Source organism: Phascolarctos cinereus, unplaced genomic scaffold (genome assembly GCF_003287225.1).
Source record: "Phascolarctos cinereus isolate Bilbo 61053 unplaced genomic scaffold, phaCin_HiC Scaffold_4;HRSCAF=312, whole genome shotgun sequence".
Classification (NCBI taxonomy): domain Eukaryota; kingdom Metazoa; phylum Chordata; class Mammalia; order Diprotodontia; family Phascolarctidae; genus Phascolarctos; species Phascolarctos cinereus.
The window spans coordinates 256,187,424-256,259,512 of NW_027555847.1; the positions used below are offsets into that span (position 1 = coordinate 256,187,424).

Sequence of the window (72,089 nt, forward strand, 5' to 3'; positions counted from 1 at the left end):
TGTTAGTTTCAAGGGGCTTTGTAACTTGACCAAAGTAATTTTCATCATGCTGGAACTGGTAAAAGCTGTCTCTTTTGAGATAGGAGGATTTTTTTTTTTTAAAGAACAGGATTGAAATCTTGAAGGTACCATTCTGCACTCCAAGAGCTAAAAGCCTGCTTTAATTTTTTTTTCTTTTGGTTAACTTTGTATATGTTAGCTTCACATATTCTGGACTTATGGAGAGTGATTATGAATCCAGTGCTCTGCCCTTTGAAAATACTGCACAAATGTTGAATGAACAACTGCATATGTGTCAAGCACTAGGGACCATTTCATCTTAGAAGCCCTTTACTACTCCTAACTTCCTTGCTAGACCAACCCTAGACAAAATTGTGAAGCGCGGAAAATTTGCTTTTAAAACTCTCTTTCCAATTGGGAGTAGTAATGCACACCTGTAATCTCTGCTTGCTGGTGTCTCTGAGCCATTTGGATTACTTGAGCTCAGGAGTTCTGAGTTGCAGTAGGGTTGAAGTCAATCTTGTGACTGCATAAGTTCAACATCAACATTTTAAGCACCCAGCAGGGGAGGAAGGGGCATCAGGCTGCCCAAGGAGGGGAACCAATCTACGTTAGAAATGTTCACTCTTGCCTTACATTAAGAGATGCCCTTTCTACTTGCCGATGCAAACTCCTCAACATGAACCCTTGATTCCATTTTATCCAGTCTTCTCCAGAAGATTCACTTCTTTATCACTAATCTTTAATCTCTCCCTACTGTCATCCTTTTCCTTGCTATCTATATGTTCATGTCTTCCTTAAACTTAAAAAAACCCTCACTTGAGCTAATGAACCCCACTAGCTCTTGTCTGATCTCTCTCCTTTTTTTTTGTGATTAAACTCCTTGAGAAAATCACCCTCATTTGAAGCTTCCATTTTGTTCCTTTCAGTCTCCTTTGGTACTCTGGGTTTCAGGCTTATCATTCACCTGAAACTGCTCTCTCCAAAGTTGCCAATGATCTCACACTTGCCAAATCTAATGAACTTTTGCCAGTCCTCATCTTTAGTAATCTTTCTGCAGCCTTTGCCACTGTTGACCACTTTTTCCTGGATATTCTTTTCTCTCTTGATTTTCCTGACATTACTTTTTCTTAGTTCTTCTCCTACCTTTCTGACTGGTCCTCCTCAGTCTCCTTTTCTGAATTTTCATCTAGGTCACGCTTACTAAGTGCATCTGTCCTTGGCCCTTTTTTTTTCTTTTTCTATACTATCTCCCTTGGTAATCTCATCAGCTCCTATGGATGCAATTATCTATACAGGTAATTTTCAGATCTATTTATCTAGCCCTAATTTTTCTTCAGAGCTTCATTTTCATGTCACCAATTGCCTTTTGAACATTCCTATTGAAGGCTCCACCATCCTTGCAGTCATCTAGGCTCTCAAACTTGGTGTCATCCTTTACTCTCCACTTGCGTTTGATGCACGAATGCAATCTATTTCCACGTCTTCTCAGTTCTACATTAACATTTGGTTTACTTTGTCTAAACACAGCAAGGATATAGGGACACATTCCTTCTCTAGAATTGGCCCCCTCCCTCCCTTGTCTCCATCTAAAAGTGTGTCTGATCAGTATGCCTTCAGGGTATGGGGATCCATGTGATCTTAGGCAGCTTCCAAGTCTGAGAGATACATACTAAACTGATCTGGGTTATTTTATGTCCTGCAGCTTGAGCTGCATCAGAGAAGCTGGGACTAATCAATATAGGGGGAAAAAAATTAGGGAAGCTGAATCAGGAAAGATGCTGGTCTTATCACATACCACTCCTTGGTGGCAAGGTACAGAAAATCTTCTAGAAGATCTTCCACCATTTAAATGACTAGACAGACCACCTATAGTGTTAAAAGAGAGAAAAGGGAGGAAATGGGGAAAAACAAAAACAAGACAACAAAACAAAGTAAAAATATGGAGGAGGACAAGGTGGAAATCCTAAGCATTTTCTTCCCTATTCAGAAAGACCAAATCTCAAAGTTTTATTGTCTGGTCCCTGTGATGGGTGATCTTTATAATTCACAGTGAGTTTCCTAATGCAAAAAAAAAATGATGATAATGAGCCAGAGCAACACTAAGAATATTGGAGCAATAGCACAGATGATAATAACTGCAATATAGTCACAGATTTCTTCTCATGCGAGGTGGTAATATTTGGGAGCAGCTCCAGGAACGTCAAGTCCTCTGAATGTATACTTCTGGCAGAGTTGACAATTCTTCCTGTATCATAATAATCTGTGGTAAAATGACAGATTAGTGTCTTCAGGCCCAGATGCTGCATCAGGAAAGCTGGGGCCCATCAGGTTGTACAGCGGAAGGAAATCAGGGAAGTTGCATCAAGAAAACACCGATCCTATCATAATTCCTTGAGGGAAGGAATCGTGTCTTTGCCTTTATGTCTCTGGCACTTGCTTTCTCTCTTCACGGCCATCTTCCTTCGTCCTGATTTATATGTCTTGCTACTGGACCCAGATGGCTCCAGAGGAGAGAGTGAGGCTGGTGACTTTGCACAGCCCTCCCTGACTTAAATCCAATTCTCTTGCAAGTCATGGCATCACCTTCCTGATGTCATGGTCCTCTTTGGGAACACAGGACCTGCTTTCTCACCAAGGAGAAGAGGAGACAACTTCTAATCTACCCCACATGCTCTGAGACTCATGGCTTTTTCCCATAAGGGAGGAGACTTGATTTTGTTTTCTTTTTTCTTATTTTTAGGTCGGGTGCTTGGGTGCTTTTACAAGCACCAACAGTCTGTGACCTATGAGAACTTTATAAAGTGATGCATTGTTTGATAAATTGTAGCACTATATGGTTGAACATGTGGAAGAATGCTCATTTCCAGATTGATTATCAACTGTCCCATGTAGATTATTTTCTGAAGCTTTTTAGTCTGAAATACTAGGGAAGCCAGCCCAAAAGACTACTGCTGAATGTCTACCAAGTTACTAGAGAAGGACTTTGTAGGAAAACACACACACACATAAATGTATAAGCACATGTACGTATACACATATTTGTCAAACACAGATTTGTGATTTGCTGAGGATTGCAAATGCTAAGCTGGGGAAGCATGTAAGAGGAATGTCTCACACCTTGGGGTATACTAGAGCCAGCTCTTGAGAAGCAATTGTGAAAATTTCAATGTGTTCATTTACATCAGATATCCCACAAATACTACAAATCAGGGAATGATCTGGTTTTTTTTTTTTGGTTACTTGTCTAGAAAAGAAAATGATGGAGAAAATGTTAATGTAGATTAAACTTAAAATGTGTGCATACATTTTTTTTCAGAGAGCTGCTTGTTAAACATTTAACAGCACATCCCATGCCACAATCCTATTTACTTGTAACTAAGAAAATGCTCTATGATCAGATACGTGTATCAGGTGAGAATGCCTTTTTTATGCTAGGTGAAAACTAGATGTGAACAATTCATAGACATCTCTATTGAATCAAAGGCATAAATAAACCAGGTTCAAAGATTCTAGTTAATTAAGTTGGGAAAGAATTAATTACTTCAAGCCATTGGATGAAGTCAGATAATGAAATGTATTAGAATTGGTTGAAAAAAGTATGCACCTAGCTGGGCATACATATAATCAGAGAAGGAAATTCTAGCAGAAGTATTCCAGTAATTGCTTCCTTTGTAAAAACTAATTTGTTTTAATTGGTTAATTGATATCAGGGAGATTTCAGTTGATTAATAAAGTTTGGGGTACACCAGTGGGGGCTTATAAGCAATAGCATTAGACATCAACCCTAAATCTTCAGTGTTACCCCTTGAACACAAAGGCTACTATTATTTACTTATTCTAGTATGACTTGGGAATATAAACCCAGAACCTGTACTACCATAACAACAACAACAACAACAGAAATCTGTATGGCATTTTAAGGTTCATAAAACATTTTCTATAAGTAATAATAATAGCTGCATTTTATGGCATTTTAGGGTTTGGAAAGGACTTTACAAATATTAATTTATCTTTACCACGACTTTGGGAAGTAGGTAAAATTATTATCCCTACTTTACACATGAAGAAAATGAGGCAAATAGAGATTAAGAGAGGCTGCTCAGGGTCACACAGCTATTATATGTCTGAGGCCAGATTTAAATCTAAGGGTTACTGACTCTAGGCCCAATACTCTACCTACTGTGCCACATAGCTGTTTATTTGATCCTCCTGACCAACCTGTGGGGCAGCTAGGTGGTGCAGTGAATAATGCACTGGGCCTAGAGTCAGGAAGACCCGAGTTCAAATGTGGCCTCAGATACTTACTAGCTGGGTGACCTTGGGCAAGTCACTTAACTTTGCTTCAGTTCCTCATCTATAAAATGAGCAGGAGGAGGAAATGGCAAAACTATTCCAGTATCTTTGCCAAGAAATCCCCAAATGGAGTCATGAAGAGTTGGAAACAACTGAAAAAACGACTGAACAACCACAAAAAAACAACTGCGAGGGAGGTACTACAAAATATCCCTGTTTTGCAGATAAGGAAACAAAGAATCAAAAAGTTAAGTAACTTACCCACGTTCACACATATGGTAAATTTGTGAAGTGTAACTTGAATACATGACTTCAAGTCCAATTCTCTATCCATACTTCATGACATGAGCCCAGAATATCAGCCTAAGCCATTGTCAGTTTTTGGTAGAAAATATTAGTGGTCAGGTTTGCCCTAAAATGTAGCAATTTGGTTTGAGTGTCTTAAGACTTGAATTTGATAACCTTAAAACCCTGCTACCTGGTTCTTCTTTCTGCCTGCCAGCAATGGTTTTGATATGACACTGTTGGATTGTTCCTGAAATCTTATTCTGCCTGGAGGTTCATGCCTTGAATCTGTCCTGCAGAAGTGGTAGTAGCACTGCAGTGGTTCATCTAGAAAATAAAACCTCCGCAATGAGAAATGAGATGGTTTGAATGGGGCTTGGAATTTAGATAAAGGTAGATTTATAGGATTGGGTTTCATGATTCTTCAAAAGGTAATTATGACACCACCCTAAAGCCAAATATACTGAGTTCAGGACTAGAATTCCAATCAGTTGATTCAGGAGTTAAAGTTAGATCCTTTAGTCCTTTCATCAAGGAGCTCTCAGGGGAACTTTGGAGACTTTGCATTAATAAATACGAAAGAAAAGAAGCATAAGAGAGCAGAATTCAAAATTCATCATGCCTAGATCAATTGATAAACTATTACTGAGAATACAGATTTATGACCAAACATTCCCAGGACACAAGCAATATACCAAGTCTGTGCTACGCATTCAGCCCCTGTGCTGATTACTGGAGGGGGTCCAAAAAAAGAAGACGTCCTGGCCTCAGTATTTTAGGGAAACGTGATGAACATAAACCACATCAAATCGTATTTTACTGAATTGCTACTTGGTGCTGAACTGGGGGGTGCTATGTGGGATTAAAAGAAGCCTCAGTAATTCCATGCCTTTAAAGAGCTTACTAGTTGGGAAGAGAATGCTAAACACATGAAAAGTCCTACAATGTGGTTTTAATAACAACTAATGCAAGCAGCTAGGTGGATCAGTGGATAGAGTGCTAGGCCTGGAGTCAAGGGGAATTGAGTTCAAATCTGGCTTCAGATGCTGTGACCCTGGGCAAGTCACTTAAGCCCTATTTGCCTCATTCCTCCTCTGTAAGAAGGGGGCACACTGGAGAAAGAAATGGCAAACCACTCCAGTTTCTTTGCCAAGAAAATCCCAAGGACTTCCGTGGGGTTCAAATACAGTTGGACATGACTAAATGACTGAACAACAATAATACAAACAGAAGAAATATTACAGGGCAATATATACAAAACACATAGGGCAGCTGGTGGCACAGTGGGTAGAGCATGGGGTTTGGAGTCAGGAAGATGAGTCTTCCTGAGTTCATATCTGGCCTCTGATAATTACTCGCTGTGTGACCGTGGCAAGTCATTTAACTCTATTTGCCTCAAGTTACTTATCTGTAAAATGAGCTGGAGAAGGAAATGGCTAACTACTCCATTATCTTTACAAAACACACACACACACACACACACACACACACACACACACACACACAAAAGCTCAAATGGGGTCACAAAGTGTTGGACATGACTGAAACCACTCAACAACAGCAACAAATATATAACACGTAAGTCACAAAACAAGACAAAAGAATGCATGAAACAACAGTTATGAATGTATGAGCAAATGTTAACTCAAACTCTGAGGGCTGAGAGGAAATGGAGATCAGTAAGTGTTAGAATACTCAGAGAAGGTGGGATTTGAAGAAGGGATCAAGGAAGACATTGCAGATAGTAGAAAGAAAATGATTGAAGACACGAAGGGTTGAATAAAAATGGGGTATTCATGGACAGTGAAGAAACTAGCCTGTTTGGAGTGGAAGATAAAAAGGCTCATAGGACTATGGAGAATACTAGAAGAGATCGTGGAAATTGCCTGTCAAGTTCCCCAGTTTTATAGATAAGTAAACTGAGGCTTAAAGAAATAAAGTAATTTGCCAAGGTCACATAGGTAGGTAGTAAATAGCAGAGAGCCAAGATTCAAAGCCAGTTCTTTAGATCTCAAATTCAGAGCTCTTTTGGGGAATAGTACGGAAAAGATTGAATAGGTAGCTCAAAATTATAGAGAGTCTTGAAAGCTTGCCAGAGGATTTTAAGCATGATGTAGCAGGAAATAGAACTCTAGAATACTAAATCATAAAAGAAGTTGTATATGTTGAATATAAGGCAAGTATAACCCTGCATCAAAATCTGGCCCTGCATCAAGGGAATCATATAGATTTAGATGCTTTCCTAAGATTTGATTGGCTACTCTGGTCATGAACAGTGTGAAGGCTTCTGGGTTTCTTCTGGAAAAGATATTTGAAAGAAGGAAAAAACTATGAATCAGGGATAGTTGGCCTAAGATTTCTCTCCATTCTGTTGCCACCACTTATTCTAGTGTTATATGAAATATATTACTATTTGTGTGTTGTTATGTGGGTGAGAGAAGTTGGAAGCCACATCGTAATAATATGGTAGACTCATCTAGTACAGTTTCAGAGACAGGCAATAGGCTGGGAAGCATTTGAATAGTGAGCTCTTCCTAAGAATGCCCAAATCTGGTGGTGTTACCTGGACCATTCTCTAAACCAGCCCTAAGTGATAATATGGAGAAATAAATAAAAAGAGAGAATGATTGAAAAGCAGAGCTGAATCTTCATTCCCCCTAAACCAGAGGTGTTAAACACATGGCCTGTGGAGGGCATACATTCCCACAGCACTTCCTAATTTGGCCCAGACCATATTGAGATGTAATTCCTCTCTGTTAATGTGTTGATTTATTAACAAAAAACTGTATAAATGTGTGCTTTTCTAAGTCAATATATAGGGATCCTTATATACCATTTAGTGGCCCCCCTTTTTTTTTAAGTCTAACACCATTGACCTAGGTTATCTATCTATCTATCTATCTATCTATCTATCTATCTATCTATCTATCTATCTATCTACCTATCTATCTATCTATCTTTCTATCTATCTATCTATCTATCTATCTATCTATCTATCCATCCATCTCCCTCTGTTATGTATGTTTATATTATATGTGCATACATATGTAACACACGTAGTATGTATGTAGGGTATGTGCATATGCACACATATACTTATATATGTATATGAGTATATACATATATATGTATATATGTGTGTGTATGCATGTATGTGTGTAAACACATACACAAAAAGCAAGGATGAAAGGCAGATGGGAAGGACTACACCATACTGGGCTCTCCTGTATGTCTCTATCCCAAGTACCCCAGCACCTAAGTTTGTATCACAGAGAAGGATTTTATTTACCACACCGGCTTTCATTGAAAATGCTACACAGCAAATTAGACTAGTATATTTTAGAGTAATTATGAAAGATTTTTGAACAAAATTAAGTTGAATAATGGTTTTAAAATCTGGGGGTCAAGAGTTGGTGAGCAAGACAGTCATCTTTCTTCATTTTTAAATTGACTAAAAAACCTAGCGCTGTATACTTTTGCTTACTAAATCATGATGACATTTTCACTATATCCTGTGAAGATTTGACTATATCCTAGTCAGGTCCCAGGATATATATTTATCATTTATTAGGATGCAATATGCTTTTACATTCAAGTACCATGATTTGCTTAGACATTCTCTAATTGATGGTTATCTATGTTGTTTTAATTGATCTACTAGCACTTATTAAACATTGACTATGTGCCCTGCCCAGCGCTAAGCACAGGGGATTTTTTTTTTTTTTAGAAAAGCAAAAATAATTTCTGCCATCAAGGAGCTTATATTCTAATAGGGAAGACATACAGAGTCAATAGAATGTAACATAATGTTAGAAGGGAAAGCACTAGCAGCTGGGGAAGGGGAGGGGAGACTGGGGAAGGCTTCCTGTAGAAGGTGATGCTAGAGCTGAGTCTACTGACCTCCTCGGCTTTCTTTAAGTCCCAACTAAAATCCCATCCTTTACAGGAAGCCTTCCCCAATCTCTCTTAATTCCAGTGCCGTTTTTCTGTTAATTATTTGCTATTTATCCTGTATATAGCTTATTTTGTGTACATTTGTTTGTATGTTATCTCTCCATTAGATGGTAAGCTCCTTGAGGGCAGGGCTATCTTTTGCCTCTTTTTGTATCTCCAGTGCTTAGCACAGTGCCTAGCACATACTTCGTATTTAATAAATGTGGCGAGAGAGGGCCTCATATGTGTAGTGAGGACCTCACATCAATTTGTGATTTGTTCTTGTTCTCAAAGAGGACCATGATATCAGGGAAATCATGATGTGACTTGCAATTGAATTGGATTTGAGTGAGGGAGGGTTGTGCAAAGTCACCAGCCTCACTTTCTCCTCCAGAGCCATCTGGATCCAGTGGCCAGATATAACTCAGGACAACTGAGGATGGCCCAGGATGCAGCAGGAGTCCTTGGCTTTTTTAAGCTAAGGTCTTTTCAGGTTCTCACTTTGAGTGAGGCAGCACACGGTCAGTGAATAGGTCTCTTTAAAAAGTGAGCCAAGAGATGGCCCCTTTAATAAAAAATTTTTAAAAATCAAACTGAAAGGGGAAGTCCCTCTGGGTTGGGGGTCTAAAGAGAAACAGTTACTATTTACATTCACTCTGAGCCAGGAGGGCTCAAAAAATAATCATTAAGTGGTACTTGGGCAGGGATCTATTGTGCGATCAATGAGATCTAGAGTGAATTGGATTTAAGGCATGGTCTTTGAGAAAGAAATCTACCCAGTTAAACCCCAAGTTAACTAGGTAGGTTTTGGCCATCAAAGTTTACCTTCTTTTGGGCAGAACATGGGGAGGGGAGGGAAAAGGAGGGGAATGGTGGGGAGAGAAGGATGTTGCTACCTGACTTAAAGGTTGGCAAATTAAACATCTCTAGCCTCATCTTCCCCCACTCTTTTCCAACGAAGATTTTAATTCCTGCAGAGAGGGGAAGCAGGGGGTTGGGGCCAAAAAACTTGGCTACTCTACTATCCTCAGAGAAAGGGCATACTAGGCTAGAATTATATCTCTCTGTTTGCTTAAATGTTGTTAGTCCAGGGGATACGGGTTGTATCTAACTTCTGATCACTTGGTCATTTTTGGGGGGACCTCAACTCTGTAACTGAGGCTTGACCCCTTTCTCACCAAATACCATTTCCTCCGCAATGAATACATATAGAAAATAACAAAAAAAATATTTATCTAAATCATAGCAGAACAGAAATCAGAGGAAGTATACATAGAAGAATATGTACCAGACAATACAGAAAGAATGAGCTTTCCTACTGGGAGTGAGATAACTTAGCTCAATCAAGAGGGACTGACCTTGATCTTACCCAAGGACAAACTCCCCAGTTTCTAGAGTATCAAGGTGCGAATAGGGACATGATGGACACTGCCAGCTCCTCTCATGTCTTCCCAGAATCTTTTTCTTCAGCAACCTGAAGCAGGGCTGGCCTTATCTATCTTCCCCCTTGAATCTGGAAGCCAGTAGCACCAGAAACAAATCGACACTTGAAGAAGATTCAAAGCTAGGAGAGTACTGAAGAGGACCTCTCATGAATTATGCCCTGCTCCTCATACAGGGCAGGGAATCAATGTCCACCCATAAGGAGAGAGTCCCATGCCAATGGGCTCTGAGACAGGTGTTACAAACATAAATGTTTGTTCTTTGATTGAAGGAAGCCAGCTATTCAAGAGGTAGATATAGGTAGGAAGAACATTCTAGGAATCAGAATCCAAAAGCAAGAGACAGGAGCTGGTGCATCTTGTGTGAGAAACAGCAAGTAGACTAGTATTACTGGACCACAGAGTAGTAGACATGAGGAATGGGTAAGAAGACTGGAAAGATAAGGATCAGGTTGTGAAGAACTTTAAATACAAATCAGAGGAGTCGATTTTTGATGCTAGAGGAGCCTCTGGAGTTTGTTGAGTAGGGGTATAACATTGTCAGACCTAACCTTTAGGAACATCACTTTGGTGAGTGGATGGACTGGAGTGAGGAGAGATTTCAGGCAGGGCTACCAATTAGAAAACTGTTTCCACAGTCCAGGAAAGAGGTGATGAGGGCACGATGTTAGTTGTATAAGAGGAGAGAAGAAAGCGTATGCAACAGATGTGGTGAAGAAGTAAGTGAAAAGATTTAGCGACATATTAGATAAAAGGGTCAAGTGACAAGGAGGAGTTAAGGATGATGCTAAGATTGTCAAATTGAATGACAAGAAGGAGAGTGGCATCCTTGACAATAAGAAGGAAGTATGAATGAATGGTGGGTCTGATGCAAAGACAATGAGTTCTGTGTTGCATATATTGAGTTTGAGATATCCATGGGACATACAGTTTGAAATGACCAATAGGCACAGGAAAAGAGAATGGTAACACACATGCATACACACACACACACACACACACACACACACACATATATGTGTGTGTATGTATATATGGAACTAGGATTATCTGTATATATGGGTCATCAGTAAAGAGATAATTGAATAAGTAGGAATTGATGAGATCACCAAGTTAGAAAGTATAGAGAGAAAAAAGAAGAGGGACTGGGGACGACTTCTGGGGGTATTCCCACACTTAGTGGGAATGGCATGGATGAAGACCTAGCAAAGGAGACTGAGGTGTGATTAGGCAGATAGGATGAGAACTAAGTGTCCTGAAAATCCAAAGAGGAAAAAGAATCAATGAGGAGAAGGTAACTGACAGTGTCATATACAGTAGAGAAATCAGGAAGGATGAGTATTGAGAAAAGGTCATTAGATTTGGAAATTAGGAAAAAGATCATTGGTAACTTTGGACACAGCAGTTTTAGTTGAACCTTGGGATAAAAAAGCCATATTTCAGGGTACCTAGAAGAAAGTGAAAAGAAAGTAGAAGCTCCCAAGTGCAGACAGCTTTTTCAAATTTAGCTGAGGAGAGAAGAGATATAGGGCAATAGCTAGCAGGGACCTAGTGTGGATTTCCTTTTGTTTGACTCTTTTTAAGGATGGGGGAGATGAGCTTGTTTGTAAAAGCAGCTGGAAGGAAATAGTAAGTGGGGAGAGATTAAAACTAGAGTGAAGGCAAGAAGGATAGTGTCAGAGATCTGCTAGAGAAGATAGGAGATGGGTTTAAGAGTTTATATAAATAAAAGGATTGGCCTTGGCAGGGGAAGGACTAAGGCCACCTCTTTATCAAAGAATGAAGAAGTTAATAGTAGAGCATGATCCCAGAGGGACGTGAGATGAGGAGAAGGGGAAAAGAAGGACTTCTTAAGAAATAGCCTCAATTTGTTCTTAGTGAAGTAAGATCCCTCAAATGAATGAATAAGGGGAGGGAGGTGCATGGGAAACAAGCTCAGAAGAGAAGGTTTGAATTTGATTCTGTGGTGAGTGCCATTCAGAGGCACATGAATAGGACTGAAGGAGGTGGAAGGTGAGAATAAACCAGGGTTGCCACAACAACAAAAATGCTACTACGAATATTTGGGCATAAATAGAATCTTTCTTCCTTTGTTTAATATCATTGGAGAACCTGACCAGTACTGAGGCCACTAGGTCAAAGGGTCTGGAGAGTTTAATAACTTATCTTCCTACATTCCCAATGCTTTTGAACTAATTTATAAAGCTGTCCAGAGTGCATTAGCATTCCTGTCTTCTCAATGCTTCTTGATTTGTGGATTCTGATTTTAATGTGCATTTCCTCATAGTACAAGTGATTTGAAGTATTTTCAGCTTAGAGCTGATGGCTTGACATTTTTCTTTTGAAAATTATTTTTTCATAGCCATTGACCTTTTACAGCATCTATTAGGGAATGGCCATTGGGCTTTTTCTCTTTGCGTAATTCTCTATAGTTTTTGGAAGGCATACTTTCATCTGAGAATTTGAAGAAAGGTTTTATTCCACTTGATAGGTTCTTTTATTCTGGTTCCAATGAATTGGTTCTTATAAAAGTTTTTTTTTTTAGTATAATTTAAGTTGCTGATTTTTGATCACCTTTTCCATTATTCAATTTCTTCCTTACAACAGATCTAGAAAATACTTTCTTCTGTTCTTTATTTTTTAAATTATGTGACTACATTTTAGATCACTTATTCATTTGGAATTTATTGTGGTATCTGATGTAAAGGTGCTTCCAAACATCCCAGTTTTCCTAGAGGATCTCCTATTGCAGGCCTGACTCTAAAGCTATCACTATCTTGGTTCAGGTTCAATGTTGGGACAAAAGGAGACACACTGACACAGGACTGAACATTTTAAAATAGTGCTTACTTTGCTCGAGCGGCAAGGATATACAACAAGGATACGACAGCATTTAGCTTCTATGGATGCATGGAGTGGGGTGGGGTGTGAGGTTCTCTCTACCAGGCTCTATCTGTAAATGAATAGCAACTTGCATAGTCTCAGACACCCACCAAGTCTGAGAGGCCCAGAGTCCATATGGCTTGGGCATTTAATTGGCCCTAGGCAGGAAGTTATATCAGAGAAATTGGGGCCAATCAAGTTTCATTTGGGGAAGAAATTGCACCAAGGAAGCCTAGGCAAGCTGGGGCTGCAGGCAGTTGCTTGGGGGATTGTGTGCCAGGAGGAAGCTGTATCAGGGTAAGGAAAGCTGCTGTCCTAACATACCTTCATTTCTACAGAGAAGGAAACACGAAACAATTTGTGCCAAGTCACACAACTATTTAACAATTTTTATTTCCTCCTTCACTCTTGAATAGGATGAAGAGATAGTACTTCTTTACAAGTACACCTCTTTCTTGATCATTTCCCCCATGTACTGCAGCAGATTGCCCACATTACCATCCCTAATTTCTTCCTTATTTTCATCTCTCCCTAAGACTGTCATTTCTCCTTCATCCCTAAACCTTCACTTAGTCCAACAATCCCTGCTAGTTACCATCCTATATCTCTCTTACCCTTCTTGGTTAAATTTGAGAAAGTCATCAACATTTGGGACCACCATTGCTCCTCTCATTCTTTTAAATTATCTCTCCTGGAGCTATTTTCCAGGTCGTTGTTTTTCCAATGAGATATTTCACATTGTCTTCCATTTTTTCATTCTTTTGTTTTTGTTTTATTGTTTCGTGATTTCTCATAAAGTCATTCTCTTCCATTTGCTCCATTCTAATTTTTAGGAATTATTTTGTCCTGTGAGCTTTTGGATTTCCTTTTCCATTTGGCCAGTTCTGCTTTTTAAGGCATTCTTCTCCTCATTGACTTTTTGAACCTCTTTTGCCATATGGCCTAGTCTGTTTTTTAAGGTGTTATTTTCTTCAATATTTTTTTGTGTCTCCTTTACCAAGCTGTTGACTCGTTTTTCATGATTTTCTTGCATCACTCTCATTTCTCTTCCCAGTTTTTCCTCTGCCTCTCTTACTTGATTTTCAAAATCCTTTTTGAGCTCTTCCATGGCCTGGAACCAATTCATATTTTTCTTGGAGGCTTTCTATGTAGGAGCTTTGACTTTGTTGTCCTCTTCTGAGTGTGTGTTTTGATCTTCCTTGTCACCATAGTAACTTTCTATAGTCAGAGTTTTTTTTCTGTTGTTTGCTTATTTTCCCAACCTATTAGTTAACTTTTAACTCTTTTAAAGTAGGGCTCTACTTCCAGTGTGGAGGGTACACTGTCCCACGCTTCAGGCATTTTTTTGCAGCTGTTTTCAGAGATACTTCTAAGGACCTATAAGTTTTCAGTCCTTCCAAGGTGGTGTGATCTAGGGAGAGGTATTTACTACTCTCCTGGCTTGGGCTGTGGTCTGTGAGCAACCACAAGCACTTTTTTCTGCCTTGGAATTGTGAGGAGGGTTCCCTCTCCACTGCGACTACAAGTTCTGCTATGCTAGTTTCCCTCCTCACCCTGGGACTGCCACCCAGGACTGCAACTCAGATCTGAGTATGGGCAGAGCAACAGAGTCTGCCTCAGCTCTAGCAAAAAGAGCCGTGTAATATCTTTATAACCAGTTGTTTGACCCCCTTACTGTCTGTGGGCTGAGAGCTCAGGAAGCAGCTGCTGCCATTGCTGCTGCTGGTTTACTCACTTCCAAGGCTTGCTCCTGGTTTGCTGGGACTGAGGGTTGTGTTGGTGCAGCCTGCACTGGACTGCACCTTACTCTCACCCTGATAAAACAGACCTTCCTGCCAACCTCCCAAATTGTCTTGGGCAGGAAATTTGTTTCACTCCAACTTTTTGTGCTGCTCTATAATTTGTTTAGAGTCATTTTTTACAGGTATTTGGAGGGATTTGGGGGAGAGCACAGGCAAGTGCCTGCCTTTACTTTGCCATCATGGCTCTGCCACACTCTCATTCTTTTTCTGTTGCCTACAAACATGGCCATGTATCCCCCATCCTGAAAAATCTCTCACTTGATTCTTCCTTCTCTACTAACTATTGTCCTCTATCTCTCCTCCCTTTCGTAGATAACTTCCTCAGAAAGGCCATCTACAATAGGTGCTTCATCTATTGTAGCTAGAGAGAACTCCTCTAGCTCTCCTCTCAACTCCTTATAATCTGGCTCTTGCCCTTATTGTTCCACTGATGCTGAGTTTGTAATGATCTCCTAGTTGCCAGATTCAATGACCTTTTCTCAATCCTCATTTTCCTTGACTTCTCTGCAGCCTTTGACACTGTTAATCACTCTCTCCTCCTTGATACTGTCTTCTTTCTAGGCTTTCAGGACACCACTCTCTCCTGGTTGTCCTCCAACCTACCTGACCCCTTCTTCTCTGCCTTCTTTGCTGGATTCTCCTCCAGATCATCCCCTCTATAAATAGCTTTCAAGGTTCTGTCCTGGGTCCCTTTCTCTTTTCCTTCTAGACTACTTCACTTGGTGATCTTAGCAGCTTCCATGGATTTAATTGTCATCTCTTTGCTGATAATTCTCCAGCCTACCTTTCCTGCCCCAAACTCCCTGCTGACCTCCAATCTTATATCTCTAACTACATTTCAAACATCTTGACCTGAATGTCTAGTAGACGTCTTAAACTCAAAATGTCCAAAGCAGAACTCACTATCTTTCTCCCAATCCTCCCCTCAACCCTTCACTTCTCTATTACTCTAGAGGGCAACACTATCCTCCCACTCCCTCAGGCTCACAACCTGTGAGTCATCCTTGATTCCTCTCCATCTATCCAACTCTCATATCCAATCTGTTGCCAAGGCCTGCTGATTTCACCTTTGCAACATCTCTGAAATACTCCTTTCTTTCTCTGACATTGCCAACACTCTAGTGCAGATCTTCATTACCTCATGCCTTCATTTTTTTTTGTTTGTTTGTTTTTTGTTTTTGCTAGGTAATGGGGTTAAGTGACTTGCCCAGGGTCACACAGCTAGTAAATGAGGCCGGATTTGAACTCAGGTCCTCCTGAATCCAGGGCTGGTGCTCTATCCACTGTGCCACCTAGCTGCCCCATGCCTTCATTTTTCCAATAGCCTGCTGGTCAGTTTGCATACTTCAAGTCTCTCTCCATTCTAATCCATCCTTTATTCATCTGCTAAAGTGATTTTCCTAAAACACAGGTCTTATCATGTCATCCTCCCCTCTTCCCTTCACCGACTCCCCCCCCCCCCCACCTCGTACATTCTAGTGGTTTGCCTCCAGGAGCAAGTAGAAAATGTTCGGGTTGACATTCAAAACCCTTCATAACCTAGTCCCATCTAACTTTCCAGTTTTCTTAACACCTTAGTCTCCCACACATACCTTTGATGTAGTAACACTGACCTGGTTGTTCAGGGAACATTCCATCTCTCAGTCCCAGGTATTCTTTCTGGCTGTCCCTTATGCCTGAAACACTCTCCCTCTTCTGCTTGGACTACTGACCTCCCTGGATTCCTTTAAGTCTGAACTAAAAACCCACCTTCTCTAAGAAGCCTTCCCCAACCCCTCTTAATTCCATTTTCTTCCCTCTCTTAATTATTTTCTCTTTATCCTGTATATAGCTTGCTTTGTATATATTTGTTTGCATATTGTCTCTCCCATTAGAATATATGTTCCTTGTGGGCAAGGGCTATCATTTGTCTTTTTTTGTGTCCTCAGCATTTAGCACAGTGCCTGGCACATAGTAATAAATATTTAGGGATTAATTTACTCTTCAACATCTGTAATATGTCTTCTGACTTCTTCAGTCAAACGAAACTACCCTCTCTTTAAAAATAATTATTGGGGGGCAGGTGGGTGGCACGGTGCATAGAGCACCAGCCCTGAAGTCAGGAGTGCCTGAGTTCAAATCTGGCCTCAGATCAAACACTTGACACTTACCATCTGTGTCCCTGGGCAAGTCACTTAACCCCAATTGCCTAAAAAGAAATTGTTGTAATCATCCAAGATCTGCCATCTCATCTGCCTACTGGAACCCCTCCACCCGACCGAGGAAACAAAACCGTTTAAAGACATCTATAGTCAATGAAAAAGATACATTTCCACATGGACCTTGTCTCCCCCTGCCCAAATTGTCTCATTCTGCATTCTGAGTTCTTCCTCTCTCTATCAGGAGGCATGTTTCATCATTAGAACTCTGGAATCCCAGTTAGTCACTGTACTGTTAAGTGTTCAGCACACTAATATTCCATCACATTTATATAACATAACTTGTTTATTCATTCTCCTATTTGTGGGTAACCCCCTGAGATTCCCATCCTTTGCCCCTCAAAAATGATTTGTAAATATATATATGTGCATCCTTTGTTTTGCTTAAGTCTAAACCCTCCCTTAATCTGCCCTCCCTTTAATTCTTCCAGCTACTCCCTTTTTACTCCTATTTCAGTGTTGAATAAAATATACTTCTGTACCCAGCTCTCTGTGTGTGTATTCTTCCTTCTTTTGAACAATTCAGATGAGAGAGTTCAAGTGTCAATTGTTCTCCCCCACCCATCCTCCTTGTTTATATGGAAGTCTACTTGTACACCCTGATTATGTGAGATCATTTTCTCTACTCTCCCTCGCCCTTCCTCCTCCCTGCCTCAATGTATTCTTCCTTCCCTCTGTTTCCATTCTGTTCTTAAAATCATCAAGACATAATAGGACCACTCCCAGACCTTTTCTAATTAGACTTCTATGCATTCTGATGATGGTTGGGTTCAAAACTGATGCATGTGTCCTCTCCTGTTGTCTGAATTTAAGCAATTTATCCTTCTTCAACCCTTTACCCTTCTTCATTCATGTTTACCTTTTTATGTTGTTTTTTAATCCAGTGTTTGAACCTCAACATTTTTATGCATCTCTGGCCTTTTCATGAAGTATGTTCAGAAATCCTCTATTTTGTTGAAGATCCATTTTTTTTCCCTGTGTAGCATTATACTCAGTTTAACTGGGCTGTAAAGTCATATCCTTTGCATTCTGGAATATTGTATTCCAAACTCTGTTCTCCTTTATATGGTGGCAGCTGAATCATGTGTGGCTCCTTGTTACTTGAATTCTAGCTTTCTCACTGCTTGTAATATTTTTTTTCTTTGATCTGGAAGCTCTGGAATGGGGGAATTGTCATTTGGGGATTTCTTTTAGGAGGTGATCAGTAGGTTCTTTCTATTTCTACTTTGCCTTCTGGTTCTAAGAAATATAGACAGTTTTCTTTGAAAATTTCTTGAAATATGATTTCTAGGCTCACTAGTCCAATGATTCTGAATTTTTTCTTTCTTCTTGATCTGTTTTCTGGATGAGTTGTTTTTGCTACAAGAGACTTTATATTTTCTCCTGTTTTTTAAACCTTTTGACTTTATTTTAATATTTCTTATTGCCTCATGGCTTTTATTTGGTCCATTCACATTTTTAGGGAGTTTATTGCTTGAGCAGGATTTTGTACCTCTTATGACAACCTAGTAATTCCCTCTCCAATTCTTTCTTCCAGAGTTGTTATTTCTTTTTTTTTTTAATAGTTGTTATTTCTTTTCTAATTTTTTTTCCCTCAAGCACTTTCATTCCATTTATAAAAACATTTTCAAACCTTTTTTGAAAACTCTTCATCTCTTCCAGGAATTCTAGCTGAGTTTTTGCTCAAGCTGTGTTTTTCTCTGAGGCATCGCTTATAGTTATTTTGGAATAATTTTCATCTTCTGTGTTCTTGTGTCTTGAGAGTCCCTGCCGCCACCATAGCTCATTATGATATGAATTTCTTCTGTCTGTCTGTTTTTCCAGGCTTACTCCCTGACTTCAGCTTTGATGTTTGGGCTGGGCTCTGCCACACTTTTAGAGGAAAAATCTGGGCTAAACCTGTTGCTGCTTTTTTGGAGTATTGAGTGTCGTATTATTCCATCATCTTGGGGGCAGCCTAGGAACCTACACACTTTCAGTGCTTCCAAAGTGGTCTGATGCAGGGTAAAGTCTGTTTTCTGCACTTCTGATCTGAGGTCTGCAAGTCATTACCTGATTTGGGTCTATGCTAGAGCAGACTGCTGCTGGATTGTACTTCTGTCAGCCAGCTGAAAAACTTCTATTGGCTCAGTGGAAGAATCATTCCTCCTCTTTGGTCTGAGATTCCTACCTTGGTTATTCCCCTTCAAGTTGGGCTAGATCAGGGGTGGGGAACCTGCAGCCTTGAGGCCATGTGTGGCCCTCTAAGTCTTCAAATGGGGCCCTTTGACTGAATCCAAATTTCACAGAACAAGGGGGTTGTTTTACTGCCTCCCAGCAGCAGGTTCCCCACCCCTGAGCTAGATGCTGACTCTGTCAGTCATTTAATGGACAAGCATTTATTTATTTATTTTCCAAGTGAACCTTTAATCTCCCCAAGGCACAGACAGGCCTTGGCACACCTTTAGGTGTACCTCATGAAAGCCAAAGTTAGTGTGGACTTGCTCCTCATTGGTCCATACGCTGTACAGCTCACCCAAGGTAGGAGGCACCCATCGGGTAACATGGAAGACAGACTCACCCACCTTCCAGCCTGGAACATCTTTCATGATGATAGCCTCCTCCTCCAGGTGCTCTCTCAATATATGCAGCTTCCTCTGATCCTGATGCCAATGGCATCATGTTATAGCTCGATATTCCCCGACTGAGCAGGTTCCTCTTTAAGACTTTTGACTGAAAAAGCTACTAGCCTTGGGGTACTCCTCAAACCTATCTGTCCCTCTCACACAGCTAGTATGCTAGGAATATAGAAATGGGTTTGGTTCTCCTCTCCATAGAGGTGGACCAGGCCTTAGATCATATTTATCTGTGGAACCGATGAGCAGTGTCTATATATCTTTAAACAACCAACACAATAATATTACATTTAGCCAATATATCACGTATGTAATCTTCGGCAAGTTTTATAAATTCTCTAGACCCAAGTGTCCTGGTATCTAAAATAAGGAAATAATAAATGATCTTTCAAATTCTTCATGGCACTATCAGTAAATTTTGAGATCTGTTTATTTTGCAATTAACCAGAAATAAGGGAGCCTTTAATTAATTTTTGATCTCAGAACTCAAGATTTAATTGAGTTTATTACTAGGAGGTATTCAGATTCAAAGAAGAAAAGCCATATTATGCCATAGAAAGAATGCTGGTTTGGAAGACAGAGGAACTGGGCTTTAATCTTGGCTCTATTACTTATTACCTATGGGACTTTGGGCAAGTCATTTCACCTTTTTGAACTTCAGTTTCCTCATCTGTAAAATGATGAGTTAGACAAGATGTCTTCCAAGGTTCTTTCCATCTATTGGTCCCTGATCCTAAAAATATGCAAAGGCTTGCACAGGATAGATAGGTTTCTAAGGCAGACTTCTGAAGCATTCTGACTTTAGTTCCAGTAGGTCATAAAAACTGCTAAACTGTGGACTGTCTCCCTGCTGGGGTTGGCAGCCCTTATCTATGTAAGGCGAAGGCCATTTAACATATTTTCAGTAAAATGAAATATGTGTCATTTGTCATGGCTGTGCAGTATGTACTTTTGGCAAATAGACCCTGATGGGTTTTAACTCTAGGGAATGTTTGCTTTATAGAAGCTGTAAAAATGGTTATTTTCCTATTTCATTTTTTTCAAGCAGTTCTTAGCTGTGCATGTTTAATGCAAAAAGGCTGTCACCCATCTAGTTATAGCTTCCCGAGAAAGGCAAAAGAGTTGTAAAAGCATAGCAGTTATAGAGCATAAATAAACAGCTCTTATTGCTTAATTACAAAAATATAGCCCCTAATAAAATATGGGCTGTGACCCAATACAAATAATCCCATTGTAAGCAAGAACAGTCAATGGAGGTTGTAGAATCAAATGACTGTTTCTTTTAAGAGGTTTTCAATTTTTTTTAAGTGCTTAAAAGTATCAAAGCAAATCTTATGAGCATCTTGTAGAATAAAGAGCAGGTCATACACTTGCTAAAAACTTTGACATTATTCAGCATGAATGGAAAATAATTGAAGATAATTTTTTAAATGTTCGTTAATAAACAGGAGTGGAAATGGCCTGCTCTATAAAGCTAGAGGGATCACATGTTTGATAGAGTATTTGATTTTATTAATAAGTGCAATAATAGTTATAAACATGACTCTTTACATTGCTTTCTTCCAGGATTTTAATTAATTAAATTAAAAGTTGACTTAATTTAACTGATTTTTGTTATTTTGAACTTAACATTGATAAACACAAATGTTTTCATATACAAAGAGCAGAGTTCTTAGCATTTGGAATAGGTGATATCTGTGGGTCTTTTCAAGATATCAATTATTCTTTCCTTCCATTTCTGAGTCTCAGAAAAAAATAATCAATTTCTAGGTTTCTTACTTTGCAAATTGGCCCGAGGAAAATCATGGATACTAAGATTTCATTGAATACGAGTTGGTATTCTGGATTAATGTCCCCTACTCATCCTGCCATATTGGAATGCTGCTACTTTAGCAGTGAGTCTCAAAGAGAATTGAGGTCACTAAGAAACTAGAACCAAGTTGAAATAACCCCAAATGTAGAAGAAAATGGTTAAGCGTATATTGGGATATCTTCAGGTGATTCCCTTCCCCTTCAATTATCCAAGTACTTCAGGCAAAGCCAAAGTGTTCTGCCTGAATTATTCGGGTAATTGGACTTATTGAGCTATGATTAGAAGAAGAAAAATCAACAAAGAAAAACTTTGATCTTGCTATTTTTGGTGATTGAAAGAACTAAGAACAGTAGAGGAGTAGTTTGAAAATAAATAACTGCAGGTACTTGTACTCAAAAGAGGAGAGGGTAATGATGGGGATTGTTCAATGAGCAATTTGATGAGTCTCCCAATTAACTGGATGAGATTACAGTGTGTAGATCTTGATCTGAAATGCAAGTCCCATAGAGGGAGACACAATGATGGCACCTTGCAGAGAAAATACAGGGATAGTCTGTGATTGGTTCCTAGTGGTTAGGGCTTCCTTCAAGGGAACTGGTGATTGTGTCAGGGTACATGGAGTTTTGTCAGAAGTTAGTCTTCTTCTATGATCCATAAAAAAAAGATTGGCACCCTTTTTTCTGTTTTTTTCCCCCTTGGACTTTCAGAGCAATAGCCATCAAATTTGGAGAGATCTTTCCCTTCCTTCCCAAAGTAACAGAAAAAAAAAAGCTACACGATGGATATATGCTTGCTCAGGTGGCCATAGGTTCTTGAATCTCAGGATCCTGAACTTCTGACCATCTGTTTCCTTTTCCAAGCACAAGTCGAATGCTAGAATTTTCAAGAATAAGACTTTCTATGTCTTAGATCAGGGAGTAGCTTGGCATTGCTAAAAGTTCCTGCAAACACACTAGGCAGAGGTAGGTATATGTTTGACCATGGCCCGAGAGGAGAGTCACTAAGTGGACAATCTCAGAATTAGGTGTTACTTTGTAGATATAGTAGAAGCAAGATTTATTACTATTCTGATTGTGATCTATGTCAGTAGACCCCAGTGCATGGTTAGAAATTCTTCATGTACAGTCTAAGAAATCTGGAAGGTCTCTACCACAAAGGTTAACTTCCTAACAAGGAAATAAAACTGACCTCAAGATTTAATTGGTCCAGGGGCCAGCTAGGTGGCACAGTGGATAGAGCACCAGCCCTGGAGTCAGGAGGACCTGAGTTCAAATCCAGCCTCAAACACATAACACTCACTAGCTGTGTGACCCTGGGAAAGTCCAACCCAATTGCCTCACCAAAAAAAAAAGTGAATATAAATAAATAAAAAATAAAAAAAAGATTTAATTGGTCCAGAAGAGGACCCAAACCATTGAAGAGACTTTCTGATTGCCTAAGGCAGCTAGGTGGTGCAGTAGATAGAGTACTGGGCCTGGAGTCAGGAAAACCTCAGACACTAGCAGTGTGACCCTGGACAAGTCACTTAACCCTGCTTGCCTTTAGTTCCTCAGGTACAGTTCTTCTCAGCTAGAGAATGAGATGGCAAACCACTCTAGTATCTTTGCCAAGAAAACCCCAAATGGTGTCCCAAAGAGTTGGACATCACTGAAACGTCTGAGCAACAACAATAACAAAGGTATAAAAAGCCTGTAGCATGAGTAGATGGAGCTTAAAAGACATCCCACTGATGTTCAAATCAACACACCCCTCTAACTAGGCATGCCAGCCTGGCAAATGTGGAAGAGAGGGGAGCTATGAAGTAATGCTACATCTTTGCAGAATATGTTCTCCATGCTATTGTTGAGCGAATTTTCTTTTATTGTTTGATTGTATAGGACATATATGAGCAACTCAGAGTCAAACTTGGGTCGGAGTAACTAATCCCAAATTTGGGAATTCCCAAAAGGGTGACAGTTACTGAGTTCAGTCATTTGGGAACCAACCACTTGGCGTGAGGATATTATCTCCACATGGTACTTCTTGGAGAAAGAAGTACATCAATTGGAAATCTGAAATTTAAGGACTAAAATTATGCCATAGGGACAGGGGAAAGGGTGCTAGATATCTGGACCTTGCCAATCTCACTATTATTGCAGATGGCTCAGTCTGTGCAGGTCCAATGTGAAGGGAAATAATTTGATCAGCAGTCTCCTTTCATCCCCTCCCCGAATTATGTCTACCTTCTGAGGAAGTCTAATGAGTGTAGTGGGTTGTTTAAATACTTCAAATTTCTGTATTTATCTATGGATTTCTGTGAATTTTTTCTTTGCATCTTACGCATTTTCTGTAGTAGGTAAAATAAAGACTGAGCCATATCTGATATCCATAGTCAAACTATGTAATTCACTGTGTGAGAGTCAGGGGCCCTACTATGTACATCTGGAGAGGCCTTGACACAAGTTATACCTGAGCTTTACATTGGAGATTTCCCCAGAGCAAAATTCAGTATGGGAGCAATAAACCAAGGAGAAAAATTGATCCCTTGGGGATCAAACTAAATACCTACCAGCCCAGAGTCCTTGAGGGGACCAGAGCCATAATTTACAAGCAATAAAACATTTTCCAAGGTATAGACAGTTTGCAGACTACTTATTCTAACAGTGATTCAGAAGTGATTTTTTTTTTTTAGAAAAAGGAAGCTTAAATCTTTCCACTTGTCTGTTTTCCTGACTCTGTGCAGTAACTGGTAGATTAGAATCTGGTGAAGGGCTCAGTGCCAGTGGTTCTCCCTGTCATGTTGTCTCAAGCCTCCTACATTCCTCAATGACTTAGCAGCTTTTTCACACACACACACACACACACACACACACACACACACACGCACACAAAACAACTGATGAATATGTGTCAGATGACCACAGTCCCTTAAGCTTCTTTTTTCCCCTTCTTTCTACTGATGTTCATATTTGATAGGGGGAAGGAGGAGAGAAGTCTTTGCTCCTGAATCTTATAATCTTTTGGAATGTCTGAGAATCTTTCTTCCCCATCCAAAACTACTTTAATTTCTAGTGGATGTATTGAAATATGGATCTATGGCAATTCAGATATCTTCAGGGATTGACACATCTTGGACCCTAAATGTTGTCCTATACACGTTCTCCACATGTAACTTTCGTGACTTTTGGGGTGAGAGGGATAGAATAGTTAGGCCTAGGAATGTTACTTTGAAATTTGTTTACAATCCGGTGCTTAAAATCATCACAGGATGCTAGAGTTGGGAAAAAAACCTTGGAGACTCTTTAGTCTAACACTTTCACTTTTTAGATTAGAAAACAATCTATGATTTTAAGTGCTTTGCCCCAAAGCACAGTTAGTGGAACAGCCTGGATTACAACCAAGAGATACTGGCTCATAGAGCCAGTTCCCTTTCTATTACAGCCTGCTGATTGGCTCTCGACTTTTGGGGCATACCCTTCCTGTATTTCTATCTAATTAGGAAAATTTTCCCTCAGCAGAGTTCTAGCCAACCAAAATGAGATCTAGGACGTATTGTGAAATGAAGTGTTTGCATTCAGATGATGGCATGATATGTGGATTTTATAAAGATTACCCTAGTTTCCCTGAATATTTCTAAGGAATTATATTACAGGGAAGTCAGTTAGATTTTTTTGCTGAATGAAATACAGCTCAAAATCAGCAGCTTTATTGCTGGCATAAGCACAATTAAGGTAGGGATTTGTATTCTAACTGTTTCATCTAACTTTACTTGTATATTAATTGAATAGAACGTCAGGATCAAGACCTACCTTTGTTTCCAGACTCCACAAATCTCCTATGGAGTTATTAAGGGCTTTTTTAGAGGGAGAAGTCAGAATCTCTGAAATAGATTTGGGGCAATGAACAACATAAGCAGGGACTAAACAAAGTTACCAGAAATTTTCTAACACCACGTCAGATAGTTATTTGGGATCATGGATCTCAAATCAATGCCAAACAAGGGATAACCAAAGAGTAATTGCATTTTCAGTCTCTTATAGAGATCTTAGGAGCCATTGCTGTCTCTTTAAGAGAGAATAAAATCTCGGGAGAGTGGTATTTAACTGCTGTCTGTTGATTGTTAACTGGCATAGTTGGAGAAAGACTATGTGAAGTCCAGAGAGAAACGACTAAGAGAACTTCTTTGCTAAAAGACTGACAAGTGAACTGTCATTTTAGAGAAAGACTGAAGAGATTTCCTAAGAGAACTGAATTTAACTCATGCAGAAGAATTCTTGAGAGCCTTTGATTGGTATCTTGAGAAATCTGAATGGTGGAACTGTTTCCAGAGTTAAGAAGTCAACAGTTTCTACTGATGACTAGAGGAAACTCTAGCTATGATCTTTTTCATTTGATTCATTGCTGAAATATTTAAATATTATATTTCTTATTGCACTGTTAGTACATTGTATGGTCAGGATATTTACTTAAACCTATAAGACTGGGTTGGGGGTGAGGAAAAGAGAGGAGGGAAATTTTATGAAAGGTTTATCTGGTTTATTTTATGAGATGTGATGGGAGCTTAGAACTAATTGAATAATTTATGAGAGCAATTGTGTATTCTTATTAATTTATGAGGAAATATCAGAACACACTCCTTGAATGCCTTAGAGTCCAGGATGAAAATTAATAAGGTAATGAGTCAAGAAAAAAGGTTATGGGTGGGGATTTATCATAGTTATTGACTAGTGAGTTGCACCACAGTGCCCACCTGACACAGAAGGTACATATGGGGGTAGAAGCCTCTAAAACTCTTTTTCAAAAAAATAGATGGTATTAGCCTGAGACATTTTGATAGATTTTGTTAGTTCTGTGGCTAGGTGTGGTAGCTTATAGCCTTGCTTGTGCACTATAAGAAACTGTATAATACTCTATAAGACTGATTTTGTAACGGAAGACTTTCTATATAATGCAACTTAGTGGATGAGCTCACAGAATAGCAGATAGTTCTAAAGAAATGAACCCCATCAGATGATAACAGAGAATAGTCTGGTGACCACAAGAACAATAGAAATAATCAGAGGAGATGATGTGATGAACAAGGGAAGTACTGTTCTCAACAGAGACAACAAAATGTCCTATGGAAATATGAAACTTAGCATTCAGTAGCAGGGAGCACCATGATAACTTCACCAGATGATTTTGTTAACTCTAGCATCAGAGGTATGTCCTTTTTAGCCAAAACATTTGTAGCTGCAGGAGTGCCATAGTCACAGGAGTTCCTAATGTATTTGCTGCCCACAAATGTGCCCTGACCACATTGGTTCTTTAGTGGATTTTTAATATGTGTTCCTTGATTATTTATGTTGTCTGCATATGTATGCCATATTCCCCACTGTTGAGTATATGAGTGAGCGTAGCCCAATTTACATGGTGCATATGATCTTTTGTTTTTGCTTCATTTACTATTATATTTGATTAAATGTTTTTTTTTTTAAAGCCCTAATGTGGCCTAGGTTTGGCTGGTAAAAGTATATACATAGGGGAGGAGATCTTGTGAGCCATAGCTTTGAGTGGTTGCTGACCCACAGTGACTCAAAACTGCTTTAGCCTTCCAGGGATACGTTGTGAAGGAATGCCCCCAAACACTTTATATGTTTTTGTAGAAGCAGAGCCAAAAAACATAGAGGAAAGAAAATTAGATCGATTCATTTCCCAGATACATTTTTAATGAATTTGTAATAGTTTGTGCAGTCGGTACTTTCCTGTATTCACTAAACAAAGGAAAGAAAGGAGGAAAGATAAAAGGAAGAAAGATAATCTCAAGAATCTAATTTTCCAGGAAAAATGGCAAAACAGAATTATCATCTATTATTAGGGATGTTACCATTAAGATTGGTGCCTAGTTGTTCTTGAAATGTAAGGGATTTTGATTTTAAAATGAGGAGATAATTATATGGAAATGAATTCTGGTGCCTAGATGTTTGAAACTTTTATATGGTGCTAATCCAGAGCACTGCCTACATTAGTTAAGTCTGGAGCTCTTTGATAGATTTGAGGTTATGTATACACAGAATATTGGGTTGGTTAATAGCTTCCATTAACACTAGAAGAGGTTTCACATTCTAATCCCCTCACAAATGGGAAAACAAACAGAACTCATTCCATTTAGTAAATCAAAATAATTCAGGCATTTGCACTGAATTCCCCAAGAAAAGCAACTTCTGTTCCTTATTTTGTCAAATGTAGGAGGCTTTCAGTTGGCATTGGAGGGCTTTTCATTCTCATCAGGATTGTCCAGCATCTTTAACCTTTTTTCCAACATCTGCTTCCACTCATCTCTGAGCCTAAGAAGAGGAAACAAATCATATAGATAGTTAGCACATTGATCTTGATGTCTGAGGGTCCAGAAAACTCCTCTTGGACCATGCATGGTTTTATCATGGGGCCCATATATTCACTCAGACACCATGGTATGAACAACTTAGGTTGTTTTCTTGTTAATGTGTTGTTGTTGTTGCTGTTTTTTAACATTCATGATCTTAGTGGACAAAGAACTGAAGGAACTAAGAGGGAAGAATGACTATCAGGAAAAATATTGTTGGAAAAAAGTCATTTGAAGAACTTTCTCCAGAAAAAGTTAAAAGCTCTTTTTATCCAAATTCGGTATGGTAAAAATAAATCTAAAGTTTGCTCATTTTTAAAGGGCAGGCAAGCAATGGATTAGAGTTTTCACTTCTTAAAAGGCTTTTGTCAAACACTCTTATCTAACAATTCTGAAACTGTTAGAAGCCTGTCTGTGCAGTCATCCTTGGCAATATCATTAGTATCTGACATCCAGTTACCTTCTAAATGTAGGGAATTTAAGTGGACGGGGAGATGAAGGGTTGGAAAAATGATTCCTCACTATCGCCATTCTGTAATTTGGTTCCTGAGAAAAGAAAAGTTTCCAATGGGTCAGATTAAGGAGGTGGCTTTCTATTACAAAGAGAGCAAGATCCCCTTAATTCAAAACTGAATTGACCTTCTGGAGAGAGAAAGGATATTTCTGCTGACCTTCAGATCTTATAAAACTTGGAATGGAGAATAGAAGATATTGCCCCTAACACTGATGTGGGAGTAGCCAGCAAGAAGAAATACATGAAAAAGTGAACTGGTATTTTTACCAAATTTTCTTACACTGCTACGTTAATTACTCTGCTACTTCTTGATAGTCTCCACTAAATACCTCTCTCCCTTATTTTCTCCTTTTTGATTAAACTTGTGTGTCATGAGTTGGAAGGAACAGAGGTTACCTACCACCTGACTTAATTCAACTGAACACGAATCTTTTTTATACAATTCTGAAAAAAGCAATCATATAAATACTACATAAAGAAATATAATGAAGGGAGAAACCCACTGCCTCCTGGAAAAGTCCATTCCACTTCTGCATGGTTCTAATCATTAGGAGGTTTTTAGTTACATTGAGCTAAACCTGCTTCTTTCCAGCTTCTATTCATTTCTTCTAGTTCTGCCTTCTAAGGGCAATCAGAATAAGTTGCATCCATCTTCAATATGACAGTCCTTCAAATACTTTGAAAGACACCTAGAATGTACTCCATAAATCTATTCTTTTTGAGAATAAACATTCTTCCTGATCTCCTCCTCATTTTTCAGTGCTTTTTTTATTTTCACTGGTAGCTTTCTTTGCATTAATTTCATTTCTAAATAAACCTCTTGCTCCACTTAGCAAGTGTTGCCATGTTATGGCTGGGTCAAAGGGTATGTATAAACAATTAAGAACATTGAAAAAAATGAAAAGAAATTGAACAAAGCTAACCAACACATCAGCTGAGTCTAGTATACGCAATACCCTCCACTCAAGTCCCCCACCTCTATAAAGAAGGGATGACGTTTTCTTATCTCATCATAGTTACAGAGCTTTCAGTTTCTTTTTGAGTTGTTGTTCTCTCTTTGCATTGCTGTAGACATTGATATTATATTCCTGGTTCTGTTTACTTCATGCTGCATTAGTTCAAATAAGTCTTCTCATGTTTCTGACTTTTCCGTAGTCATAATTTTAATGAAACATTAATGTTATATTTCATTCATGTACTAATATTTGTTTAGGTATTCCTCAGCTGATGCCACCTAGAGTTTTATTTTTTTAATTTAGGTTTTTTTTTTCCTCAATGAAGAAAGGTCTAGCTTTGCTTCCTCCCATACCCCTACCATCCCATTAGAAAAAAAGAAGAGTCTTTGTAAGAAATATACACAATCAAGCAAAACAAATTCTTCCATTGGTCATGTAAAAAAATGTGTCTCATTATGTACCCCCAGTTCCTCACCTCTCTATCAGTAGGTGGAGAGCATGCATTATCACTGGTCTTCTGGAACTGCGATTGGTCATTGTGTTGATGAGAGTTCTTAAGCCTTTCAAAATTATTCATCTTTACAGTGTTGTTGTTATTATATAAATTCTTCTCCTGGTGCTACTTACTTCACTCTGCATCAGTTCAAACAAATCTTTCTAGTTTTCTTTGAAACTGTTGCTTTCATGACTTTTCACAGCACAGTAGCATTACAATTCATTCATATATGACACTTTGTTCAGCTACTCATCCAACTGATAAGCAATCTGATTCCTTGCCACCACAAAAAGAGCTGCTATAAATATTTTTGTACATATGGATTTTTTTTTGCTTTTTCTTTGATTTCTTTTTTTTTTTTTAGCATCTTTGATTTCTTTGAGGTATAGACATAGCAGTGGTGTTGCTGGGTCAAAGGGCATAAATTACAGTTAGAATCCTTTTGGGCATAGTTCCAAATATTTTCCAGAATAGCTAGCCCAATTCATAGTTCTACCAACAATGCATTAATGTGCCTGTTTTCTTGCAGAATCTCCAATATCTGTCACTTTCCCTTTTTTTTTTTTGCCAACTCCACCGTTGATGAATATGAGTAGAAGCTCAGAGGGGCTTTAATTTGCATTTCTCTAATTATTAGTGCTCTGGAATAATTTTTCAGCTAACTACCTCCACCTCTTTAAATATGTAGGTTCCTTCAAGCCTCTGCTCTCTGGCTGCTCCTTTCTTAATCCTTTCAGTTATTAGTACTCTCCCAAACCCCATTCTGAAATTAATATTTACTTTGTCTATATCTTACATTTATTTACCTGTGCAATTTGTGTACTCTCCCAGTATAATGTGAATTCCCAGAGGTAAAGACTGTTTTGTCTCTTGTCTTTATATCCTTTTCACCCAGCACAGTGCCTTACTAAATGCTTTTTGAATTGACTTCAATAGAAACAATCCTCTTGCCAAATTCTATTCAGACTTCTCACTATTCTGTTCACTCTCTTCTGGATATACTCAAGTTTTTGAATGTTCTCCCTGAAATATGGTGCCTTGTAATGGTCATCGTACTACTGAACACAACTGCTTGTTTGACTGAGGAAGAGTAAAGCAGAGTAATAGATCCTATGCCTTTCTTCATGCAACTTAACAAGTAGGCAACAAGCACTATTTTTGCCTGCTCTGTCCTGCTATTGACTCAATATGTATAGTATTGTATAATATCAAACTTTCACTTAACATCATGTTTTTAGGGAATAAATTTATCATGTAGCTGTGACTATACAGGGATTGCATACATAGGTGCTTAACAAATAAGAATGACTTGTGAATGTGTAGAAAGATGGAAATTTGCATTTATTAAGTTCCTACTACATGTCAGGTATTTTACAAATATTATCTTATTTGATCCTCACAACACTCCAGGGAGGCAGTTGCTATTATTTTCCACATTTTATACTTGAGGAAACTGAGGTAGAAAGCAGTGACTTGATCAGGGTTATGAGGTCAGATTTGAACTCAGGTTGTCCTAAGTCCAGGCCCACTACTCTCCCTGAGCCACCAAGCTGCTTTATAAATGTAGAATTGCATATGGCAGCCAGAGAGCACTATCATAAATGTAATTATTTATTGAACATTATTTATCTATGCTATTCTCTGCTTTTAACCAATGAGTATTTTTCTGTAATAGTTATTATGTCTTTCTATATTTAATTTTAATTTTTCCATTTTGATATTGAAAACTGATCACTGATCACTAGCATGTGACCAATACCCCTTTTCTATCTCTGGTCTTAAGGGTTTCTCTCAATTTTTCCTTTGTTCAAATGGTTCTACCGCTTCATATTTTTCATGGTCACTAATTATTATAATGGGAATAGGGTTCTCTGTCATAGTGGCAGGAATAAAGGGCAAAAGTCCATTCTGCCCCTGACCTTCCAGGGTTGTCAAGTGCCTTCTTTGGGTTTATTAAAGCCAATGCGCATGATCAGCGCTTGCTGCCAGGGGGATGGTTTGAGTTTCTGGTAAGTGACTTAGGTAATCAAAATAGAAGGTAGGACTTAATAACTTCTCATGGAAAGTTGGTCAGAGGTGGTGAATAAAGTAAAAACAAACAAACAAAGAAACAAAAAAAATATGCAAACATACATACATATAGATATATACAGATAGATAAGCAAATAAATGGCTAACTAGATAATTGAGTGGTTGATAATAATTAAATAAATGATTGAATAAATTATTAAAGGTATAGATAAACAAATGAATTAATAAATAAAAGAGATTCAACAGCTACCTAAGTGATACTTTTGTGTGGACTAGTGTACCTTAGAACTTGGCCTATAAAAGAGGTGAAAATATATTGATTATCTCCTGGAATGTTGGCCTAAAGTAAACTCACAAAAAAACCTGCTAACATTCTCTTAGATGAAAAAGGAATCATAGCAGATGATAGCTGCAGCAGAAGGAAAAGCAGTCTTTCAGAGAAAAATTTGTAATAGCAGATGTTATCTCCAGGTTATAACAGCTGTAGTTTAGGAGAGAACCAAAGAGGAAGCAGAGTGGAACATCACTGAAGTGCAGAAAAGGGCCCCTTGGGCGGCCATCACACCAGTCTTTTTAAGCCTCACTTTTTGCTTTACTCCTTTCTTTCCCCTTCAGCTTGAAGGTCTTTAGCCCTCTTTCCTTGTTAAACTGAGGTAAATGGATTATATTCCACTCCCAGTTTGAGCCCAGATAATGAAAATTACAACTGAGTTCCTAATAAGCCTCAAGGAAGTACAGTTATTCCCCTCCACATAGAGACTTTCCCCATCTCGGTTTCTCTGTATTTTGGGTTGACATAAGAAATTACATGGAAATTTTTGGGAAGTTTTGCAGAAGCCACAGACAACACACAAAAGCCAGCAGATGACACAGAAAAAGTTTAGAAACCCAGAAATGCATAAAATATATGTATAGTATTGTATAATATCATGTATTTTATCTTTTAATGCCATAATAACTCAGATTTCTTCTCTGGTACTAAGGGATGGCCTTTTTTTTTTTTTGACACAGATTTTCCAGATTGCAAGGGTTCCATACCCCTAACCCCTGCTATGTGGAAGGGATAGCTGTATAGTCAGTTCTGCTATGCAGAACTGCACAATAAAAAGCACAGGACTTATGGGGAAAATGAGGTTAGGAGCACAATCTTCAAAAACATTATTAGTGACATATTAAGAAAAGATAAGAACCTAATAACAAATAGTAGCACAGTTTATACATGTTAAATGGTTAATAAAACAGGTGATAGATAGATAGATAGATAGATAGATAGATAGATAGATAGATAGATAGATAGTGAGTCAGTCTGTGATCTTGAGTGCCCACTTATTGCTGCGATTTAAGGATAAACAGTATAGATTCATTAAATATTATAGACTCACCAAATTCCTTATTAATCTGGTTTGTGATTATGCAGACTGCCTACTGCCACCTGCTGGGTATCTTCCCTCATTTTAATGCTTCCAGCAGTCTTTGAAGTTCCCTGAATTGGTAGGACACTGCTTTACATGTACTTTATTGAATCCGACTTTGATCATGAAAGCTAAAATAATGCAAGGAATGGTCACACAGTGAAAATACCCCCAAATTTCAGTGAATCCTTCAAGCTCAAAGAGTATTTTTGTATTTTTTCCCCCCGAGACCAGCAGAGACTGTGCTGACTGATTAAGGGAGGCAACATGTTTGCTTTTTCTTGCTTTGGCTTTGATTTGGAAAGGCATTGGATTTAGTCTGTTTAATAATTTTGTGCAAAACTATCCTTATTAAGTTTGAGGCTTACCTGGACAATTGTATTTGTGGAGTTGTTAGCCCAAACTCAGAGCTGACATTTCTGACTTTCTGAGCTTTCATGTTTTAATACCAACTAAGCAATTGCATAAATAAAGTACAAAGATGATACTATTTGATGTCCTCACTTCTGTTTGTGTTTTCCCTACATTGTTGATACACCATATTAACATGGTTGGTCCACTCTGTAATTAAATCATTAGATTGTAAGTGTCTTGAGGTCAAGAACTGTCTTTTGCTTTTTTTTTTTGTAACCCCAGCCCTTAGCACAGTGCCTGGCACATAGTAGCCATTTAATAAATGTTTATTAATTAATTGATTGATAACTGTCAGTCTGGGCTTGTCAGGATATTGGCTGGAGGGAGAAATGGATTCTATGGTCATAGAAAAGCTGATTAGACTGTTGACTTTTTGGCCTATTGAGCATAGTGTTTGTATTCTATGAATTAACTAGCCATGTTTACTCAGCTTGAGTGGCAACCTGCTGTAGAGGGGAGCAAGTCTGTCTTCGAGTCAGAGGACTTAGCTTTCAAGATATGCCTCTGATGCATGCTAACTATATTATCACTTAACCTTTTAGGGCCCTAGGCAACTCTCTAAGATTATAAATTAACTCCATCAGCAGAGCAAGATCCTTCTACATCTTAGAAGTCACAGATTCTCCCCTCTCTGCCCCCCCAAAACAAAACTAGAAAAAAAAAAACAACCTGAATAAGATCAGTAGCTGGAAGTCTTTCTTATTTAGTTAAATGCTCATTTTACATAAGAGAGACTCAGAGAATTTAAGAGGTTTGCTTAAGGTTGGACAAGAAGCAAAAGAATTAGGTTAGGAATCCAAGTCCTGAATCCATTATGATATATGTTGTTGTTGGCTAAAACTCACTCTGTTAGTTTGCAAAGCAGAATCATGAGATGATACACAATGATCAAAATAATGTAAAAGAAAAAAAAGACATCAGGGGTTGAGAATAATGTAGTAATGTAGGATCTTGATTTCTGAAGACTGATTATGAAATTTCTCTCTTCTTCATAGTGAGATTGTGGACTATGAATACAGAATGTTGCATACCCTGTCCGACAGGTTTTATGTGTTGATTTGTTCGTCTTTCTCTTTGTTGCAAGTGAAGATTCTGGGAATGATATAATTTTGGGGAAGTTATACAGATTGAAAAACAAAAAAAATCATCAATAAAACACCTTAAATCTATATTTGTCACTCTTAAAATATGATTAATCTAAACATTTAAATCAACAGTTAGCTGAGGTTCCCTTTCTAACTAACATTTTAAAGAGAATTTTAGTATTTCCAGTGAAAAATTTATATTGTAAACTTAACTAGCCTTCTTAGGGTATCCAGGAGTGGGGAACCTGTGGCCTCAAGACCACATGTGGCGTTCTAGGTCCTTGGATGTGGCTTTTGACTGCGTCCCAAGTTTTACAGAACAAATCCTTTTTATTAAGGGGATTTGTGTTGAGGGCCTGCTTAGGGGAGTCAGAGGGCTTAGGCTGGCTCAGGTCTTACCTGTACTTTGTACTAAGCCCGGCTGTGTAAACTCAGTATGTGGGCTCACCACCCCCCTGTTGCATCTCTTGAGAACAGAATGCAGGAAGGGAGGAAACGGATAGGGTACAGGACAGGACGCAGGAAAGAAAGTGACAGACAAGGTACAGGGAAATAAGGAAATCACTTAATTAGGTTTGTACTTTTCATGGAAAATAATGTTACTATTGCTTGATCCAGTACCATATAAGCCTGAGCCCTCAGATCAATAAACGGGAGTTTGTTCTTCACTGCTCCCACCTGGCCCGTGATTCTTTCTCTATTTACACTCCGCCAGCATCAGACCATGGCTGTGGACACAGGCGCTTGTGGCAGATTTGTACTAAGAAGTTTGGATTCAGTCAAAGAGCCATACTTGAGGACCTAGAGGGCCACATGTGGTCTTGAGCCTGCAGGTTCCCCACACCCTGGGTATATCAACAATGTCAAATATACAAGTGATACCACTCTGGTAGCAGAAGGATAATAGGAATTAAGAAACTTCTTGCTGAGGGTAAAAGAGGAGGGTGTAAAAGCTGGCTTGAAGGTTAATAATTAAAAAAAAACAACAACAAATAAGGTCTTGGCAACTGGTCCCATCACTTCCTGGCAAATAGAGGGAAAAGAAATGAGAGCAATATCAGATTTTATATTCTTGGGCTCAAAGATCACTGCAAATGGTGACTGCAGCCATAAAATTAAAGACACTTGCTCCTTGGAAGAAAAGCTATGGCAAATCTGGACAGCATACATAAAAGCAGAGACATCACCTTGCCAACGAAGCTCCATATAGTCAAACCTATGGTTTCCCAATAGCAATGTATGGCTGTGAGAGCTGTACTATAAGAAAGCTGAGTGCCTCAGAATCAATGCTTTCAAATTGGTGGTGCTGAAGAAGGCTTTTGAGGGTTCCTTGGACAGAAAGGAGGTCAAATCAGTCAATACTTAAGGAAATTAATGCAGACTATTCACTTGAAGGTCAAATACTGAAGCTGAAACTTAAATACTTTAGCCACATAGTAAGAAGATGAGACTCATTGGAAAGACCTTGGTGCCAGAAAGATTGCCAGAAGGCAAAAGGAAAAGGGAACAGCAGAAGATGAGATGGATAGATAGTGTCATGGAAACAATGAAGATGAACTTGGTCAGACTTAAAGAGATAGTGGAGGATAGAAGGGCCTGGTGTGCTTTGGGTCAGGAAGAGTCATACATGACTGAACAACAAAAATCTGGCCTTCCTAGTTTAAAAAGACAGACAAGACATGGATTGAGTCATTCATTTCTTGCTGAGTTTTGATCTCACAACCTAACTTTGCTTAAACTACAGTGTGGTACAGTGGAACATATTCTAGATTTGCAGTCAGAGGAATTGAGATTTTTAAGCCTCAGTTTCCTTGTTGGTAAAAAGAAAGGGTTTGGAACAAATGACTGATGACTTCCAGCTCTAAATCTATTTTTCTATGTGTGCTATTAATTTGCACTTGTTTAATGATTTGCTTTAGGCCTGGACTGATTTTGTTCAGACAATGGGCCAGCAGGCTTGTGCTAATTAGTATTTTTGTGATCAAACAGTTATTTTTTATAGGCCTGGCAGAATTCTCACTGGCTCTGCCTTTACTTACGAGTGTGGTCGTAATGATGCACCTGACAGCTGTGAGTCTCAGTAGCCTGTAGAATGCAGGACTGCTAAACTGAGTTTAGACTTTGTTTAATTTCATTTAGACAATGAGCCAGTAGATGTGTGCTAATTAGTAGCTCTGTGATAAAAGTCTTGTTTTCACTTTGTTTTTATTCTCTCTAGTTTTTGATGGAATATATTGCTATGTTAGCCCAGGCTGAGGGGGAGTAACAGATGCTAACACTGGTTGTTTGGTTGTGTTATCAGCAAGGCATAGAGTAACTGGAAGTTACTAAGAAAACACTAAGATTTTTCTTACCATTCTAGTGGGAAGGGGCCCTTAATGTACTCTTTAAACCCTTTGCTAACTGGCTAAAGAACAGATGTAGTGATTCCTGAGTGCCTCTTTGGCCACACCCACAAAGGGCAGAGAGAAGTACAGTTATCCCTTCCACATTGCAGGGGTTAGGGGCACGGCATCCCCATGATCTTGAAAATCCTGTAAAATTTTTTGGCCCTCCTTTCACACCAGATAAGGATCCTGAATTTTTTTCTTTTTCTTTTATGGGATGTTTGCAGTACCTTATTGTAAAATTTGGGTTAAGTATTTGGTTATAGGCTCTGCGTCATCTGTGGCTTCTGCAATATTCCCCCAAAGTTCCCACTTAATTTCTTGTGCTGATCTGACATATATCTAAACCACGGAGGGGAGTCATGATGTGGAAGGCATAACTGTAGTAGTAGACATTACTGGACAGTGGTCGGGTATATTCCCAAGTTTCTCTTCCCCCTATGCAGTGCTGTTAAACTAAATAGAAATGGATCCCTGTGGGCTGTACATTTGCTTAGAAAACTACAAATTAACATCTATATTGTATTGAATTCTTATTTTTATTTTTTTTTGGGAGGCAATTGGGGTTAAGTGACTTGCCCAGGGTCACAGAGCTAGTAAGTGTCAAGTGTCTGGTCTGAGACTATATTTGAACTCAGGTCTCCCTGACTCCAGGGCTGGTGCTCTATTCACTGCACCACCTAGCAGCCCCTGTATTGAATTGTATTTATTTTGTTAAACATTTCCCAATTACATTTTAATTTGTTTCAGCCTGCACCAGGGAGTTTTGCTGAGGTGCTTACTGATAAGAGGGGGTAAGTTTGACACCTCTGCCCTTGTGCACAGTTATGGCATACATTTATTTGGAAATCAAGGGTGAAATGTAAAAGTAGTGTGTGTATGGCAGGGGGACTGTCATTAAAAAATGACTGTGAGAGGGGCCCACTGGCTTATGAAAGTCTTTAAAATATAAGGCCATTATACAAGACAACAATCCTTTTAGAAAGGTCATATTTGAACGGAAGTGTTTTTTTTTTTTTACACAGCAAATATTTAACTCAAAGGAAATATCAGTTTGGTTCAAATTGGTTTCCAAACCAAAGCAACTTTTTCAGTGTTTGTTCTTGCCTGACAAAGATTGGAAAGTGTCCTTTAACTTTGGCATTATGGTACTAACACTGACAGTTTTACTTATAGCTTTATCGTCTCCCCATGTTGACATTATTTCTACCGTTGTACTCACTGACCATTTGTTCTTTCCACTCTGCATTTTCACCCTTTAGCACTTCATATGTCTCCCCTTGTTTCTTTTAACTTTTCTTAAGGTTCTCAGAACCTAACTTACTAAAGCACATCTTATTTTCAGCAACATTGGTGCAAGATTGAAAGTATAATGTATTTGTATGACACAACACAGTGTCTAGCACACAGTAGGTGCTTAATAAATGCTTATTTGTACATAGTTGTTTGCATGTCATTTCCCTGAGCTCCTCGAGGGCAGGAACTGTGTTTGCCTTCCCTTATATCCTCAACACTTTACCGCGCACTTGGCACATACTAAATGCTTAATAAATACTTGTTGACTTATTGGTCAATTGGTTGATTAATTACTATATGATGACTCAACAATTCTCTGGGTAGAAGGTAATTTTCCCCTCTAAGATTTAAAATAGATGTTGTCTCTTTTTCTTGTTTTGGAAGGAAGGAAGAAAGGAAATAAACATTTATCAAACATGCAGGCTGTGCCAAACACTTTACAATTATTATCTCACTTGATCCTCACGACTCTAGGAGGTAGGTGCCATTATCATCCCCATTTTAAAGTTGAGGAAACTGAGTCAGAAAGAGATTAAGTGACTTGCCCAGGGTCACAGAGCTAGGACATGTCTGAGGTCACATTTGAACTCAGGTCTTCCTGGGTGCAGCCCAGCCCTCTTTCCACTCTACCACCTAACTGGAGACCATAAAGCTATACCCTGAGTCAAATTTATGTGAACAATTTAATGTTTTCAGTCCAAGTTACAGAGGAACATAATAGAAATGTTGACCAAATATACCATCATTACGTTTACCTCAAGGTTAACAAATACTAGTCTTAGTGAACAGAAAGTCAAGTAGCAACAGTGTTCTTATGTAGATTAAAAGACTAGATAAGGCAACAGGGAGAGAAACCGATCTTGTCTGCACTTAGAACTACAGATGTGTTGGCTCCTTACTGATCACAGCTTCAAAGTCACAGTAGCAGAGGAGATCGCAGAATTGATAGCTCAGTAATGACGGGGTTCACCTACTTGAGCTGACCCTTGAAATGTAGTCTTTAAATCACAGAGAGAAACTGAGAATGGAAAATACGCACAAGGACTTTGGGCTTAACAGGGAATATCTATTGAACTTTACCTGGGAACCACATGCATCTAAGTGCCAGTGCCAGAGAGAGATTTAGAAGGAAAGACATAGCTGTGGAGCACAGTAAGAAAAGCGTTAGCCTTGGAGTCATGAAACCTGGTTTCAAATTCTGCTTCTGATACGGCCTTTCTGAACTTTCCTGAGTCCCTTAGGCTGAGGTCTGAACCTCAGTTTCCACAGTTGTAAAATGAAGGACACTAAACAGCCTCTGGGGCAGCTAGGTGGAGCAGTGGATAGAGCCCTGGGTCTGGAGTAAGGAAGACTCATTTTGAGTCTGACTTCAAATCTGGCCTCGGACACTTACTAATTGTATGCCCCTGAGCAAGTCACTTGATCTTGTTTGCCTCAATTTCCTCATCTGTAAAATGATCTGGAGAAGGAAATGGCAAACTACTTTAGTATCTTTGCCAAGAATACTCTAAATGGGGTAATGAAGAGTCAGACAGGACTGAAAAAACAACTGAACAACAAAGATAGCCTTTAAGATACCTTCCTTCAGTCTCTAGAGCTATGATCCTCTTTATGAGATCAAGATGCACAGTTTTAACTGAGCATAGGATATGTCTGTAAGTTAAGCCATTTGTACTACCCCAAAGGTAAAGAAAGTTTGATTCAACCAGGAACTATATGTACCCATCATTTCATTGGTTTGTGATTTACCAGGAGGAGGACCTGTTGAAGAAAAGGAAGGAGAATTCCTGACAATGGACTTGGGTAGAGATTTGTCTGTGTTTTTGTTATTGGATCAAATAAAGTATGTATTTTATCTGCTATCTGAGTGCTTGCAGGAAAAGTGAATGTTCTTAGAGAAGGACAAGCCAATTCATGATGTTCCAAGTGGAAAGCATGGTGGCTGCACAAGACATCCTGATATTTTCAAAGTAGACATATGTGGAAACAAAATATGCCACAGAGATTATTACTGATAAAGGACCCAGAGGTAAACATAGTTTGTCAGGTCAGGGGCCATGGCCCAATTTATATGTGATTTACATAAGGATGATAATAAAAAGGCGGTTCTCTACCTCTCTCCCTCTGAAATACATATTCTCAGGTAAAATTTTGCTTTAAAAAACAGAAAAAATGAACCAGCAATAGCACTTCTAGGGCTGTGTCCCAAAGAGATCATACAAATGGGAAAAGGACCCACATATACAGCAATATTTATAGCAGTTCTTTCTGTGGCGGCAAAGAATTGGAAATTGAGGGGATGCCCATCAGTTGAGGAAATGGCTGAACAAGTTGTGGTATATGATTGTAATGGAATAGTATTGTGCTATAAGAAATGATGAGCAGACAGACTTCAGAGAAACCTGGAAAGACTTGAACTAATGCACAGTGAAGTCAGCAGAACCAAGGGAACGTTGTACACAGGAATGACCACATTGTGTGATGACTAACTTTGATAGACTCATCTCTTCTTAGTAATGCAAGGATTCAAGACAACTCCAAAGGACTCATGATGGAAAATGATGTCCACATCCAGAAAAAGAACTATGGAGTCTGAATGCAAATCAAAACATATTATTTGCTCTTTTTTTCCCTTTTTTTTTTGTTCTTTCTTGTGGCTTCTCCCATTGGTTTTAATTCTTCTTTACAACATGACTAATGTGAAAATAGGTTCAATATGAATGTATACGTAGAGCCTATATAAAATTGCATGCTGTCTTGGGGTAGGGGGGAGGGGAGAGATGGGAAGAAAATCTGGAACTCAAAATCATATGTAAGTGAATGTTGAAAACTAAAAGTAAATAAATAAATTTAAAAAAAAGAAAGAAAAACCCCACAATACATTCTAAACTGATATGCAACCTTAACATTGATGATCAGACTGTAAAAAAAATTAGAAGAGATGTATTATATACCTCTTACAGTTTGGATAGGAGATGTATTTTTAATTAAACAAGAGATAGAGGAAATTATAAAAGACAAAATAGATAACTTTGATGATGAAAAGCATGGATCCAATCTTGTCAACACCCTACTCAATAATCTCTGTGGTTCCCTTTTGCCTCAGGAGTAAATACAAAGTGCATTGTTTGGCATTCAAAGCCTGTCTTAACCTAGCTCTCTCCTACCTTTCCAGGCTTCTTATACTTTCCTCCTCCTTAGGTGCTCTTTGATCCAGGGACTCTGACATCCTGGCTGGTCCACAAACAAGACACTTCATCTCTTCACCCCAGGCATTTTCTCTGGCTGTCCCTCATGTCTGAAATGCTCTCTGTCCTCTGCTCTGACTACTGACATCCCTGGCTTCCTTTAAATCACAACTAAAATCTTACCTTGTATAGGAAGCTTTCCCCAACCACTCTTAATTTCAGTGCTTTCCCTCTGTTAATTATCTCCTCTTTATCATACATACACACACACACACACACACACACACACACACACACACACATACATATAGTTTGCTTTGTATATTTGTTTGCATGTTGTAAGCTCCTTGAGGGCAGGGACTGTCACTTCCCCCTTTCTGTATCTCTAGCACTTAGCACTGTGCCTGGCACTCAATAAGCTCTTAATATATGTTGATTGATTGATCATATGAAACTGAAAAGCTTCTATGCAGACAAAATTAATGCACCTAGGATAAGAAGGGAAGTGGTCATTGGGAAAAAAAATCTTTATATTAAATTTCTCTGATAAAGGTTTAGTATCCAAGGTATAAAAAGTATATATGTACATATATGTCTATATGTACATTTATACACATATACATATACACACAGACATATTTATGTATATACATATGGCCTCAATATATAAATGTTCAAAAGACATGAAGTTCTCAAAGGAAGAATTGCAAAGTATTCACCACCATGTTAAAGAATGTTCCAAATCATTTATAATAGAGAAATGAAAATCAAAACTTACACTCTACAAATTGTCAAAGATGGCAAAAATGACAATGATGTTCAATGGCAAAGGGGTTGAGGAATGATAGTCACGCTGATATACTGCTGGTAGAGCTGTGAGATGGCAGAACTACTTTGGAAAGCAGTTTAGAAGTATGCAAAAAGGTGACTAAAATAACCATACCCTTTAAAGCATACTCCATAACTAGGCTTATAACCCAATGAAGACATCAATAAGAAGAAAGTCCCCATAAATATAAAAATAATTATAGTATAAATTTTTGAGATAACAAAGAATTGGAAAAAAATAGATGCTCTTGTTTGAGACAAGGGTAAACAAATTGTGGCACATGAATGTAACAGAATATTACTGTGCTATAAGAAATCATATATGTAATGCTAACAGAGAAACAAGGAAAAATCTACAGTTACTGAGGAGGAATGAAAGTAAGGAAAACCCAGAAAAGGATATATATACAATAATTAACAACAATGTAAATGGAAAAGTATGGGGACCACACACCAAAAAATCAAAAGCAAATGTGGCCAAATTATAAAGATCAAACAGGACTCAAATTAAGGGATATGAAAAGACATTCTTCAACCCACTCCTTTGTGTAGGTGGGAGGTCTACAGGTGTTACACATTACCTATGTTTTCAGACTTTTTTTCCACTATACACATCATTTGTGTTGATTTCTTTTTTCTTTTTGCTTTTTGGTGCGTCAATCTGGGTCAAGTGACTTGCCTAGGGTCACACTGCCAGTCAGTGTCAAGTGTCTGAGTCCGAATTTGAACTCAGGTCTTCCTGACTCCTGGGCTGGTTCTCTACTGCACCATTTAGCTGCCCCTTGAGTTGGTTTTTTTTCTCTTCAGAAAAGTACTATCTTTTGCTATGGGACAGCTGTCTGGAAGGGAGAGGGAGAAGGACACTGGGAGAAGGACTATGATGATGTAAGAAATAGAAGCCATCAATAGAAATATATTTTTTTAAAAAAAGGAAACCACATACTTTGTCAGGGCACTTCTTCCCTGACGATCTTCCTCCAATTCCCGATAACAAGTTTGTTTGCCAATTTCTTTTTCCCAGAAGCTTTTAAGATCATGACAGGTTTCACAGCAGAAGACTTCCCTTCGTATATATTGATTATTCATTTCCTGAAAAAAGAAAAAACCAAGCTACCACTGTGTAATTGTTTCAGCAGATTCAACCTCCCCCTTTCCTGTCATGGGAAATGCAGCTTGTTTGAAAGAGGCAGGACAAGTTGTATTTTTGGCCCCCATAGGAAGGAGGTAGGCTTGTTATATGCAAAAAAAAAAAAAAAGCCACCTTCAGATCATCACTAACACCCACCATTGAAACAAATGGAGCAGGCAAGAACGGTAAGATACAAAATAGGTTTGCTTCTGATAGTTGGACAGAACCTGTTCTAGAAAGAATCAAGTGACACAGAAATGACTAGTAGTGAGATGTCCTTTTGTTTTACTGGAAGAGATGAAGTGAACTTAAAAAAAATAATGATAATTTAAAAAATGTAAACTTAAAATTATTTTCCATTAGGAAATTCTGTAAGTTTGATATACAAATATAACATAAATATAATACAATTTAGAAGGAAGATTTTACTTTGAAGTACCTAATTATTTAAGAAGAAAATAGAAACTTGCACAGAAATACATCCCTATTTAGTTTTAGAATTTCCTGTCAACTCTATTTGGAAGAACCAGTGTGTGCACTTAATAAGAGGGGTAGTTGCATATTTATAAAACTAAGAAGAGTGAACTGAGTTAAAAACAAGTATAGAACTTCACTAATGTGAAAATATGTTTAATGGGTATGTAAATGTAAAGCCTATGTCAGATTGTGCGCTGTCTTGGGGAGGGTGGGGGGGGAAAGGGAGAAAAAATTTTCAACTCAAAAGCATATGGAAAAAAAAATTAAAATAAAATAAAAAATAAATAAAAAATAAAAACAAGTATAGGCTCCATAGGTCTGAGGTCTAAATGAAATCAGTATGTCAAACGAAATTTAATATATGCTTTGTCTTCTTTCTATTCCCTTGTTTGATTATTATGAGAATCTGTGTTTTAGGGGAAATTCTGAGTAGGCTGATGCCTACTCTCTCACAGGCTGGTAACATGGGACAACATTTAGAGGAACCAGATGTCTCTTTTTAAGAATTGGCTTTCTTCCAGCCAGGCTTTTGAAGTCTTGCCAAAGCTGTTTTTCTATATCTATCACATTGGCCACTTCACCCTGCTCCTTTTAGATCCTCACAATAGCTCCCAAGGATCTTCACCCACTGTTTTCAAGTTCCTCTTGAATTTCTGTATTTTTCCTTTTTCTTCCTACTTTTCTATACATTTTCTTTAGAATGCTTCCTCTAATCATCCTCTCCTTCATACTTTAACCAAACTACATCCTATGTTACAATACTAACTGATTGCACAGTTTGCCCAACATATTCTCTTTGTCACTCAAGAAGCTTCTGAAATTCCATATCTTCTGAGAGGGTTTTTTACCAGAGTTTATTCTGCTTTCCAGCCCTGCCCCTCCCCTAGGCATGGAATTCCATCTTTTCCACTTAACTCCAGTCATTAAAATATCTTTTTCTTTTGTTTGTATATGATGTAAAACACATACTTAGTTATTTAGCACATGCATTAGTCTCTGTTTCTATGTATTTAAATTCACGACTCCAGAACACTCAAGCTCTCAATCTAAACACCAAGTCTAGAAACATCTACCTTAGGATTGCTATTGAGTTACCTCTACGCACAGGAAAAGGAACACAGAGCAGAAGATGCAACCAGGAACTTATGCTTATCGCGGCAAGCATATGTTCTTGCTTTCATCTGTATACCTCAGAATTATCTGTCTTAATTAGAAATTCATAGACTGTAGGAATTGTGCCATTTTCTCATTTTGTTTAATGTTAAGAAATGGATCATGTGTGAAAAAGAGTTCTGAGACTTTTTTCAAATGTTGAATTTCAGTGAAAGTGCATATTCACTTATTTGAACCAACGTCTTGGACATCTATCAGAGGTGATCCATTGTATTGGAGCAACTTGGATGGTGCAATGAACTTTCACGAACTTCCTTCAGCACTGAAGGATTTGCACTTTGGGTTGATTCAGCAATTCCTTATTGGTCCCCTTGACTGTAGAATTGCTTTGAAGAGGATCCACAACTGAGCCAGGAAGAACCACTTATCAGGATATAAATGGAGCTGAGGAAATCCAACTTCCTTTCCCTTCCCTTCACTGGAGCATTTCATTTGAGGTTCAGATAATTTGTCTCTTGAATTTCCAGCAAGGGGTGGGAGAAGGGGTTGTTCATCCCACCTCCATCTACAGTAGTAATAGTATTCAGATATACATCATCCAGAACATATGTTGCTCAGGTGAGCCTGAAGTTGGACCTCAGGTCCCTGGGTGCCTCTTCTCTGTGTTCTTTCTCCAGAGCACAGGTAAAGAATCACCATTATAGGATGGATGTTTCTAGCCTTGGTAGCTAGCTCATGAGCTTGTGAGCTTTGGAGTTTAAAGTGGGGTGGGTGCTATTTGCCAACTGCAGCACTTTTTAGAGGAGAAGAGTACCATAGAGCTAGAGCCCAAGTAGTATTCTGGCTTGCTAGGAAATCTAGATTTATGAGTTGTTCAGAAAGTACAGGTGAGGGGCAAAAGTAAAATACCTATTGAACCATCCTGCAACATTGCTTTCAGCTCCTGAGAAAGGTGACAATCACTGTTTCATGTTTTATGTATTGGCTAATGCATGCTTGTAAAATCATTTGCGTTTTAAGCAATTCTTTCTTGGCAGAGGACATAAATAGCTGTCCTATATCTGATACTATTTTGTACATTGCACATCTTTTCTAAAAAGGGACCATCCCTTTTAGGGGAGACGATAGACATGAGCCATACCTAAGTTTTATTAAAAAGATTTTCTCAGAAATTATGTCTCGGGCAATATCAAGCTAGAGAGAATGAGAAAAAAGCCTGACTCCACTGTTTGGTGTCAGACTTCCCCATGACAGAAGAATGTGGTCCATGTAAGTCCTGAGCAGGAGCCCTTTGTGAATGGAGGTGATAATCATTACTATTAATGACTATCACATTAGCCTATTAATGTTAATAGGCTAATGTCAACTTTAATTACATTTGTTGGATAAAGTCTACCATTATCAAGAATATAAGCTCTTTGAGGACTACTTTTCATTAGTTGTCTTTGTATCCCTAGCATTTAGCATAATGTCCTGCACATATAAGGTCCTTAATAAATTCTTGTTTAATAAATGATTCCATATAACTCTAACAAAAGTTGTCAATTGCTTTTTCTTGAATTTTTGAAGATCTTTCTATAACGTTTCATAGCTTAACTAGATATTCTGATTAATGTTGAGACCAGCTGGCTAATTTCTCCTTCAGCAGCAACACTATGAACAATTCCAAATACTTTTCTAAGGAAAATATATTTTGAATCTAGATGAAAAGCTAGATTCCTTCCTTCAGTTTTTTATGTATTATTGATGGCCTCCTCTGTATCCTCAAGAAGAAAGATAAACTACAGAATCGATAGTAACTTTAGAAATGCACTTTTAAGGAAATATCAAAACAAGACTACTGAGAGACAAAGAGATCTACTTCCACTCTCAAGGTTTTGATGGGAAAACCTAAAGTTAATGAGTTGCTCTTACTGCAATTGCCATGAGAAGAAAAATGTCATAACCTACCACAAAGGTTCCACCTGCCTCAGCTGTGAGGAAACTATTTTGAAAAGCTAAAAGCATCATCTAAATATGGTTCTTTTCTCCCAACGAAGTCAGATCAGCTTGAAAGTGCATGACTTTTGCTCAGCGCTTTCATCAGAATTTAAGTCACATGGAAGGGGAATAATGGGGAAACAGCTGTGCCTGAGATGTAACCATGGCCAATTAGCACTTTACAGTCAGAGAGTCGGAGACCATCTGGGCTTTCAGGGATCTTTATAGATCACATCAAGTCCAGGCAAAATATCTTCTTAACACAACTCTGAACAGCTGACCTATTTTCAAAGATCTATTGGGTGGAAGAATGCTCTACCACCCTCATTCATTGGACTTAATGCTGTAGGCAAAAAGTCTGGTGTTAAAGTCGAGAGGCTGCATGATATAGGGGAATGAGCGTTAGCTTTGGAAGCAGTGTTTCTAGATTTAAATCCAAATTTTCTACTTTTTGTCCATGTAACTTTGGGTAAATCACTTAACCTCTCTGTAAAATGAAAAGGTTGGTCTGGGTTAGTGAAGTGGGAGCCACTACACTGCACATGTGGACAGCATATTCACTTAGAAAACCACACATGTTTGTATATTTCTTTTTTTTCCCCATACATCAACCCACTAAAATCAGCTAGGCATTATATTTTAATCTGGTCCTGGATATACTTTTGAAAGTTGTGGGCTGTGTGCAGGCTACATGTTGACATGTCTTTTCTAAGTGACCTCTCTCGGTTCCTTTTAGTTCAAAACGGATGGACCTTTAGCCAATCCTCACACTGGAGATATAGGGAAGGCATTACAAAGAAGAATGCTAAACTAACTAATGATGTAGCAGCCTATGCTAGCAACCCAGCAAGGACAGGCAAGAGGCCTACTTAAAACTGTGGTTACCTAACCCTTATTCCATTTTATTCACTAGATACATAATGCTTTGGGGGTAAAACATAATTTTAGTGAGTAATGGAGCACTTTAAATAGGAGAATTAGAATTTTGAAACCTTTCTTGAGTTTGTAGTAGTTTAAAGTAGTTAGATTGTGAACTACTTGAAGTTTTGATTGTGACATCTTTTATCTTCTGGAAAGTGAAAAGTATCTAGTTTTTTTAAGTGTTGGAAAAACAGCATAAGTGAAGACAGTCTTCAAGTATGTCACTTCCCAGTCATCATGCCTAAACTATCTGAGGCAGAGGGATCTTTGTATCTTCTTTTTCTCAAGGATTTATTGATAAGGAAAGAAAATGCCATAATTTCCCTCGACTCTAGTATCAACCAACTCTCAAAAGCAAAAGTTCCATCCATTTTTCATAAAAATAATAGATCGCATTTATGTGGCACTTTGAGGACTACAAAAAGCTATATGTATACATTATCTCATTTGATTATTTAGAAACAAGCCAGCCTTACACAGACACTTGTCTGTACCAGTTTATTTTGTGTTAAGCAGAAACATAGTTTCACTTGTTGTATTAGCCGTACATGTACCTCTTAATTCCTTCCAGTTCCTCCTGCTCTCTCTTCCTACCACTTTCATCATGTCACTTCCCCTATTCAAAAACACTGCATCACGCTCTATTTTCTATTGCATCAATTCTGAAGTCCTCAGCCTGGCTTTTATTATCTGTCCCTGCCCTATCTACCCAGTCATCAGGCCAGTTCCTCTCAGTGTCTCATTAACATGCTTTATTTGTTCCTGCCTTTATGTTTTGGCTCACTTTTTTGTCCTCATCTGGAATTCACCCAGTTCTTCCTTCTACCATCTTTTTTTTTCACTTTTTATGGCCCAAATCATCTTCCATTAAACTTTTCCTAACTGCTGAAACCTCCTCTAAACTTTTATAGCACTTATATACTTGAGCATTCCTCTTGCTGCTGTCACTCAAGAAATGAGGATAGAGGGGACGGATGTCTGTGGGTTTGGGTAAATATTTCCCAATATCCTTTTCTTCCAAATACTGGAAAGTCCTCTTTGACCTTAAGGCTAAAGGGATGTGTGGGATCAGGAAGCAGGAAGACAGGAGGACAAGATTAAGGGCCACATATCTAAGGGGGGGGCAACTACTAAGGGAACCTCAATTTGAAAAAGGAGGAGGAGCAAATTGTGGAAGCTGCTAATTAAGTCATTGGTTTGGTGGATGACTGACAGCTCAGCCTGCCTTTCCTATTAGCACCACCTTGTGGTTATAAACTGTTTCACAAATTTTAGTACTAAAATCAGTATAAGTATTAGAAACAGAATCACAAAGCGCTAGCATTTGAAAAGACCTAAAAGATATAGACTCTTCATTTTATAGATAATGAAAATGAGGCCTAGAAAGATGAAATGACTTTCTTAGGGTGAAAAGGCTAGTCTATAATGCAGAGCAGACGCTAGGCCCAAAGTCTACAGGTTCCTTATTGGATAGTGGTTCAATGTTTGTTAGTCAGTCCTTCCCAACTAGATGATGCTAAGCTTGTTGAGGGCAGGTGTCATGGCTTATATTTCTTTGTACCTCGTACAATGTTAAACTAGTGCTGAGGATAGAGTAAGTATTAAATAAAGAGTTTTTTGGCTGATCAGAAAATAATAATTATTGTAATAACAGTTCACATTTACATAGCACATTATATACATTATCCTATTTGGCTTATATAGCTCAATCTAGCTTTTCAGGCTGGTTTCATTCCAGCCAAACTTGCCGACTGGCTGTCTTCTGCACATGGCACTAGGCTGTCAGTCAAGAAATGAGGATAGAGGAGACGGATGTCTGTGGGTTTGGGTAAATATTTCCCAATATCCTTTTCTTCTTCAATTAAATTAAACACTTCTCCAATGTCATTTAAGTTGTACAATCAACAGCAGCTTGAGAAATTAACTTTTAAGGACAAGTGCTATGCTTTTAAGCCTTCTCCCCACCTCTACAGTAAATCTTAAACCCTGTCTATCAATTCAACATATGGCACTGATACTCATACATTAATTCACCTGAGTGTACGTATCATGCCCCTTGCTTCGCCAATCTCAAAAAACCCTCCTTTGATCCTCCTGTCTTTGTTAGCTATTGTCCCATATCTCTCCTTTTTGTGGATAAACTTGAGGTCATCTACAATAGATACCTCCATTTCCTTTCTGCCTACTCCCTCCTTAACTCTTTGTAATTTGGTTTCCTACCTCATCCTCAACTGAAACAGTTCTCTCCAAACTTACTAAAGATCTCATTTGACAAATTTAATGGTCTCTTCTCAGTCCTCATCCTCCTGCATCCCTCTGAAGATGTGGATACTGTCAATCACCCTCTACCTTGATACTCTATTCAATAGAGTCTATTGCAGCTTGGTTTTCATGACCTTGCTCTCTCCTGGTTCTCCTGCCTATCTGACTACTTCTTATCTGTTTTCTTTGCTAGATCTTCATCCACTCACTCCTGCTAATGACGGGATCCTTCAAGACTCCATCCTGAGCCCTTTTCTCTTCTCCTTCTGTATTATTTCACTTGTTGATCTCATCAGCTCCCAAGGTTTCATTTTTTATCTGTATGCAATGACTCTAACTTTATAACCTGCAAACATCCTAAATCTACCTTGTCCTTCCAGCAGCTTCTGGATATAAAAGCTCCTTTCTCCTTATTTACGCTTTCTCTGCTAATATCTTTCTTCAACAAAATAATCAGTACCCATAGTTGCATGTGCATGAAAAAGAATTTGTGACATTAGAATACAACATGTAAAGAATAGCCATTTTTTCTGATAATTAAGGTACCTGAAGTGAAGTACTGTATAGCAGATGAAAGGACTACTCTGCTTAGAATTTCCACTCTGCCTCATTATGATTGTATTTTGTCTCAAACTATGCATTAGCTTTCTAAGAGCTATGAACCTTGAGTGAGTTGTTCAGTCAAGGTGAACTTAAAATGCCCGTTTAAATATCACAATGTTTCATGTTTTGAGCATAATAGGAGTGATAGGTTACTTATTCATGCTTTAAGTATTTGTATCATGTTTTAAGTATTTAATGCATGATACATTTAAGTATTTAATACACACTTATGAATCTTTTTTTGTTGGAACATTTGTGTGTGTGTGAGCACAAATACATGTGTACATAACACTGGAGAAAATAAAGAGCTATCCTTCCTGATCTACTTCGTGCATTGAATACCCATGGTAAACTCCTTTGGAGAGGTCTTAGATATGGGCCAAATTAAAGCTTCATTTAAGAGATTGTAAGCAGACAATCTGGGTTAAGGATATAATGAGCCAGAAACAATAAGGAAAAGACTGATCCCTCACATTAGAGGCCAGGCCTCCTAGAACTGAACCTGGTTTACCTGAATCCAAAAATGAACACCCTTAGTGGGAGAGGACACCTTGGCTTCTTGGGCCAGTGAGTTTGTTACCCAGGCCAATAGAGAAAAACTGACAAATGCCATGCGTGGACAGTATGATATGATTTTTATAATAGAAAGTATCTTCTGCTTTCCACATTAAATTTAACTATCTAGGAAGCTGACTTTCCAAAATCTTGAACAAATTCTTCATAATCCCCAGATCCCCTTATATGAAATAAAGCTCCAGTTGCTATTTCTGTCCAATATTTCTATACCACTGAGTGTATTTTCTAAACAAACTAGATGCATGGGAGTACAAATGAACAATTGGATTATTTTTTACCAGTGAAGCATAATGTACCTCAAAAGCCCAGGAGGCATGAAATAGGCAGCATTGATCTAAACGTGGCAAATTCAGGAAGATTTGTTACAGTGGGAGGAAAGGATAATTTGTAGTATTGTTGATGAATGTAAATATGCTTGGCTCACTTTATGTGAAGCAAAAATTTGACAGCAAAGATTATGAAGAATTCTAGCAGGTGCTGATGCAGTTTGAACAGACTAGGCCCCCTCACTCAGAGGGGATGGGGGCCAGATAGAAACAGAATGACTGATGAGTCCATAAGTCCAGCTCCTGACACCAGAGGAATTTTGCCAGCTCTTACTCATGTTTGTTGTAATCAAAAGGCATCTGGGGTGTGCTTAACCTAGACAGATGCACTAACTTCCGTTTCCCTCCTGAGTATAAAATTACTGGGGCCATTTCGATCCAACTTGGGCGGAATTGGTCTCCTAAAATTGCCATGTGAAATGCCTCTCCTCTTAGAGTCAATGATCAGAGAATCTTAGAATCGCTGATTTAGAGTTAGAAGGTCACCTGCTCCAACCATTCTTTCTTTAAAAGAGTTACAATGGAAGAGAACACTATGGTTTAGAGTCAGGGACTTGGGTTCAAATCCTGCCTGTGCTGCTTACTACCTGTGATCTTGAGCATATTATTTAACTTCTCTGGACTTCAGTTTCCTCATCTATAAAATGAGGTGGTTGTACTCGATGTCTTCTAAAGTCCTGTTAGCTCTAAATCTCTGTGTGTTACTTTTCTTCTAGGAAATCTTATTCCATACTATTGAATGGAGAAAAAAGAGCAGAAAAAAAGATAGAAAAATAAAGAAAAACAACATTAACAGCACAGATATCTTACTTTGAACATTTTCTGGGAATAGGCTACTGTCTTCATAAATAAGAACGTGCAAATGTACTTATGACTAGGGTTGTGCTGGTAAATGTTTAACTACTAGCTCTTCAGAAGGAAAAAAATGTATTTAAGATGTACTTTTAAGTTTCATCTGTATTATTAACACTTTCTTAAGTCTAGATCAAAACAAAACAATAAATGTAGCACTGCTTTGTAGCTTGCTGATTTCGAGGGTATAAATGTTCACGCTAAAATTTTAATAATTGACTTTTGAAAGCCAGCTGGCTCCAGTACATCTTTGCTTGTGACCCTTCTACCAAGCTGGAAAAACTCAGGAGATAGAGAGGAGGCAACAAGTTATATTTTAAATATTTCTTTTTTTGCATACCCACATATTTTGAACATCAAAAAATTCTGCTGTTTATAGGACATGTTATTGTTCAGTCATATCCAACTCTTTGTGACTCCATTTGGGGTTTTCTTGGCAAAGATATTGGAATGGTTTGCCATTTCCTTCTCTGGCCCATTTTACCAATGAGGAAACAGAGGCAAACAGGGTTAAGTGACTTGCTCAGGGTCACACAGCTAGTAGGTGTCTGAGGCAAATTTTGAACCCAGATTTTCTGACTCCAGTTCTCTATTCACTGTGCCACCTGGTTGCTCTATGGCAAACTGGTAATTATTTTGTGAGGTCAAGTTACATGTGTTTCAGTGAAAGAGCAAAGCCTCCTATGGATCACAAAGGGGGTAAAATTTTCCAAGCTTACCTATGGTTCACAAAGGCCTCATCCTTTGTACCCATTTTATTAAACTAGATGTGACCTTGAGGACCTGGTGTGGATCACTCTTCTATACCCTCTGCTTCCATTATAGGCAAATGCTTATGCGACTGTCAGTACTCTTTACAAATAGCTAGTGCTGGTGCAAATAACTATTTTCCTAATCAATCAACTTCAAGTGACAGAGATTGGTTTATCTCACAGCAGTTTTAAAGTGTCCCTGGATTTGTGTAAAAACCCATCTTCTCCTAACCATGGAAAACTAGAATATGTCCTAATTCCCTCTCTGCCAAGATGTTTCACTATTATTACCATCCTATATGGCCCAACTCATACACACATCCTTACTTCCCTTTCCTCAATCCCCTACAACTGATTCCTTCTGAAGACCTGGAAATAAGAAAAGAGGTGTGTTTTACAGATTTAGAGCTTTAGAAGACCCTAAGGGTTTCCTAGTCTGATCTCCTTTTGCAATGGAGGAAACTAAGACCCAGAGGTTAAGTGACTTGCCCAAGGTCACAACAGAAGTAAACAAAGAGCCAGGTTTTAAATCGAGGCCTACTGACTCCAAATCTAGTACTGTACCATCTCTTGCCCCCTCTTATAATACAAAATCCCTAGATTCTTTGTTTAGCTTAATGCCAGGTGCTTTTGGTCAGCCGGGGCTCAAAGATGAAGTGGCACCAGCAAATAAATTGTGGTTTCTAAATATAATTATTCTAGCATTTTAAGAAATGAGGAACATGAGGAATTCAGAGAAACAAGAGAAGCTTTATCAGAAATAATGGAAGATGAAGCAAATAGAACCAAGAGAACATTATGCAAAATGATACCAATAATGCCAATAAAAAGAACACTCAAAAGAAGCCAAACATAAAGTCATAAAGTCAAGCTTGCACCCAGAGAAGAGTTGAGGAAACACCTCCACAGTGCCTGCACATAGTAGATGTTTAATAAATGCTTACTGACTAACTGGTGCAAAGGTGGCGACTATGGATGCAGAATGTTGTGTAAGCTCTCAGTATTGCTTTGGGGTTTCCTTTGGTTATTCTCTGTTATACAGATTTCTTCATTGGAAGGCTGAGTGGGACATCCAGAAGTGTCCATGTAGTAGAAACAAAAGGCATCAATAAAACTTATTTTAAAAATGATTGACAGCCAGTGAGAGGCTCAAATGAAATCTCTTTCAATCACAACTTGGTATGGCCACAGTAGTTTGAGCAGCTAATGGGTTATCATTCCAGGCCCTGAGATTTATGGGCAGCTTCCTTAGAGTTCTTCACATACTTCCAGTAAACATTACTGGCTGCTAACTTTATAACCCGCAAACATCCTAAATTCACCTTGGCCTTTTAGGGGCTTCTAGATATAAAAGCTCCTCTTTCCTTATTTACTCTTTTTCTGCTAATACCCTTTCTTCAACAACACAATCAGTACCCCTAGTTTCATGTGGATGAAAAAGAATTTGTGACATCAGAACACAGCATGTAAAGAATAGCCATTTTTTTCCTGTTAATTAAGATACCTGAAGTGAAGTACTGTATAGCAGATGAAAACACTACTCTGCTTAGAATTTCCACTCTGCCTCGTTGTGATTGGATTTTGTCTCAATGGCCCTCCCTCATCCAGTGTGCAAAATTATTATACTAGCTTTTCCCTGTCACAGGGGCTATTCTAGAGCTCAGAGTTAATAAAATTTCTTTGTACCTAGGCATCCCCTTTCTATGAGGAGCTTGAAAGGATTTTTCATCTATTATTTGAAAGGATAGGAAGGTGGCAAACATTAGCATATAAGATGGCCAGGTAAGTCTTCTTTCTGTTTTGATCCCCTGTCCATGACTTTAGGATATATTTCTGTGGAACTTGCCTAGAAATGACACTTCTCTGACGCTCTTTAGCTAAAATTCTCTCTGGGCCAGGGAATGAGTCCCTTGAAGAAGGTGGGGGTGTTTAGAGGCCTCACGTTCCTACGCCATCCATAGCACTCCTTCCCTCCCATGACTTCAGTCACAGATCATGAAGAGAAAGGAGCCTATCTGATCATCAGTGTTTTCCATTCCTCTTAGTTTATTATATGAAATTAAGGCTGGAAAGAACTTATGCTTCATCCTGAGATTTGCAGGAGAGTTATTTGAAATTCTGTATCTTTCTCTGTTTCTCTCCATATATATGTACATGTATGTATACACACATACATATACATGTCATATATATGTATATACACATACAGCATATATGTGCATGTATGTATATGCACATACATATACATGCATGCATACACACACATATATGTAAAAGTTGCAGCTAGGTGGCACAGTGGATATAATGCTGGGCATGGAGTCAGGAAGACTCATCTTCGTGAGTTCAAATATAACCTCAAACACTTACTAGCTGTGTGACGAGCTGCTTACCCCGGTTTGCCTCAGTTTCCTCATATATAAAATAAACTGGAGAAGGAAATAGGAAACGCTCTAGTATCTTTGCCAAGATAAGTCCGAAAGGGGTCACAAAGAGTTGGACATGACTGGAATGACTAAACAATAAGATGTGTGTGTTTGTGTATGTATGTGTGTGTGTGTGTGCGCATGTGTGTATGTGTGAGAGAGAGAGAGAGAGAGAGAGAGAGAGAGAATATAAATTATATGTATATAGCTAGGTGGTGCAATAGTTAGAATGTTGGATGTCCAGTCAGGAATCCCTGAGTTCAAATCTGGCTTTAGGTACTTAATAGCTGTGTGACCTTGGGCAAGTCACATAACCCACCCTCCCACTTCCCAGGATTGTTGTGAGAATAAAATGAGATAATATTTGTAAAACACATTTCAAACTTTAAGGCACTATATAAATGCTGGCTATCATCATCATCATCATCATCGTGACCACATTTCCCAAAACATTATAGATTACATACATACCATCTTAACTTCATCCTAGATACTCAAAGTCATGGCTGAACTTTAAAAACATTTACAAGTCTGTCAACATAGAATTTGCCACAACTGAAGGTATCTTTGGGTCTTCAAAAGGACAGGTACTGAAATATTTGACAAAATAATGATGGGAAAATCTTTTCTTTTTCTTTCCTTCCATATTATAGTGGCACCTCTTTATATTTCTATTTAAAAGCCTGTTTCATTCTATTTAAATATGTCTTGCAAGCAGGTAAGGTGTATTATAGCTCCAATGTGTATATGATGGTTGCTAAGGGCATAGGAAAACTTTAATGTTTTAAGTTTTATTATTGCTTTGCAACTAGCGATAACAAAAGCTCTAATTTCAAAAGACAGACACAATATGGCAGGGAAACCTGAGACCGAGAGAAATTGCTCAGAGGAGGACTTGAATTTTTGCTCACATATGGTAACTTTCTTTTTCTGCTTTGTGTGTGATATGAAGTTAAAGAGGGACTAATTTATAGGTTAAATGATTTGAATGAGACTGATCCAGAATTCAGAGGAAGGCTAACTAAGGCAACTCCTTCCAATACTCTAAGTAGAAGGAAATAGATTAGTTTGTGGTAATGTCTGAGGGGAAAAAAAAGATGATGAGAAATTTTGATGCCTAAATTAGCCAAATTAAACAGAGAAGTGGACTTGAGCCTTCTTTGAAGAATTAAACTCTGGAAAGGTGAGTTAGTTACACTCAAGCCAGCATGAAAGACAAAGTTAAATCGAGCAGAGAATGAAAACTGTTAAAGCTATTGTGTAAATATATCTAATGTATCTATAACTTTGAAGTCATTTTCTTTAAATCTTGCTTTAAATTGTTTACTATTTATTTAATAGTAACTTTGGTTAATGTTTCTGCTTAGATGTTTTAAAGGCCCCACCCCTACTGCTACCTCAGTACCTTTTTTCTCACTTTACTCTAGTGGCTAGTCCACAGTAGTATCTGAAATGGCAAGAATAGAGAAAGAAATCCCTAGATCATCTTATTTTTTCCCCTTACTATTCTTCCCTCCCTTCCTAACATATGTGTTTCTGCCACTCCTCATGCCCAGAACTGGTCTTTCTTGAAGTATCTTCAGTGTCTGGCCAAGTGTGTTTTTAACCTCAGAATGCCCAAACCAGCCCCTTTCATGAGAAGCCTAAGAGCCCACATTGTCTGGCTTCTCCTTTGAAATGTCAATCTTTTTTTATTCCTCTGTATAATGAGTTGGCATTGTCATTTTTCTTTTTGGGTAAGAGTCCTAACTTTTTAAAAACATAATTGAGTAATAAAAGCAGTACATGTTCATCTCTGTCTCTCAGTTTACCATAAAAACAGGAAGCCTGACTGTTTGGAACACAAGGCCATAGCCAAAACAATTCATTCACCTGGTGGCAGCATTTCCTAATCATAGATAAAACACTTAGGAGAAAATAAAATCTCACAAATCCAGACCTATGATGGCAGATATCACACCCACAGTATGTTCAGTAGGTTTTCTTTCCATAATCAAGTTTCCATAAATAGTTATGTGAGTAATCATGCATTGAAAATAAAATGTAGTCTATGGTTTGAAAACTAGTACATCAAAGACAGAACTGCCTTAACTATGCTTTGGTTTCTTTTAAATTTTTTATTTTTTCTTTCTTTTCCATTTAACAAGTGCAAATCTTGATATGAGTAGGACTTCCTTTATAAAGAATAAAAACCTCTATAAATTAGACTATAATCTAGTCACTTTTTGTCATCTGGTCCCTTGACTATATCCTTGCATACAGCTGCATGTATATGGCTATCCTCCTAAATAACAATCTCACCCCTACTTTGTCCTTCCCACATCCCTTCCCTTTTCTATTGCTCCCTCATTTCTTAGCTGTTCCTTTTCCTTTTACCCACTCCCCAGAAGTGATCCGCTATAACAGAAATTCTAAGATCAGTGTAAGTAAAGTCTGTTGCAGATCTTAAAGCACCAATGACGTCAAGTATTATTGTTTTTATTCACATAGCAACAAGATTTCCAAACATAATTTACCAAGAACAAAGAATAATGTTAATATATTAGTAATGATAAAAAAGAGATGTTTACCATTCTACTAATTAATAAAGACTTTACTAACATTAAAAAAAATTTATATGCTCTATAACAGTGATCCTCAAAGCTTTTGGTCTCATGGACCCTTTTTCCTCTTAAAAATCATTGAAGATACCCTTCCCTCACCAATAAAGAACTTTTGTTTATGTGGGTTATACCTATCAATACAATTATCCCTTCCCCATCACAGTTTCAATATATTGCGAGCTGACAAGAAATTAAATGGGAATTTTGGGGACTTCTGCAGAAGCTGCAGGTGGCACACAAAGGCCAGCAGACAATACAGAAAAAATATAAAAACTCAGAAATACATAAAATATATGTATAGTATAGTACAATATCAACATATATTATTTTTAATACCACAATAATTTATGAAGGTATGAAGGGAAGTCCAAAAATTTTTATAAGGATTTTCCAGATCATGGGAGTGTCGCATCCCTAAGTCTTGCAATGTGGAAGAGATAACTGTATTTACCATATTACAAATTAAAATGACTTAGTATTATTACGAAAATAATTTTGACCTTGTGGCTAGGGGACCTCCAGGCATCCCCAGATCATACTTTGAAAATACATGTCACTGAGGCACCACCAATATCACCTAGCTTGATGCTGAAATGCTTACTGAACATTTGTTGATTTATTCACTTTAAAAGAAATGTTTTTAGCCTTGACCTGTGATTTCATTGATCTAGGAAATTTCCATTATAGGAATTTTTTTCACTGACACAGGTTGGCAACTCATCTGTAACACGAAATCATAGATTTCCCTGGGGGCACTAAATTCAACAACTTGACCATAGTCACATAGCTAAAATATTTCAGTTATAGGACTTGAATCCAAATCTTTCTGAATCATGCTGGGCTGCCCTTCATATTTCTGAATGTTGAATAAGTTAATGATTTTATACACATACCCATACATATACACATGCCTTTATTTGCATATTGGGGCAGCTATGTGGCACAGTGGATAGGGTGCCAGGCCAGTAGTCATCTTCATGAGTTCAAATCTGGCCTCAGACATTTACTGTCTGTGTGACCCTGGGCAAGTCACTTAACCCTGTTTCCCTCAGTTTCTTCATCTGTAAAAAGAACTGGAGAAACAAATGGCATCTCCAGCAAGTTTGCCAAGAAAACACTGAATGGGGTCACAGAGTCAGACGCAACTGAAATGACTGAACAACAAATATATGCATATACATGTACATATATACAGTACACATATACACACACAGATTATATGTGTATATATGTGTATATGTGTACATGTACAATACATATATCATATATATATACATACTTAATGCACAGGATAAAGATAGGGATTTGATCTGTGATTTCATTAATGTAGAAGATCTTCTTATAGTTAATATAGTAAACCCCCTCTACCAATGCAAGTCAGCACTCCATAACTAAATTGAATGAATGATCATTAACTGAGTCTCTATGAAGTAAACTGCTCCAGAATCAGTAGACATATGGTGATCAAATAATAATGTTTACAGGAGAGAGACAGTGAAAACAGCATTGCCTCTGAATTTAAAAGATCTGAGTTCAAAACTTAGCTCTGCTACTTTACAGGTAGTAATCTATGGCAGAGATTCTCAAAGTGTGGGCTGAGATCTCCTGAGTATCATGGAGACTCATGGGGGGTCCACGTAGCCAAAATTATTTTCATAATAATACTAACATACTTTAATTTCTAATATGGTAAGTATCAATTGATATGACCCATATAAGCAAAATATTTGGGGGCAGGGTTGTTGTTGTTCAGTGTGTTTGATTCTTCGTGACCCTGTGGACCATAGCATGACTGTACTGCCGATGGGATTTTCTTGGCAAAGATATTGGACTGGTTTGTCGTTTCCTTCACCAGTGGATTAAGGCAAACAGAGATTAAGTGACTTGCTCAGGGTCACACAACTAGTAAAATGTCTACTGCCATATTTGAATTTAGGTCTTTCTGACTCCAGGCCCAGCACTCTAACCACTGAGATACTGACTCCTTTTTGGGGAGGGAGGAAGGTGGTCTTCAGATTTTTAAAAAACGTTTTAAAAGTGTAAAGGGATCCTGAGATCAAAAAAATTGATAACTGTTAACCTATGGGATCTTGGAGAAGTTGTTAGATTGTTTTGAACCTCAGTTTACTCATCTGTGAAATAAAGGAGGTTAAGATAATCAAGGTCTCTTCCTGCTCTAATATTCTTGTCAACTGAAAAGGAATATGATTCTTTATAAAACATCACAGATGCCTGTGATAGCTTACTCTTAAAATGCAAATAAAAGTTTCCTTTGCCCTATCCCCACATATGGTATTTTCACCTTATCAGATTATGTTTTCTATTCAGTGTGATGATTACTACAATAACCCTCACTGGGAGTCTGCAGATAGAATGCATACTGAACATAATGTGCACCTGGGCCCTTGATCCCATCTCATTTTGTCCCCTCTGGGATTCTGTTCCATCAATCATCTCCTCTATCCTTCACGTGTTCAGTCTTTCCTTCTTCCTTGTATCCTCCCTGCATGTAAACATGACTAGATCTTCTTTATATTGTTCCCCTTGATATCTCTGCCTTCTTGAGCTACCATCCCGTCTTTTGCCTCCCTGTCTCTGCTAAATTTGTAGAAAGTATTGTCTTCTTACTAATCACCTCTATTTCCTCACCACCCCACTTACTCTCAGTGTCTTGCAATTTGATGTTACACGTCTATATTTCTATCTCTGTCTCTCTATTTACCTTTAATAAAAGGGAGGGGGAAAGAGAGGATATTTTTGCTAATATGACAGAAGTGTAAAGCAAAGATTAACCACTAACCCTTCTACCTCCCATGATACAAAGTGCCTCCTTGAAGCTTATGAAAACTCCAAAGCAATTTGCCTAGCCCAGGTGCTAGCTACTAGGGACATAATGGAGCTGAAAGAGCAAATAAAAAGTGGTATGTACATTTATCCCCAGCCTTGAAAAAACTTAGTGAAACTTAGAGGCCATTTGGAGACACACAACCTTATTTACTTTGATATTCTCTCCCAAATAATTCTATTACTATTTGATTACAGGCTCAAAGCTTTAGAGCTGATAAGAACCTATCTGTTCAACCTCCTTATTTTTCAGTTGAGGAACTTGGGGCCAATGGACTTATCCAAGGTCACACAGGTTGTAAGTAACAGAAAAAGGATTTGACTACCTGTCCTCTACCCTACCCTACCTACAGGGCAAGTTCGATTTCTCAATTCCTAATTTATGATTCCTGTTTGAACTGTTGACAGAGAATGTGCCAGGGGCTTGAGTCATATTTAAGTAATTTTGATTAACTGAAACATATTGAACCTTGAAAAGTTAGGGGTTATAGAGTTATTTCTAGTAAATTTCTAGCCCAAAGTTCTGATTGTATCCATTCCCTATTGACTAACTCTCCCCTAAAAAAGTTCCAATTCCTCAGTTTATTATTCCAAATCCTTTATAACCTAGCCCCAATTTATCACATATTACAGCACTTCCTTCATACATCATATGCTCTAGCCAAACTGTACTTTCCCCCCAATGTTTTCCTTCTCAACCCCAATATTCTCCCTCTCATCTCCATATACTTTTGTTCATATCATTTCTTTTTGTTGTTATTAAATTGTTTCAGACTCTTTATACCCTGTTGGGGTTTTCTTGGCAAAAATACTGGAGTGGTTTGCCATTTCCTTCTCATTTTGCACCTGAGAAACTGAGACAAACAGGATTAAGTGACTTTCCCAAGGTCACACTGCTAGTAAGTATCTGAGACCACATTTGAACTCATGAAGACGAGTCTTCCTGATTCCAAGCCCACTGCACCACCTAGCTGCCCCATCAAGTGATTTCTAATCTCCGTCTATTGAAGTTCTGCCTTTGTTTTCTGCCTTGTGTTACCCTCCTTTATTAAGGCCTCCCTGATTGCCTCAGCCAGAAGAGATACCTTTATTTATTTCAACCCTCCTGTTAGTTTCTCAGTGCCTCTGATATGTTTATCTTATTCCTCCTTTTATTATTCCAACAGAATAAAAATTCCTTAGCATGCAGTATTTCATTTTTCATCTTTTTTATTCCTAGATCAACCATCTCCTTTTATGTAATTCTGGGCACAGAATAGGAATTTAATAATTACTTGTTGAGGGGCAGCAGTGAATAGAGCACCGGCCCTACATTCAGGAGGAACTGAGTTCAAATCCGGCCTCAGACCAAACACTTGACACTTACTAGCTATGTGACCCTGGGCAAGTCACTTAAACCCAATCACCTAAAAAAATAATAATAATTACTTGTTGAATCGAAATCATTATTTTTATTTGTGTTGTGCCATCTGGGACTAGATTATAACTTCTTTGAAGTCAGGAAGCTTATTTTTCTTCATTTTATTATTATTCTCCATGATTTGCCCAGCACCTTATGCATAGTATGTCCAATATATATTTTAAAATTAAATAAAATCATATTCACTGCATGCTAAAGAAGAAATGTTCCTGTCTTGCGACTTTCAAAAATATATTCTGAAAACAACATGGTATAGCAGAAAGAACAATGGATTTGTAGTAGGGAATGCGAGCTTAAATCTCATCTCTTACAGTTATATGACTCTGGGCCCATTTCTTACTGGGTTTAGTTAAAAATAGTGTTTTGTAAATCTTAAAGTACTGGACTTTTCTTATTCTTTGAGAAAGAGCCCTAGATTAGGAATTGAGAGACCAGGATTCTATGAGTAGCTTTGTGATTTTGGGCTTCTGTTTCCTCATCTCTAAAAATGAGAGGGCTAACCTTGATCATATCTATGACCCCTTTCTAGCATGAAAATGTGAAAAAAAATGAAGATATAATATCTCATGTGTCTTTCATAATCTTGTAAAAAAAACTATAATGCCTAAAAGAAATATCCTGTTCTCTCTTCGTTGGATTAGATTTTTAATAAAAGCCAGAGTCACTCTAAATTGCGATTGTTCAGTCAATAGCCCCAATTCACAGTCTGTTTAACAGCCCTTTTACTTCACATTGAGTTGTATAGATCTGGCCTTAGGTGGAATTTTTCAATGTGTAGAGCACAATTTTATTAGGCATTCCTTTCTCAATTGATTGGTGTGATCCATTATTAATAATAATAGTAATAAAAAGGAAGTGTGTTTGTTGGGTATGGGAAGGTTGCTTGGTTTTTCACTGGAAGCTAAAACATAGCATGTATTTGTTGATCATCTAGAGACTCTTTATATATAATAACTCCTCTGTGGAAGCAATTTGAAAACATGCTAGAGGGAACATAGTTCCTAAAAGCTCCATTTCATATACTGGAATAGGCAGTATTTCTATTAAAGCTAATTCCTGGTTACTCCCTTCCCGGGTGTAGTTTTATTAGCACTGATACTTTTATGATGTAATGTATTGAAACTACTTTTCTCAGCTTTCTTTTGTCCATGTTTGCCCTCTTTATGGATCACATTTACTGTTCTTCATTCTCCCTACTTCTTAGTTCTTTTAATATTTTTTGTCCTTCATTTCATTACCCATATTTTAATAACATAGTTGAAAAGCTAAATTGTATATGGATATGGTTTCTTATTTCTTTGGGTTCATTTTAAAGTTTTAGAATGTAAGTTCATTTTTAATTCATGGAAGTGTATGTCTTCCTACTTTCTTCAAGTGCTAGATGTTATGCAGCACTTTTAATTCTTTAAGGAATGTTTTTCACTTATAACTCACCCCTTGACTTTCAATTCAGTATTCTTATTTACTTTATTTAAAAAGATTCTCTTATTTCTTCAGGCCTTAATTCATTCTTTCAAGCCCACATGTTGTTTCCAAAATAATTTTGTGTTTCAGTTCTTTTCTTTCACTTAGAAAAAGAGGATAATAATGGTGACTTTACCTTGCAGAAGTGTGAAGGGGAGAGTATCTGATAACGGGAAAGCATTTTAGAAAAAGAGTGTTGTTGCTAGGTGATAAATGGAAAGTCCTATCCCACCTGCATCCCCTTTCAGTCAAATGCTCTAGCCATTGGACCATACTGCTCTGAGATTAGTCCTGCCACCACCATCAATTTGGAAAAGTCATGGTTTCAAAGACAATTCTAAAACAATTTCTTAGACAATTCTTGGTGTGTTCATTGAGTATACTAATGTTTAAAGAATATAATTTAGCACAACAGTTTCAAATACCTACCTATTTATAGCAATAGAATAAAGCTAATACTTAATGCTAAGGTTAATTTTAAATGAAAATAAAATATCATTTCTGAACCCAACTTCCCAAGTGTAAAAAGTTTAATACACTTGGAAAAATGCAACCACAAAATTGAAGATGGACAGATCTCTCTTTTTTTTTAGTGATTTGGTTTATATTATTAGATCTATTAACTTATTTATTATATTTGTTAACACAATTATGTTATTAATTCTATACTGCATATATTTATTTGTTTCATAAATTAATATTATTACAAATTAATTATATATTGACTCATTTATTATCACATAATGTACCTTTTGAACATCAAGTATCTCAAATAAAGATAATTATTAAGGGTGTTTAAAGCACTTCACATCTGTATTAGGCTTTACACAATTTACAAAATTCTAGGTATTATTTAAAAGAGTCACTTATTTAAAAAAATTTTAAATCATAAACTTAAAGCTGAAAAATTGTATTTTGACTTTTATCAAGCCCATAACAATTAAACAATTAATTTGAATCATCCTCAAGCCTCCAAAACTAATTAGGTTCCACTAAAATGCTACAAATATGTTATTTTGTTTAAAGACTTATTGATACTTTTTCCTGACACAACAAATATTTTCCAATCAAAAAACCCCAAAACCAAAACAAAACAGCAAACTCTTCTACCCCCAAACAGTTCATTTTACTGTTCACTTTGGTAGTATGGTTCTAATTGTCTCTCAAGATATTTTAAAAGCATACTGGATAAATATCGAATAATGAGAAAGTCCTGGCAATGCGATCAGTTTATTTAATTATCAATATCTATTATTGAATTCTAGTAATAAGCATTCTTTGAATTATCTAAATCAGCCCTGGTCTGCAATGTGTTATCTGTCAATCGACAAGAAACATTTTTTTCTTTGTTAATTGCATTAAATCTCATCAGAACCCTGCTAAACTCATGCTGATACTGTTCTCTGACTTTTTAACGTACTTTAACTGGATTTTTATGCATCGCTGAAGCACGGAAATTAGAGATGGAAAAGATACATTAACACATCTTATTTGCTGTTAAGTTGGTACATGGTATTTAGCATGAAAAAAGAAAAAAAGGAAGCCAAATGTTGGGCAGAAGGTGTAGCCATTTTTCTTCAGAAACCAAATGCAGGACACATACACTAAAACCTGACGTACCTTTCCGTGGAATTTCTCCTTCACGTTCTGCTTCACTTGGTGCAGAGTTGAATGAAGACTACAATTACAACTCTAGCTTCTTCTGTATTGAGGGACTTGGGAAGCCAGGAGGAGTGATGGTGAAACCTCACCATTTCATCCCTTTATATTTGGAGCAGAGGAGTTACATAAATCCTTCAGTGGAACAAGGCTATTTGAGCCAAATTAGTAGCTCGATTAGAGTAGGCTTACTCTAGAACATTGTATCCCTTCTTCCCTCTGGGTGAGAGAGATGCCTGCTGTGACCAAATCCCATCCACTGCTCCCACCACCTCACCTCAGAGCATGCAAACTTCTGTTTTGGCAGGTATGACAAGTGCCATGACTTGGCAAGACCTGAGAGTTATTATTGAAGTCACCCACCAGATTAGCCCTTTCAACTGTGCTACGGCTCCCCGCAAAGCTCTGCTCCCCCCACTCAGAGGATAAGGGAGATTGGAATGGGGTGACAAAGCATGCTTTTTGGGCTTGCCTTACACAGTGATTTGGAGAAGCTTGCTATCCTGCAGAGCTGCTAATCTCAGGACAAGATTGGATTATGACATAATATCATCACTGTGGCTCCCAGCAATTCAAGCAGGAATAAGCCTTTCACGGGGTATTTTCGGATAAAGTGTTATCAGCCTGTGGCAGTGGCTAGAGTACTAGGCTTAGATTAAGGAAGATCTGGTTCAAATCCTGCCTCAGACACTCACTGTGTCTAACTGAACAAACTATAGATTGCCAAAACAATTTGCCAATGCTGCTGACAGACATGCATAATAACGACAGGAATAAGGACTAATTATAAGGACTAATACTAAAGGGAGGGGCTATCTGGGGGTATTTAACTACAAATTAGTTAGCTGTAACAAAATCTCCTCAGAGGAACAGAAAAAAGGCCCGATCTTAACTTGGGGGGGCCCCATCTGTTGTCATCTGAGTATGGTGGCTGTGAATTAAACCTGTAAATCCATCTTTAACAGGGAGAAGTTCTAGGCGCTATGCCCTGGTACAGTGGTGTCAGACTTAAATAGAAAGGAATCCATACAGGTCACACTTTGACTAGAAAACCAGAAATTAACATTATCTATGCCATATTTTTTGTTTATTTTGCTAAACATTTCCAATTACATTTTAATGTGGTTCAGGCCACAGAGAGTTTTGCCCTAACAGACTGAAGTTGAGATGACTTGGTTGGCACTCCATACATGTTCCCCACATGTTAAACCTCCATGAATGATCCCTAAATATATTGTTTTTGTTCAGAATATATATGTACATATATATGAAAGTTTATCCCAGGTTTATGGGGAGAATGTTCCATTGTTAATATTCTTACAAAATTATTTCATTAAGTGCCTTTGCTTTTAAAATCTGTTAGGTAGACCTGAGTCAGGGCAGTCTGATAACTCAGGTGCATGATTACAATGAAATGAGAAACTCAGAGAGAGAGAGAGAGAGAGAGAGATGGAGAGAGAGAGACAGAGACAGAGACACAGAGAGACAGAAAGACAGAGAGAGAGAGAGAGAGAGAGAGAGAGAGAGAGAGAGAGAGAGAGAGAGAGAGAGAGAGAGAGAGATTTATAAATTACTTTGTACCAGGCACATAGTATATCTGATGATTATCAAAATGAGGTATACCTAGCCAGTTTCCCTGTGCCTGTGTTGATCAGGCTGGTTTGTTGATCAGAAGCCTAAAACAGGAGCTAATGACTCATTGTGACAGGTATTTCCCCCCGCAGGAAACTATATCAATGGCTGGAGCATTAGTCCCCCCCAGAATCAGTTTCAATACTTTTTAGTCAAAAACTAGCCAAATCGGCATGGAGTTAGATCTTAAGCTATTGTTCATATTACAATTTTGAACTAACTGTATTATTCTCTGGTTAACTCAACATATCAGGGAAATTCGCAATTTATCACTGTGAGTGAACGTGAACCCACAGAGAAGGGAATAAGCATTTATACAGCACCTACTATGTTCCAGGCCTTAGAGTGCCAAGCACTTTTTGCAAATATTATCTCATTTGTTCCTTACAACATACCTGTGAGGTAGATGCTTTTAATAATCACCATTTTATAGTTGAGGAGACTGAGGCAGAGATGTTAAGTGACTTGCCCAAGATAATCTTGTAAGATAAGATTTGAACTCAGCTCTTTCTGACTCCAGGCTCAACAATCTATCCACTGTCTTGCTGTCTTGAAGTTGGGATGCCTATTTAGAAGGTTCTGCATGTGAGATGAGTATGCCTCATATATATATATATATATATATATATATATATATATATATATATATATATATATATATATATATATTCACATATTTTTATATATTGCATATGTATACATGTAAATATTGCATTGCATGTATATATATATACACATATACATATATTTATGTTTTTATATATTATATACATTTGTGTATACAAATATATACCTATATAATATATAAATAGGTGAATATAGCATATTTTTAATACACGTTATATACTTACATATATTATACATTTCATATATATTATATGTATCTCCTATATTATATTGTTTTGCAAACTGTAAGTTTTTATATAACTATTAGCTATTACTATCAAAATGAGGAGTCTTTTCTGTTCCAAGGTGATTTTAGCTCTATTACTCATCAGCACATTTTGTCCTTGGGCTAACCATCTGCCATATTAATTCATTAGATAAGAGATATAGGGCAAAGTGTTGGTTTTCATTAAATCTATCTATGGTACTAGCATATGTGTGCTTCACTTGGGAATTTGCAGATTTTATTATACTTCAGAGAAGTAACATGACATATATCCTTCATCTTCCATTAACAGAAGCTTGGTGCTAAAATCAGGAAGACCTGGATTCAAGGCTTCCCTTTGATACATTATGGTCACCTGATCATGAGCAAGTAACTTAACCACTTAATGCCCCTGGCAACTCTTTAATACTATAAGTTACAGTTGAGTTACTATCTGCATTGGTGGAAGTAGTTTCCTTACTGGAAGTTAGTTCCCCACACTAATAAAATCAGTAAAATTACACCTGGACTAAAAACAAATAAATAAACAAAAAACTGCAATTTTTCTTCCTTGTTGATGTCAGATTTCAATTGATGTTTTGTGAAGTTTGATTGTGATTTTTAATATATCTTTTTAATAAGCCGGTTTTCCTTAGTCATAAAATCTCAGAGCTGGCTTTCTGTTATAAAGAGAGAAAGAGGAAGTAATCATTCTGAAGAAATTCTATGAAGCACCACCTGAAAAGGGAAACATTATTGTGAGAAAACACATCATTAAAATGCTACCATAAGGGACCTTGGAAATTACAGAAACACGTTAAAAAATAGAAATATCTATTTTGTTTTTCATGTTTATGTCCATGAATGTTATATGCATGTTTAGGGAAGAAAATGAAGACAAGAATGTTTTCTTTTTTTGTCATCCCTTTAGGAAAACATGTCTGAATTAAAAATTTAGCAAATTCCAGAGTATCCTGAGAGTGATTTTTTTTTCTTTTTGTAGGGAGGAGGGGTGTTACTGATACTCATAAAGCAGTGAAAGCTATTTTGGTTACATGAGATTCTTCAGACTTATTCAAACCATTAGCAAGTCTCCAAGAAGAAGCTTATCGTAATACCACTAATGTGTTGCTACTCTATTTTGACTCACAACTGCTCAGTAAACACCTACTTAGTGCTCTAACATGTAATTCGGTATAACTCATAATTTGTTCCACTTCAAAGAGCAAGTATTTAAGGGTTTTTTTTTTCTTTTTCCAGTCTGATTTTCTTTAACTTCCACTATCTGGTTTTCCTCATGTTAATACTGCATTTATATTTTCTTTCATGGAAAGAAATGTTTATGTTGGCCCTCATTTCATTTACAAAATCAGAATGAATTTTTCCATCTGATTTTGAATAAGAACAGGCAATGAATCACTTCAGAATTAAGCCCTGGCTCCCTAAGAATCCCAGAGGACTCGAAAAGCCTTGTGGAATTTAACTTTGAAACATTCAGGAGATCTTGGTTTGCCCCTTAGAATCAAAGAATTTAAGAATTTTTAATTTAAAAATTAATTTAATAAATTAATTTAACTTTTAATTAAGAACAGGAAATTTAGAAGATACCTCATTTTATAGATCAAGAGCCCATAGAGGTTAAGTGTCTTCCTCAGTTTACACGGATTTTCAATGGCAGAACAGGAATTAGAACTTGACTTCTGGCTTTGAGTTCAATATTCTCTCTACTAAATAGGAGTTGTGAGATGTTGGGAAAATCACATAGACCGTCTGAATTTCAGTTTCCTAAACTACGTGTAACAGAGTTGAGGCTATAAGGCTGGGGGTGAGGGATGGAGTGAGGGTGGGGGGTCTATACCACAGAGCATTCTCTGAGATTTCCTGGCAGCTTTCAGCTGAACATGTGGCTTAGCACTGAAGGCCTTAAGTACTTTGGGACAAGCAAGTAATTCTCTTATTGATAATTTGACCCTGTGATCATGGCAAGGGGTATGTGCATTAAGAAGACTGGCACTCAAAGCATCAAACTTTAGAGGAAGACCAAAGTTATAATGGAAATGGGTTTGAGTTGCTTGCTCAACTGTTTTTAGAAAATACTTTTATTAATATCTTTTGATATGACACTGCCTAGATTGGTCTCTAGAGTCAACCGATATAACCAAGACTTCAAAAAAAAAACAGAGAGAAAGAGGAAAGAGAGGAAAAAAAATCAGAAAGAAGAACTATCAATATTTTGAAAAAAAATCTGACAATAGATGCAAACACATGTGCAAAAGTGTGGGAGAAGGTGTTTTTAAGGCCATTCTGGTTCTTTGTAGTTTTGTAACATTTTGCTTATTTGTGGTGGTTCTTTAAATTGGAATTTTTGTAATTATTCTGTACATTATTTTCTTGGCTCTACTTGCTTCACTTTGTATCAGTTCATGTAAATCTATACTTCTTTATATTTGTCATATTTAGCACTTTTTACAGCGCAGTAATGCATTACATTCAGATTCCACACTTTGTTTAGTTGTTGCCCATTTGTTGAATATCCACTTTTCTTCTAGTTCTTTACTATCAGAAAGAAAAAAATGCTGCTTTAAATATTTTGGGGGTATTTGAGGCTTTTTAAAAAATCACTGGCCTCCTTTTGTATTTGACTAGCAATGGATCTCTAGGTCAAAGAGTACAGATATTTTAGCCACTTTTTTTTTTGCATAATTCCAAATTGTTTCTAAAATGATTTTGCTAATTCACAGTTCTACCAATAGCACATTAGTGTTCCACACCCTTTGACACTGACTATCTTATCTCCTAAAAATATAATGTAATGCATGGTATTTGACACCCATGGCTTTTCTTAACCTCTCCAAAGAAAAAAGAAGGGAGTAGAATGTGTCTTATCACATTTTTTGGAGCTAAGCTTTTTCATTTTCATTTTGCATTTCATTTTTATTGTTTTGCAGTTATTTCCATTTCCATGGCTTACTTGATATGAATATCAGTTCATATTTAAAAAAGAAAAAAAGACTGGAACTGGAAAGAGAAGAGCTGCCCACTGGATAGACTTGAAAATGAGAGACAGTTTCTTCTTTTTGTTCTTTCCACAGCATTGGTCCTTCAGTCAATGCTAGCTAGGCTGTGAGAGGACTACATCCACTACATAGCAAATCATCACCCAGTCCTTGGGCAGTCTTCTACCTGGAGCACTATTACGGACAGCCCAGAGGCAGGGAAGCTGGACCAAAATAACTCAGTGTTGCATTCTTACTTAAATATCTAAACCCTACTCTGAATATTCTTCTGCTATGGTGAAGTCAGCTTCCTTTGGTTAACTGTCAGGTACTGTACAAATGTCTCATTTTGTTCTAATATTGAATCCGGGTTTCCAGATTGTCCTGATAGGCCTGGCTTATGAAAGCACAGCGAAAAGAGGTAGAGTGACTTTGTTAAAAAATGTGGCAACTCAAGAAGACAGGTTAAGTTGGCTTCAGGGCAATAGCTTGCACAAGGATTCAAACTTGCCAACAGTTGTACAAATTTCACAAAACTTGTGTGAAAACTAGTTTTATTACAAGAGAAAGGACAATGTATGTGGAGCCTAAAGAGATCACAATCCATACAGGAGTTTGCATTTTTATTACAGCAGGTCAAAGGAAGGAGGAGATACCAGGAAGGAGGTTTTCATGGGAAGGGAAAAGGTACAGTGCAGGTGGGGAAAAGACAAAACCTCTCCTGAAGGGGAGAAGCAGAGCGATGGCAAAAGCTGCATTCTTTTTCCTTGGGAACTGCTAGACTAGGAAGATAGGATGGTCTGCATATCTACGTAGGGTCCCAGGTGCACAAGCCTAGTGTAGACATTGGAGCTTGTCTTGACTCCAGTGACACACAGGGAGTCCAGTTTGGGATGTAAACAACACATTATGTCAGCTTAGCTGGTTGGCTTTGTCCTTGAAACATTTAGGACCTCCTGCATGCTTTGG

General features: G+C 37.8%; 1 protein-coding gene across 1 annotated transcript; it reads right to left on the reverse strand.

Annotated features, from left to right (window-relative positions):
• Positions 1–26,932: 26,932 nt before the first annotated feature.
• On the reverse strand, positions 26,933–43,303 carry LOC144456664 (protein FAM240B-like). The gene is made up of 2 exons (XM_078151930.1): positions 43,161–43,303; positions 26,933–27,572 (listed from the first exon to the last, which is right to left on the reverse strand). Exons 1-2 carry the CDS (start codon positions 43,301–43,303, stop codon positions 27,482–27,484), a joined length of 234 nt encoding a protein of 77 aa, XP_078008056.1. The 3' UTR covers positions 26,933–27,481.
• Between the last annotated feature and the right edge of the window lie 28,786 nt (positions 43,304–72,089).

What these genes read in the sequence shown, in the direction of transcription:
- LOC144456664 (XM_078151930.1), bottom strand. Translation starts at nt 43,303, where the DNA reads ATGAATAATCAATATATACGAAGGGAAGTCTTCTGCTGTGAAACCTGT. An exon ending in GGAAGAAGTGCCCTGACAAA is followed by an intron (nt 27,573 to 43,160) that starts GTATGTGGTTTC and finishes TCCTCTTCTTAG; the next exon opens with GCTCAGAGATGAGTGGAAGC.